Here is a 72,089-nt window from a genome sequence, read left to right as displayed (position 1 = left end):
ATCCTTGGTTCTTTGTCTGTCTATTCTGCCAGTACATTCCAGGCTCTTACTCATTTGGCTCCTTGTTTACTCTTGCCTCTATCCGATAGAGAGCTAAGATCCAGAATATATAAAGAACTCAAGAAATTAGACACAAACAAACCAAATAATCCAATTGAAAAGTGGGGTATAGAGCTAAGCAGAGAATTCTCAATGGAGGAATATCAAATGGCAGAGAAACACTTAAAGAAATGTTCAACTAGAGAAATGCAAATCAAAACAACTCTGAGATTCCATCTTACACAGATTACAATGGCTAAGGAAAAAAAAACTTCAAGTGACAACACATGAAGGAGAGAATGTGGAGAAAGGGGAACCTTCCTCCATTGGGAGTGCAAACTTGTACAACCACTTTGGAAATCAATCTGGTGCTTTCTCAGACAATTAGGAATAGTGCTACCTCAAGATCCAGCTATACCACTCCTGCGCATATACCAAAAAGATGCCCTACCATTCAATAAGGACATTTGCTCAACTATGTTCATAGCAGCTTTATTTGTAATAGCCAGAATATGGAAACAACCTAGATGTTCCTCAACATAGGAATGGATACAGAAGAGTTGTGATACATTTGCACAATGGAATACTACTCAGCAATTAAAAACAAGGAAATCATGAAATTTTCAGGCAAATGGTGGGAACTAGAAAAGATCATCCTGAGTTAGGTAACTGAGAAATAAAAAGACAGGAATGACACTCATAAATGGATATCAGCCATGTAATATAGAACAGCCATCTACAGACCTAAAGAAGCTAAACACTAAGGAGGACCCTAGGGAGAATGCTTAAATCCCATTCAGAATGACAAACAGGATAAGCACCTATGCTATGATCACTGCAGATATGACCAGGAAAGAGTGAGGAACAGAGAGGTCATATGCTAGAGAAATGGAAAAGGAAGGGCATAAAAAGACCCAAGAAGAACATTCTCAATCCTTCAATATATCTCATATTCTTTTCTGATGAAGAATCCTTAGGCTTTGGGGACTGGGGAGATAGACAATCAGCAGTTAAGAACACATGCAGTCTTCCAGAGGACCTAGTTCCAGTCCCAGAATTCATGTCTGGCAGTTCATACCTGACTAGAACTCTAGCTCTAGGGTATCCCATGTCCTCTTTTGCCCCTCATTAAACTATTAAAAAGACGTGTCCCCACCTGTATATATATTCATATACATTCACGTAAGGAAAAATAAAAATGACTCTGAAAATAATGCTCATTTTCTTCTTGTGTTTCAAATACATATTAATAATTTGTGACAGAGGAAAATCGATGTATTTTCTACATTGTTAGTTCAGGATGTAGAGAAGGAAGCCTAAGCATGTTTGTTCAGTAGGAGACATTCGGCTGGGTTTAAGTTTCTCACACAGAGACACTATACCTACGTCTTGTAAACTGTTTTACACAAATCTCTGTTAAAGTCAACAGGCTCATGGAGAGCTGGTTTTACAACATATCCTTCCCAATATTAAAAAAAAAAGAAACAAAAAACAGTCCTAGTCCATGGTTGAAAAGATCAGAGTTTACCAGGAAATGGGTGCATGTCTCCCTCAGTTCTATGTGCCGAGGTACCTCATCAGAATCTGCACGGGGAGATCGCTAGGGGTCTCAACAGCAAGGCTGATCAATTCCCCTGGTATGGCTGGGGTAGGTTTTCCCGTTATCGTAGGAGTTTTATTAACAAAGATCATAGTTATGCTCAAGATTGTGATGTAGGTGACAAAAATGTGGCCACCGAGGAGCTGTGCAGCTGTGGGATAAGCGTTCTAGATTTATGTCCCAAGAAAGGACTTGCTGACCCAGCATATTCCCTGTCCCTTCGAGGGTCACCCATGCTGCAGACACATGCCTTATTTAAAGCCACACTCCATCCCAGGGGAAAACCCTTATTTAGTGACTTTGGGAGAGATTCTAATGACTGGTTATCTCCGCCTATCCAAAGTCCCCAAAGAGTTGGATATCAAGTTTCTAGGATGGTAGTTTGAAAACCTGTACTGCCATCTCACTCCTCCATCTTCTTACTCCTCTTTATCCTGAGAAACACCCCCACCCACGCTAAAGCTAAACTCCATTTGAGGATCTACTTTCTCGAAATCTCACCAATAGTTCAAGGGAATTTTGACCAGCATCAGTTTGTAGCATTAACATAAATCATGTGGTTGAGAGCAATTACTCTAGTAATAAGTCCTGCTCTCCTTTCCGATTTAATTGTTATCTCTCTCACTGGAGAGTCTCCCACTGAAGGAATTGCAGTGGCCCCTGGGTGCTATAGACCCTGTAACTACCAGCAGCCAAGGATGGCAAAAGTCTAACAGTTCTTCTACACGCAAAGTGATGGCTGTTTACTGGATAACTGTGAACTGACAAAAAGGGAATTCATAATTACCCTAAAATCTGTTGGACACAGAGTATAAATAGATTGTAGTACCCCAAAGTAATACGTCATCATGATGCCCTGTTTGGCTGGTCACAGAGAAGCCAGTTCAGATGCACAATGTTGGCCCAATTCCAGCAGTCATCTGTCTATAAAACTATCCAGGAGTCATTTCTCTGGTTTGCACTTATATAACCTAGGATCAAGTTCCAGCTTCACGTTAAGTCCTTGCCTTCTGAAGTACTATCTCTCCGGGTGGAGAAAGCCAAGGGAAGTCCTCTTAAACAGCAGGGGATATAGAAAGGGTTAGACATCAATGTCAAGACTGTGGCAATCCTGATTCTAGCACAATATTCCTAGATGTCAAATACCCCCCGGTTATGTTTTCTGCAAAACCAAATAAATGGCTGAGCACATTTGTGAGGCTAAGGCGCCGTGCTTCTAGCAATGACTCATGTAGTCTTCCATGCATTGACCCATGCTTAGAAACTTAGCAACGCTGCTTTTTGTCAGGGTAAAATATTCCAGTCAGCCTATGGGCTTCTTCCTTTTAATAGCTATGCTCAAGGTAATCAATGACTTTTAACAGCCAAGTTCTGTTATCAATGTAGAAGAGTAGGTTTATTGATTTGACACATACATTTCTTCACTGGGCACCAATTATTGCAATCTAAATTGTGCCACATTAGGCTGGAAACACTGAGTAATCTTGCTAGTCACTTAATGCATTCTGCTGATTGGCTTCAAGAAGCTTTATAATCACTCTGTTGATTTGTGAGTTAACAATAGTCTAGAGTCTACTGAGAGGTGAAGGCTTCTTAGAAAAGGTTAATAGAATAAGACATACAAGCTATCTTATTTTTTGTAAGAGTAGATGAATAGAAATCCTACAAGGGCATGTAAATCTTGCATGCATTTGTTATTCTATTGAAAACGAATGTGTTTTTTAAACAGAAAAAAAAAAAAAAAACACTGAAACAGATCTCAGAAACCCCCATCTAAAATGCAGACTATTTGATTTCATAAACATTTCTAAATTTGGAAATCATTAAAACTATTAAAAAGATATGCCTCCACTTCTGATTAAAAATGGGGGAAAAAATCAAGACTCAGAATGTCATTAATATTATTAACCCGGGAACTAACCTAACTGCTTAATTGAAAAACAACAATATGTTTTAGAATTCACTGAAGGCTTCAGGCAGCCGAAGCACCCTCAGGCTGGGCAGAGGTTGTACGAGGTCCATCGTAATGACATGTTCTTGTGTCCTGAATTTAACCTCTGGAGACATTCAACGCTCAGTTACTGTTGTTTGTATGACAAAACTCAGTGTGATTGCTGCCATAAAGGCATGCACTCCTTTTTCATCCGCACCTTTTTCCTTGCTGTCTTGATTCTTACTGACAATCACTAATTCGGCAAACAATTACTGCATTTCTATAGCATGCTAGAATACAAGCGAGATTCAGTAAATACAATGGATAACACAGTGGTGGAAATGAAAGTATTTCCTCCTTACTTAATTAGGTTCTACCATTCAAAGCTCTTTTCAAATAAAAGTAACTTCACTACAGCCAGAGAGACATGGCCATGGATGTTAAATCCACCTTAATTCTCAATTAAAATATAACTATTTGGGGCCAAATCCTCATCTTGACTTACCCTGAAAGTCTACTGGGTCTTTTTTTATTTTGTCCAAAAAAAAAAAAAAAAAAAAAAAAAACACAGACACAGTTTGTATGTGTGTATGTAGTACGTGTGTGCACATGTACATTTGAATGTATGTGTGGTGTAACTGTGTGCAGAGGCCAGAGAATGGCCAGGTGTCTTCATTAGTCATAGTCCACTTGATTTTTTTCCATTTTTCTTCTTTGAGAGTTTCATGCATGCACATCATTAATTTTAATGAATTTCCCCCATCCCCTTCTGCCATCCTCCTCCATCTACTGCTCAGTTCCTTCCCCTTTTCAACAAGCCTTCCTCCGACTTTAAAAATGTCTTCTTTTTCTGTGTGACCTACCGAGTTCAATTATAGTTGCTTGCATGAGCACAGGTGAGAAGTTATTTGCTGGAGCACAGGCCACCTTACTTTTTCAGAGTCTCTCACTGAACCCGGAGCTCATCAGTTTGGCTCGACTGGCTGCCATAGAGCTCCAAGGATTTATTTGTCTCCACTCTCTAACCCTCCCATTCCCATTTACAGATGCATGCCTCTGTGATCAGCTTTTAATGTAGGTGCTGGAGATTTGAACTCTGGTCCTCGAGCTCACCGATAAACATTACAAACTGACTCATCTCCCTGGCCTTCTCCCAAAATATGGAGCATTAAAAATTACATTTCAGTGTAGAAACTATGCATCACTATAAAGCTTAAGACAGAGGAAAATGGACTTTGTCCATGCAGTATTTTTTAATTTTTATTTTTTTTAATATTAGTTACAGTTTGTTAACTTTGTATCCCTGCTGTGTCCCACTCCCTCTTTCCCTCCCAATTCCACTCTCCCTCCCTCATCTCCTCCCTGCCCCTTTCCAAGTCCACTGATAGGGGAGAACCTCCTCCCCTTTCATCTGATACTGGTTTATCAGGTATCTTCAGGACTGGCTGCAAAGTCCTTCTCTGTGGCCTAGCAGGGCTGCTCCTCCTTCGGGGGGGGGGAGGTTCAAAGAGCCCACCATTGAGTTCATGTCAGAAACAGTCCCTGTTCCCCTTATTAGGGTACCTACTTGGATACTGAGCTACCAAGGGCTACATCTGAGCAGAGGTTCTAGGTTGCATCCATACATTGTCCTTGTTTGGAGAAACAGTCTCATAAAAGACCCCTGTGCCCAGATATATTTGGTACTTATGGAGCTCCTGTACTCTCCAGGTCATATTAACTTCCCCTTGATGCAGCATTTAATTAGGAGAAAAGTATGCACAGGTCTTCATAGCTACGGTTCTTGGGTCTTCACTAAAATGGTCAGGAGGCATTCTCTTAGAATCAAAAGTAACATGCAAGGAGATCTGCATAGGCTAATAAGCCTGGGAATTCATAAGAATACTATAAATATCTACATAACTGACTCATCGTAAACTATGGAATTACTGTAATTGATGAGGTATAACATTATATATATATACATATGTATATATGGGTTCTAATCTAGCTGATAGTTCCTTGTCATCACAAATCTGACAAAAGCATTTTCACTTAAGTATTTTATGCACTCGTGTGCCCTATTCTGGCCAGGATTCTACTTCCAGTGTGTATCGATCAATGAACTATAGCGCATATTCCATCCCATAACATGTCTACCGGGACAGTTCCCTTCTTTGCCAAAATGCATATTTATTTCTATTTTCAGAAACTTCATAGTCTTTGTCAGATGTTCAGTGTAAGGGGGGTAAGGCTTGTATGTGTTCATGGGTTGCTAAGGGGGTCTTCATAGTGCTAGCTGTCCACTCCTCCCGTAATATAGAGAGCAGCTCATGAGCTGAAATGTTCCCTCTGTTCTGTGTACCCAATTCTGATTCCCTGTTCTCCATTACATAATCATTACTGCGTGTGTTATGGCTCTAGACTTGACCTGGAATTACTTTTCAAAAAAGTGGTGTGTGTGTGTGTGTGTGTGTGTGTGTGTGTGTGTGTGTGTGTGGTTAGCTTTATGGAATATAAATAAATTAGCTTTTACCTTCTCTTCTGGAAGTATTTGCTGTACAGAACAGAGCTTGATCATAGAGTAGCATAAAATTTGTGCTGGTTAGGGCAGGCTAAGCCGCTGTAGGAGTGATGCTAAGGCACACTCAAGGATACACAAGTATATCAAACTCACTGAGTTACTTCTAACGTAAGTATCCAAAGCTGGCGCTCCCAGCTGGCAGCGATGTTTCCCTCTGGCTGAACCACATGGTCCAGAAGGATGAGCAGAGCCAACACCTTTTGGAGGAACACAGGGTCTCAGTAAGTAACACCGGAGGCAGTCACAAGGACTAATGGCCTGTGAGTTTCCTTAGCTTCCTGACTCGGGGAACAGGAGGGATCCTGGTAAGATACAGTCATTTCTGCCAATGTTGGGGATGGGGGGAAGGACGATGAGGACCAGAACCCCATTTTATTAGATTAACAAATACAAAGAAAACATGTCCTGAGAACTTCAGCTTTACCTGCTGCCTATAGATGAAACATGGTTTATCCCACTGTTGCAAAGATTCTGCCTGTTCTTCCTTTGTTTTGAACAATATGGCAGTCTTTCCAGAAGGACCCACATATTCTTGGAGACACACAGCACACTCTTCCATCGTCCCTTCCTCAGGACACCCACAGACATGTCCCACCAAGAACTGCAACTGTGGCTCAGCACTGTCCCCTCACCCCCCGCCTGCTTTCTCTGCTTCATCCCGGAGTTGCTTCTTGCCTACAGGCTGGGCTTTATCAACCTCAGGGAAACTTTCCCTCATCAAACGCTGCAGCCCTTTCAGAGCATCAGACCAGATGTTTGTACCTAGAGTCTCATCAGAGTCACCCTGTTGGGTACATTCTTTGTGGGGAAAAGAGTCATTCCCTGAGGGGAAGTGTAGTTAGGAACAATCACCTTTTTGGACAAACACATTTAAAACTCTGAAGAAGAAATAGTTCCTGTGGCTGGAGAGATGACTCATCTGTGACCAACACATTCTGCTCTTGAAGATTTGCCTTAGTTTTATTTTGTTCAGCAGCACGTTAGATTAGAGAAAGGGCATATCTGTTCACAATTATTTTTGGTTTATGTATCAATTTTGTAAGACTTTCCGTTTTTTAAGATATTGTAATTTAATATATTATAAGATAAACAAGCAATTGGATAGTTCTCAGTAGATGAGCCATTTATCAGTCTCTGAACATCCGTGACGTGTATTACCTAAAAGTATATGCTCAAAACAGTCATCAGAGGCGAGTCAGAGTGTGTAACTTAGTAATAACAATCTCACGCTAATTGAACTTATACAAGTATAAGTGTGTATAACATATGTCTCATACGCCAAACTTTCTATGTACTGTTGTTTCCATTCCTCACAAATCCTGGTTATTTTGGTCAATTCTGTAGATGAGAGCATCCAAGTTGGCTTTCCTAGTGCCATTTCTCCATAGGGAAAGATAATCAGGGATTTGAGCATAAGCAATTATTTCTAAAATGCCATATGCTGCATTCTCCACTTGAGTAAATTTTCTTTCTCAAGTAACAAGTCTTCTGTAGTTTTTGTTTGTTTGTTTGCTTGTTTGTTTTTGATGGGATGGGCTGTAGAGCTTCATTAATTTTGTCCAAGTACTTGGAAACCTAGCCACATCCCAGGTAACTCGAACCTTTTAATATTTATTAGCAAAAAGGTGTTTTTTTTTTCTTTCTTAATTATCTGTGGGTGCTAGGGGCATAGGCTTCATGATTCAGTCTGGCCTGGAAATCCATAAGCATTCCACTAAAATTTTAATTTAAGAAAACTAAAAGCAAGTTTGAAAATGTATGTCATGACATAAATCTGAGCTTATAAAAATTATGTATTTTTTTATGAAGAAACTTTCTGTTACATATGAAATTAAAAGGATAAGAGTAGTCATGGGCTGGGAAGTACGTGGCTAATGCTGATTGAGGCAACATGGGAGTGAGTATGATTGAGCTTTAGATTGTTTCAGTTTTACATTGAGTATGATTAAGTGTTACATTGAGGAGAGTTGAGTTTTAGATTGCATGTGGGTTGAGCTTTATTGTTTGATTATTATTATTATTATTATTATAAGTGTGGTCCAGTGTTTGTGGAATTTTAGTTGAAGTATTAGGTTGACCATGGTTGAGTTTCAGACTCAGTATGGTTGAGTGTTAGTAGGAATTCAGGTGGCTCATCAGTGGGGTGATTATGTTGTCTGACTATGCTCTTGTATCTGCTTGTATCTTGTATATCTTCATAGCACTTCTTTCTAAAAATTGTTGTGTGCTATCATCTGAATGTTTGTGTTTGTCTAAAATTCACATGCTGCCATTCCAACCTGAGGCTGTGGCAGTGTATGATGGTAGGAGATGAGGACCTTGGAGCATGGTTAGACTAAAAAAAAAAACCCTTGAGAGCTGACCAACCCCCCTGTCTATGTGATGTTACAGCAAGAAGACAGCTGTCCACAAGAGTGAGGGGCTCCAGCTCCCCAGACATCAATTTGCCAACATCTTATCCACAGACTTCCCCAGTCCGCAAAACTATGAGGATCAAATTTTAGAGGGTGTTTATCAGCCAGGGAGTTTATAGTGTTCTGTTAATAGCAACTTGAATGGTCTAAGTTCTGTCTTCATTCCTTCTATGAACCACCCCTCCGTGAATCAAAACATATCATCATTCTTCAGGGTCTGGTACCCAAGTGTGGCCCGTGAACTTGGCTTTGCATTGGAAATCAAAGCCTCGTGCAGGCACTCAGGAGTCTGCAGAGTTTTCAGCTGCTTGTGCCTCTGAGTGAGTTTGGAGAAACGGATCAGTTCAAAAATCACTAGCCTCTCAGCAAGAACCGCAGGGCGATCAATTCCAAGCGCCACATATCTCAGCAAGCAGACGCGATCTACACATTTGTTTCTTTACATCCTTCTCCACATGTTCCCGTCTACTCACTCAAACAGCTATTAACAATAACTCCAAGAAGCAGTGGGAACTAATGACAAGTCTCATCCCCTCCGTTTAATAATGCAGTCCTAATTCTCATGTTTTCATTATCCCCTGGCACTAAACCATTTCCATTTGCACACCAAAGCAATCCCCCATATCTTTAGTGTTAATGTCAGCTTGATCTGCACTGATCACCTTCATTAACAATATACATTTACAGGGTAATGTGATCCAAAAGCAGATGCTTCCCAAGTAAACTACTCATTGCATTGACAAAAAGACAAAATCATGAAGGTCAAAGGCCCTTGAAGTTTTCAGTTCACCACAGGGGAAAATAAAGAATGACTCATTAATCTTGTTATGCACACAACAAACATACTGGTTATGATTCAGACATGTGATAACTGATAGGACACAGACATAGTAAAAAAAAAAAAAAAATGACATAGGCTCTAAAGTTGGTGACTGCCCAGTAAAGACTAAGGTCACAGCTCCATATTTGGAAAAGGTGACCCACTGCTTATATACTGATCCGGGTTTCAGAACTCTGCTCTATGTCATGCAAGGGTCAGTGTTGGTCCACAGGATACAGACCAAAGGGTGAGTATAACACTAAGCCTACAGTACAACCAGAGTGATCTCAGGAGGGATTCTGAGGGGCTTGCTAAAACTGCCATAACAACACCGCCCCTGGCTTCTGGGGCTTTGTGTGCAACCCTTTGTGCTCCTGGCCTTACAGAAACATTGTCCTGATTTCTCCTTTCCTCACATGATGCTCTTCCTGTGAGCCTGCTTCTGTGTCTGAATTACCCTCCAAAGAAGGCACTAGTTATCATGATGACCTTGTCTTTATCTATATCTTCAGGGATGTTCTGAGGTCTTTCATATAAGACATATACACACATGAACACACACATACAAGCATGTACATGCAAACACACACACACACACACACACACACACTATGAGAGCAGAAAGACCAGTGTCTGGGATGAGGGATACAGAAGGGCAGTGGGAGAGGGCAGGGTATAAATATAACCATATACAATAATACACACACATGAAAATGTCGTAAAGAAATTCACTTTTTGTGCACTAAAAATTAATTAAAATATTTTTTAAAGTCATGTGCTAAGGTATTAGGGCTTGGGACTTAGAAATATGAATTCTCAAGAGCCAAAATTCAACTGAGAGTAGAGGTGGGCAAAGAGACAAAAAGAGAGTTGATAATAGGAGGAAATGCAAAACCAAGATGACCCAGGAGGCAGGCAAAGTCTGGGCAAAGTCCCCAGGCACTGGCATGCTGAGCACTGTGCAGAGAGCTGCTAAGGTGGGCAGTCTAGTCTAAGAGTGAGACTGGCACACTTGTGGTGCTTTCTTTCCAGGGATGCCTGACAGGAATTATGCATGGTTACACCCTATATCTGTTTATCCAACCTTCCCTTTTCATCCTAAACCCCAGGACTTTCTTTTTTAATTAATTTATTTTTTATTAATTACAATTTATTCATTTTGTATCCCAGCTGTAGTCCCCTCTTTTATTCCTTCCTAATCTCACCCTTCCTCCCTCATCTCCTCCCATGCCCCTTCCCCAGTCCACTGATAGGGGTGTTCCTCCTCCTTTTCCATCTGACCTATCAGGTCTCATCAGAACTGGCTGCATTGTCTTCCTCTGTGGCCTGGTAAGGAAGGCTGCTCTCCCCTCAGGAGGAGGTGATCAAAGAGCCAACCCTGAGTTCATGTCAGAGACAGTCCCTGTTCCCCTTACTAGGGAACCCACTTGGACACTGAGCTGCCATGGGCTACATCTGAGCAGAGTTCTACGTTATCTCCATGCATGGTCCTTGGTTGGAGTATCAGTCTCAGAAAAGACCCCTGTGCCCAGGACTTTCTTGTATTCAGCCACTTATAGGCTTCCAAACCCTAGGTGTTGTCTCTTGAACCTAGGATACCTTCTAGGTTAAAATGTAAAATGAGGCCAGGTGATGGCACATCCCTTTAATACTCAGGAACAAAGGCAGGCAGATCTCTGTGAGTTCAAGACCACTCTGATATACAGAGTGAGTTCCAGGACAGCCAAGACTGCTCAGTAGAACAAGTGATAGACAGATGGATGGACAGGCAGACAGGTGGAGAGAGAGAGAGAGAGAGAGAGAGAGAGAGAGAGAGAGAGAGAGAGAGAGAGAAAGCATGTTCCCTTCAGTGTCAAGAGACAGGCACTGTATGGCCTCCGGTGCAGAAGATCTCTTTGTGTTCCTCTCCTTTTTAGTATTATCTAGGTTTCAGGAGATGAAAAATACTCTTTTTGAGAAGGTCCTACTGTTTAATCTCATTTGGGTATCACAGTCCTGGGTTTGTCCTAATGTTTTCTTGTACTGACACATCACACCTCACAGCCTACCCTCCAGGTTGCATCATTAGTGGCTATTCTTTGCATCAGCTTTGTCGATACCCTCCAAGAGAAATCAGTGATGCTCAGAGTGCAGTCTCAAGATTGGCAGCACAGCAACACCTAAAACTCATGAAATGTATAATTTCTGCCCCAAATTCACATCACCCCTAGATCTAAAGAATCAGTACTCCCAGAGATGGGGTTGATAACTCTGTCTTAACCTAAGCAGTGACTCTGACTTCCATTTATTACTCAGTCTGGTGCATTAGATTCCTAGCCCATACTCTTCTCTCCTTTCCATAGAAGACCCATAGTGGCCTCTTCAGAACGTAAGTCAGACCATTTCATCGCCTTGCTGAAAACTTATTAAGGCTTTCTACTGCATTTGTAAAATAAACAAAGTTCTCTGCTTAATTTGGAAGACTTCCTTCTATTCCACCTTTCCCCTTGCTCAACACACTTCAGGGATGCTGGCATTTTATTGACAGGAGATGTTAAGGCAGCTTTGTTTGCTTTGTATCCATAGTACCTGACATATAAAATAGACATTCACTATTCATGCACAAATAATTTCATTAGTAAAGCCACTTCTATTTGTTTTATCCAAGGTTTAAGATTTTGCTGAATTTCAATTTGTTCCTTCTTAAGTTCATCTATTTAAAAATGTAAAGAGTCTCAGACTTTCTTTTTCTTTCTTTTTTCCTTTTCTTCTTCCTCTCTCTCTCTCTCTCTCTCTCTCTCTCTCTCTCTTTCTCTCTCTCAATGGCCACAAAGTTCCATGTTTGGGGTCACTTTAGTTAACTATAAGTAAGCTCCACAAAATAGTCTCGACACATATAGTTGTACTACAAAAATTCTCATCCCGAGAAGATAAAAATCATACATGTAAATGCCATCATTGAAAAGCCTGTGGACAGCTTCTGAGATGACTCAACGAATGAGAGTGTCTGCTGCTAATGAAGAGGAACTGAGTTTGTTTCCTGGCACCCGCATGGTGGCTCACAACTGCCCGTTCTCTTGCTCTAGGAGATCTGATGCCCTCTTCTCGTCACCATTTGTAGCCACATATGTGCATGCATACACACAGATACACAGTCCTATATAATCATAAACACAGTTTTGAACCATGAAGATAATTACTGAACTGAGCCTGAAATTAAAAAAAAAAGTTCAAGGAGAAAGTTATGTGAGGATATTACTAGTAGAGGAACAGCATGTGCAAACACAACTGAGCCATGAAGAAATTCAGAGTATTTTGATCCTGGGAAAGAGAAGGTGTGCATGAGGCTATGAGGCCAGCATAGAGCATGCATATGGTGAGGAGCTCTGTAAACCTGGGGTTCTAGATTTTATCATGCAGAAAGTTAGAAAGAAAACTTTTGTGCCGTACTTGAGTTTAGAAATGCCTGTGGTGGTAATGGCAGAAGGGTGGGTTAAAGAGAGAAGGAAGGAAGCATGAAGCCTCTGCAGAAGGTTTTTACATCTGAACGTTTTCCATCTCCCAGCTTCAGGCCAAGGTCAGTCCTTCATCGCACTGTACAAGGTGCTATTCAGCTGTGGCTTTCTATTTCTCTCAGCTGCTTGTCTATTCCTCCTTCATCAGGTTAGCAACTAATGTTTCATCAGTTTGGAAACTTAGGTGTTAAGCAATATTCCTTTAAGGCCATGGTATACTGTGTTTACCCAACGATCATCCTCTGGAGTTACTTCTTCATGCCTCCATGTAGAGAATGCTGATAAGGCGCCTGTTCTTTCCCAGTGATTCTCATGCACCAGCTACCTCTTCATGACTGCTACTTGATAGTCCTAAAACTACAACCTTGTGCACCTAGGAGGGACCTTGATGATATATAATTTTTTGTTAATGGTAAATATATAACTTATATTGCAAATATAGAAATCTTCTTTTAGGAACTATAGAGGTGGGCCAGCACTGAAGAGCACTTTGTGCTCTTGCAGAGTACCCAAGTTTTGGCTCCCGTAGACACATCAGGTGGTTTACATCTGCCCGTAACTCTAGCTCCAGTTTATTACAACCATTTTCTGACTTCCACGGTTGTTGCACTCAGGTGCACAAACCCACACAAACACACACACACACATCAGCACACAATTAAAAGTAAAATAAAAAATTAAATCTCCAATCCTGTTTTAAATGAATTGATGAATGCCCACAGTTAATAGGTGTGGGACTCTTCTGGTAAGGGCGAAGGTGTTTCTGGATAGCCTCTGAGCTGGGCCATAAAATGATGGACTCCTTTTCTCAGAGGGATGCCCTCTCTCTCTGAACCCTAAAACCTCCCAGAAGAATCACATAGCTCTAAGGGAAGACCACAGGCCTGACTCTTTTCTGAATATAAACCTGCTCAGCAAGCACCTGGGCATTCCTGAAGATACCTACCCTATGCTAGCAAGATGTCTTTGTGTCTTGGCTTTCAACCCATGGTCTTTAACTGTACCTGGAGATTCTTCCCTCCACCCTTAGGATAATTAAGTGCTCTGTTCTCCTTCTTGTGATAGACTGTGCTACTGCATGTAAATGCCTTATTGTACCACTACATACAAATCTAGTATCCCTAGCACCCCTAGCCCCAGTGAAGCAAACACATTCTCCCTCAGAACCCCTCCCACAGCAAGAGGTTTGTAAGTCCTTGATTCACAAAATAAATCTCTCTTACTTCACTTCTCCACCATGGCCATCTGAGGTTCCTCATTTATTCTGAGGAAGGAAGGACTCTCCTCCTCCCTGGAAATTCACCACTGAACTCTTTAGGGCTTGGATGTCTGGCTGAAGCCTGCCCAACTGACACCACCATGAGTTTGACTGTTGATGAAGACCCTACTGGGCTTTCGTCTCACTAGACCTGCCTTCTGGCCTACTGGGCCTGAGCCTCAGCAGGCCTGTGTTTTGGCTGCAAGCTGACCAGTCATGGGCTTTCGCTTGTACCCCTGCCATTAATACAGTGTCTTTACCAAAGGGCTGTCGTAACAGCAATCTCATTTTAACTATAACACCCAGTGGAAAACTCATTTCTATCTCCCCCAGTGAGACTAGCCTCCACTAGCACCCGGGCCTCTCTCTAAAGAGCTCTAAGCCATTCCCAAGAAAAATGGAATCTTTGATCTCGGGGGTTCCTTATCTGGAAGCCAACAGCCATGTCCCAGACTACTGCTGGAAGATGAACGACAAATAGGTTAGTCTTAGATGTGAGACGAGATGCTACTACCCTGAAGAGACTAACTTGTTCCCATGGTGGGACACAAGCCTGCTCCTTTTCTGTCATGCTAGAAGCATTGAGAGCATGCCAGGTTAAGGAGTTCTTGTATCTCCCAATGAAACCTTAAGGAGTTCTCAGGTTTGCATACTGAACCACAGTCCAGGGAACAAAGATTTGCAACTGTCCATCTACTGTTCTTCTCAGCACACTGACTTAAGGAAGACAATCAGCATTTTGATTAAATAGAATTTTCAATCAGAAGTTTCTGAATAAAAAAGAATTTGATAAATTCTAATGAGGCCATAATGTACGCAAAAGAAAAATCAGAAGGGAGGGATACAGATGAGAAAAACAACATCAAGACGGGATGGCAAAGTATCAAGTAAGGTGAAGTTGTAAAATGCCATGAAAAACAAAACATCACCAGAGCCTCCACTGCAACGAGAAAAGAATGAACAAAGAAGCCATGGTGCCATGATGGGTTGTGCTTAATCACACCCAGCACAGGGGCATGTGTCAGCATCCGCAGCACTCAGCAAGGGCATTCTCCCTCATAGCACCATTGTCAACATTCCAAATTCCATTATCCCTCTAGAAGCTCTCTCCCTTGTTGTGGATATAAACATGTTTTTGTTTTGCTCCCAGGTGTGGGATGTGGGACTGATTCAGATGGTCCACAGCAGCAGACTATTTGCCTCATGCGGGCTCTAAGAGGAGCTCTTTGCCAGCTGCAGATGGTTTGAATCTGAGGACTCTGGAGAGAGAATAAATGCCAGAGCCCCGAGAGAAAGAACAATGCTGCTCCTGCTTCCTGCTTGCTGCCCCTAGTTGCTGTTGTGAAACAAGAAGTTGGAGATCTACTGAAATGAGGATTGGACTGGCTCCAAGGAACTCACCAACCCTAACCAACAGGAAAGCAGCTAAGAAAGAACTGTGCCCCCTCTCCCGCTAACCCTTTCTCTTTCCTTCCTCGTGTTGGGGTGTTGGAAGGGATTGGGGTGGAGTAGGGAGAAAAACATATGAGAAACATAAATAAAAGAGTTTTTTTTAAACCAATGCCAACACTTTCTCACTGCACAAAGGTCCGTACTTTAAATTCACTAGTAATGACTGCTCTTTAATGAATACCTTACGAGGCGCGCACAGAGATTGTATTTGTATTTCATCATGTGTACCCACCATCATTAGCAATGTGTCCATTTTTTTAAATAAAGAAATCAAAGGACCCGGTTTCAGATATACCCTTATTAGGTTAAAAAAAAAAAAAAAGCTAGAGTTTGAACCTTGGACTGCCTGGCTTGATGGCCTAGATGGAGCTCCTGAAGCCTTTAGAAATCAGTGCTTCTACACAAGGTCTGCTCTACCTTTTGTTTACTTGTAAATTTTGTGCAAGCTTCTTCTCAGAAATGGTATCAAATAAAGATGGCGGTAGCCTCCTCTTTTATTCAAGAGACAGACCTGTTGAAAACTGGGGACTGTTCTCCTTAAAGGTGCTATGTGCTATCTGGCATTGAATTACTGTTATGTGAGGCTAGAGGGGCGACTCAACGGTTAAGAGTACTTACTGCTCTTCTGTGGGAAGCAGGCTTAGTTCTCAGCAGTTCACAGCCTCCAACCATTGCAGCGTCAGGATAGCTCAGACTCTCTTCTCACCTTTGCTGGCACTGACACACATAGGATCTTGGAGAAGAACCTAGAACTGCCATGTTACTGAACCAGCATAATTCTTAATTACATTTTAAATATTTATCATTATGCCCACAGATAAGCTTGGGTCCCAGCCCTCATCAAAGAAATATCTCTTTGCTATAGTCAGAGACCATTATAGAAAACCACAACCAATGAAAATGCAGAGAATAAATGATTGCGTAGTGTTTAACCCCAATTGCTCCATCTACAACACAACTCCTAGCCTTAAGGCCTGGGGAGCATAGCGAAAGAAAGGGCAGAAAGACTGTAAGATCCAGAGGGACTGGAGCTGGCTTGTGAGAGTGTCTCTTAGAAATGTCAGAAAAGCTACACCCATAAAGTCTCAACAAATGAGGATGCCTCAACAAGCCCTGAACACAAACAGGCGTGCTATTGCAGAAGAGGGAAATCTCAAATACCCCAACTGTACAAGGAACGCTGAGAACAGGAGAAATAGTCTTCCCCAGAGAAGGATCTCTCAAGAAAGTGGTTATATAGTACCAAGTGATCGGGTCTGAAATTGTATACATACAAGTAGCATTACACTGACTCAGCAGGTTTTATTAATGTTTAGGAATATCTATATCTATCTATCTTTCAACACTTCAGTAGAGGCCATGAATCTGAAAGACTGTGGAGAAGGAGGGTTACAAAGGAAGGGTTGGAGGAAAGAGGGGGATAATGATTTAATTATATCTTAATTTCAAAAAATAAAATCATTAAAGATATTGTAATGTTTTTATTCATATCAAATTATTGCCTCTAATTTTTGTGTACATTCATGTTGCAAAATTTTCAGCATGAGTTTATTGTAGATATCAACAGTGTATTAAAAATGTAAATGTTCCCTTTAAAAGCATACAAGCCATCGTATTTGTATTTCCTCATAGTTCACAATTATACCAGTCTTCTTGGAGCAGATTGACCCCTGTGTGTGCTCTGAGATCACTTCGTAGTAGCAGGAATTCTTGTTTTGTGAGAAGAATGGATGTCACTAGGATGGATGGGAGTGATGTCATGGGTTGTTGATTCCTGAAAGTATCTGAGATGATTTGCTCTAAGCCATGAATTATGTTTCAGGCTTCCATTTTAATATTTTAATCGTAACTCTTTAGTCCTAAGGAGGTGTAACTTGCTCTAAAACTCTGTAACCTTAATTTGCCACAATGCCCTTGAAGACGGCAGTCACACACAACAGTTTTTTTTGTTCTCTGTTAGGAAGTGAATCAACTAAAACACGTGTGAATTGGCTAAGGGAATGGAATTGAAGTTCCCAGAGAGCAGCTTCATAGAATTAGTAAGTCTCACTACCCAAACCAGCACCAACAGCTCTGACGTCGAGTCCAGGAGTCAGCGAACTGTGGCTCGCAGGCCAAATGTCCTACCACCTGTTTCTCGGTGCCATGAAAGCCAAGGATGCTATTTATACTTTAAATGGTTGAAAGAGTATAGGATAAGAAGAGTACTGTCTGACAACTACGTGAAACTCGAGTTTGATGGCCTTAAAGTAAAATCTTCTTGGCACACACAGCCACACACATTTGTTTCTGCATTGCCCCTGGCCGCTGCCAGGTCACAACAGAAGAACAGTGGTGAGTGACGGAGTGGCCTGTGAACTCTACAATGCTGCTTCTTCTGTGGTGCCTTATAAAGAAGTCTGCATGATGAGCAGATGCACGACCCTTCGTTCTTCGAAGGTGGCAGATCACAGAACAGTGCCTACGTTTGACCTGTGCTGTTCTCCTCTTCAAATCTGGGTGATCGGTCAGGTTCTCTGGAAGGCATACCACATCCAGATGCAGAGTTTGAGTAACACGAATTCCCTTAGGAGGCTGATCATGCAGCAAAAATCCAAAATAAGGCCCAACAGTCCCAGAGCTGACAGAGATACCAGAGGGGATGAGATGCTTAAGGTCAAATCCGTTTGCATTGCTCATGGGGTGAGATTTTTGACACAGTAATTCTGCAAAGGAAATACAAGTTAGGAGTCACCTTGATAGTCATCACTGTGTATCACAGAACTGATTTTTTTTTTAGAAAGCATCAATCTAAGTGTTATACACTCTTTGAATGATAAAGTTGTAAGAATTGTGAGACCTTTCACACATACACACACATCTTTACAAAGGAAAAATGGTATAGTTGTGCCTAAAGGGATAGCTATTTGTCTTCAGAGGGCTGTGAAAGATGTCAGAGGGGAAAGTTAACTGCATTCTTCGGAATCCCTCAGAATGATCTCATCATCATCAATTTCTTCATTGGTTTTCAGTAGTGACATAAATCTGAATGGATTCATTTCATGGGAGTATGGCCGCCCTATACTCTTTTCTCCTGTGCTGCCCCTCATTTCATATCACTGTCACCATATTCCCATAAGCAGCAACCAAGATAAGCCCTTCTGAAAAAAGGAAAAATGATGACCAGTCAGGTTGCCTTCCAACGTGCTTGGTCCATTAACTGCCTCCCTGTGACTTAGGCCTTGGCTATCAACTTGATAGGGCTTAGAGTCACTGAAGAGATAGGCCTCTGGAAGTCTCCAGGCAGGAGCTAGGCAGGAAAGCCTATCCCTCAGAGTGTGCCCCTTCCAGCGGTAGAGCAAGATGTGGAGAGGTGTGAGACAAAGGCATTCCGCTCCTGCTTCCCTTCCTTCTCCCGGAGCCAGGCTGTCTATCCCGGCTGCTGCTGTTCTCTGACTTCAGTGTCAGGGTAGGAACACTGAGTCATCCTGCTCCATGGACTGAGCTGCTTCTCCAACTCTCTAGCCTGCGGATGGCTACCCGATGTCCACTGTGTAAGCCACTCTAACAAATCTCCTTACAATATGCATCCCATCGGATCTATCCCCTCAAAGAGCCCTGCTAAAAAACACTCCCTCAGCCGTTTATCATTCTTTGTTTCCATTTACTCTGAGACCATGGGCCTAACAGTCCAGAGCACTGGTAGATTATTGTTCAAGTCTTTTCTTTTCTTTTCTTTTTTTTTCATTTTTCTGTTCTTTTACAGAAAACTAAAAAAGAGAGGCGAAGTTGGACTAGTGAACATGTCCACATATGAACAGGGAGGGTGTTACAAAGCCTTGGGCTCGGGTAACAACTGAAACTCCAAAAATCAGCATGTTTTCTTCTGCGCCACACCCCAAGCCTTCAGGACTCTGCCTGCTGCGGAGCTGCTGTATTCTTTACCTACCCTCTCCCCAGATATTTAATTGCTCTGTTTTCCAGGGATATGTCTTTTTAAAATTTTTATATTAATTACAGTTTATTCACTTGTATCCCAGCTGTAGCCCCCTCCCTCATTCCCTCCCAATCCCGCCCTCCCTCCCTCATCTCTTCCCATGCCCCTCTTCAAGTCCACTGATAGGGGAGGTCCTCCTCTTCCCCTTCCATCTGACCCTAGTCTATCAAGTCTCATCGGGACCGGCTGCATTGTATTCCTCTGTGACCTGGTATGGCTGCTCCCCCCTCAGGGGGAGGTGATCAAAGAACCAGGCATTGAGTTCATGTCAGAGACAGTCCCTGTTCCCGTTACTAGGGCACCCACTTGGAGACTGAGCTGCCATGGGCTACATCTGTCCTGGGGTTCTAGTTTATCTCCATGCATGGAGGACCCTGGGTAAGATGATCAATCCTCATTTAAAAAGGCAAATGGGACAGACATCGTAAGAGAGAGAAAACAGGGAACAGGACAGGAGCCTACCACAGAGGGCCTCTGAAAGGCTCTACCCAGCAGGACATCAAAGCAGATGCTGAGACTCACAGCCAAACTTTGGGAAGAGTGTAGGGAATCTTATGAAAGAAAGGGGAGACAGAAAGACCGGGAGGGGACAGGAGCTCCACAAGAAGAGCAACAGGACCAAAAAATCTGGGTACAGGGGTCTTTTGTGAGACTGATACTCCAATCAAGGCTATATCTTTGAGAAATAGTATTATCATGCCCACCAATAAATACTAAGCAAAATGACCATACCACTGTTAATAAGCATTATAAAGGATTAGAAAAGAAACATGTTGTCCAAACTGTGATGAATGTGTGATCTTGCTGAAATCAGGGTAATCATCAGAAAAATTGTTTTAAAAAAATTATAAATTAATTAAATACATCTCATACTTTTCTCTAGGAATTTCATCTGGTAAGTATACTAAAAGGCTTATGAAGTATTCTATGTAGCTTCTGGGTCTCCCCCAGAAACCTAAGGCTCTGCTGTGCCTCTGCAAAGGGTCTCTAAGACAACAGGGCATAAAATAATCAGACTCGGATACCTTTGTTCTAACCAGGGAATGTGGACTACTTCCTGCTTTAGTCATAAAATGCCCCAGGTGATCTTCCATTTTCCTGGGCTTCTGAAGATCTCTGAGTCACTGAAGCCTCACATTGGCAAGAGCCTGGATCATTGATTTTGAGGCATAAAAGGAAGTTTGCCCCAGTAGAAAAACCAGATCGTGATATTCCTTATAACAAATCTTTTTCCACTAAGTCAACAAGACTTTGAAATGCTCAAGACAAGATGTCCTTGCAAAACCAGATATGCTGATCTAGAATTATGACTCAGAAAACTCAGAACCTAACAGGAAAATTCATATTCTTTGGCACCCCCATGCTTTTTTCTTTGCAAGTTATGAAGGGTAATATCAGGATTAGTTTTGTTTTGACTGAAATATGTATAACACACTGATTTTCCTATAAATGCCTGGGAATACCTGACTTCATCTGAGTTTGTGTATCTTAGCAAAGAATGGTTTGCTATCTGATCCTAATGCTGAATATTCTTTGATTACCTTCTCACTTTAAATAACTAAAGGGAAATATTGAGGTGAATAAGGGTGATGTAGCCTTTGTTTTCTGACTTATACAAAAAAAACATCTCAATTAATACAATTTTTTTAAACCTAAAAGGTCTATAAAATGTGTATGTAGACATCCTTGAATAACCAATACTCAGGCTTCTAAAATTTCCCCTTGCTCACGCTTCCTGAAGAGCCATGCATGCTCACAACTGGAATGGGTTAATTTGTAAGTGAGAGAGCATGGGAATCCTAAGATCTGGAGAAGTTAGGTCTCTTGGAAGAAGTCTACCACAATTATCTGGTGCCACTTGGGAGAACACACATATTTGCCAAGCTCCAAACACACATATTTGCCAAGCTCCGCTTCATCTCTGACTTTTACCCTTCCCTTTCTCTATTTCTCTCCACTTCTTTCATTTCCTTTAGGTCTTGATTCTTGGAATCGGTGTTTATTTGTAAGCCTTTCTTTAGAAAAAAAAAAAAAAAAAGTAAAGCCTAATAAAGGAGAAAGAAAACCAAGATCAAATGAGAAGCAGCCATCACCTGCCCTCTTAACAAATGATGTTTGCAGTTCAGGATCATTAACTATACACAGGAATTGAGATGTTTTCCTAAATAAGTCATGCCGGATGTGCGAGTCTGTGGCTGTTTAATTTATCATGAGGTGATATTGCCGGGCACACCTGTGTGAGTACCTACTTCTGGATATGGCTGTGCATAAATGCAGCTAGCTGGATCTCAGTCTCTGTAGACCTGGCCACAGTCCAAAAAGGAATTTTCCATTGATCTTGTAGTTTAATTATATCTGCGGTGATATCTACTACCTTGTGAATCATCATGTGGACTCGTTAAGCACCTGTTCTCTCTCCACTTGCAAGGAAAATGTTTCAATTAGAATAAAAAATGATTAAAGATCTCTCCTCTTCATTTCTTGCTCTGGGTAACTAGGAGAAAATTGACATGAATATGTAGCTAGGCAGGTGGAGAACAGGTCAAATCACAGATCGGAACTTATTATCTCAGTTCCATTTCTCCCTAGCATGCTCTCGCCTTTCGGACCCCCACACACAAATGAAGCATTCATTATATGGTTGCCATTCATTCATACATATATAATTTTCTTTCTCAAATTAAGGCCCTGTGAAGCATCACGAGTCAAGTTGCTGGGTTACTCCTTTCATCCTGAAAAGCCTGCTGTGGTGGTTTACGTGTGGCTGAAGACACAACTGCCGAGGAACAGTTTCTTGAAAAATGAAGACAGAGGCATATCCGATGAGCATGAGTGTGCCAGGCTCTGCACTAGGCATCTTGGACTAGCCCAGCTGATCTTCACACCGTTTCAGCTATGAGATGCGTTATTAATCTCACATCCTTGCTGAGAAAACTGAGGCCAAGCACTATTCACACTTGGGCTGGCTCAGTTCCCAGGTTTACCTAACGCACCTAAGCTGAAGCGCTGACGGGGCTGTCTCTCTGAAGCTTTGTCGCTTTTTTGCAGTGCACTGAAATAGTATGGGCAGCAAACAAATGCGGTCATGAGGGTGCGAAGTAATTAAAGGCTCGAAAAGCACTTGCCCGTCTGCGCTTGTCAAAGGACTTTTCCAGTGTCAGACCCGAGTGAGTCTCCAATTCAGAAAGAGGGTGGAATTCAGGGACAGAATTACATACGTTGAGCTGCCCCAGGGACCAAGCAGTATTGGTGGGCACACAACCAACCCCAGACGTAAGAAATGAAGGCTGATTTTTAGGTATCTACAAGGTGTCATGGTTGTCTGCCATGTAGTAAATGAATAGAGAGGTTAACAAAGGAATTACCCATTACACCATGCCATAATAGCTACAAGACAGAGGAGAGCCAGGAAACAGACAAAAGGCCCTGGGCGTTTCACTGCCTACAAGGAGCTGCTTAGTTCCTCCCACGGCAGATAATAGCAACCAATGATGATCTGGAAGAGCAATGAGAAATTAAACGAGAAACCCAACAGTGACGCATATGGTTCAAAGACACGTTGGTGGCATGTTTGTAGCTCCATTCCTGGATCCTAAGCTTTAGATCAAACCTGACGGCAAAGACCAGTGTTTGGATCAGGGATGGCAGATGGATTTAGAGAAAATCTGTTTCAGACTGAACTATGGACTGAGTGAGGTCATTGGAATTCTTTTCTAATTTAGTCTCAGGAAGAGAGAGAGAGAGAGAGAGAGAGAGAGAGAGAGAGAGACAGAGGCACCACGGTAGCCACTCTCTAGACAGGCCTGGTACAAAAGAAAGTCTGAGAGTCTGTGAGACACGACTAAGAGGAAAATCCAACATAAGGCTAAAGAAATTCATTTCTTATGTGTTCCAGAGGGGTGATGACTGGGTTTCCAATAGGAAACCCAGGGGTGGAGGAGAGCTAGGGTATAGAGAGGACGGGATAGGCAATTTAGAGGCATGACTTTATGGAGGCTCATGGGCATTATTTCCTGGGCATTCCCTCAGTGACTATAGGTGACCAGGTTTAAGGAGAACAGTATGATTCTACGGCCGATCATTGGGTTTTACTGTAGTCAGTTGCTTCTGGGTGTGTTGTGTGTGAGGTCAGTAAAATGAAGCATGAGAGGGCAATACTGCAGTATTTTGGGGAAAGCTTGTTCGTTGTACGTGTGCGTGTGAGTGTGTGTGTGTGTGTGTATGTATGTATGTATGTGTGTGTGTGTTTAAATGTTCCATGCTCCTGGGAACTCAAAAAGTATCTTTTTTAAAAATGAAATCCAAACTGTCGGAAGTTGTGCTCTTCCTAGTGCCACAGTCACTTAAAGGTCCACTTTGTTTAGCAGCTAGGGAATTATGGTCAGGGAGGGAAATCCCTCCTTCTTCCTTGTGGAAGAGCATTTTGTTTGTAGCCACGGCTTTAGCACACTTATTAAGCACCTGCTATTTGCTGGCTTAATATCTACTTTCGATAGAACGTTTACTAAACTGGATATCTTAAGTCTGATCAGCTTCAGAGTATTGATGAAATTGGTTTCCCAATCCCGGGTGTAGACAGAACTGTGACATTGTGATTTCTCCCATCTTCTGTGCTGGTGAATCTCAAGGAAAGCTTTTCCATTCCGAAATCACTCTCACTAGCGAGCAGGTTGCCTTTCAGACCCCGTTTCAGCTGCGGAAGGTAAACATGTGGGAGGCATAGGAACGGTGACCAGAAATCAACTCTCTCCTCCAGAGTACTCACCCCTCACTTGCCTTATCTGATTTGAATTTGCCAAGGTTTTAATTGGGTCAAGGTTAAGAATCTGATGGGATTTCAAAGAACTCATGTCAGTGTCAGAAGCTTTCTTAAAACAAAATTAACCTACATCTCCGCTTCCCCGACTCGGCTGCGGTGGGCCCAGTCACCTACTGTGTCTGGAAGATGGTGGCATGACTCTATAAACTAAACAGTGGTGCTGCTGTTATTATTTTCCACATCTTTGAATCATGATTCTTTTCATCAGCCGACTGTCCCTACACTTGAGTCAACAAGATCTCTTTATCCTGGAAGTAACAGATTTCTGGGCACTGTGTCTGTTCAGTGTTTCTGCACCCTTGGTTCTGTGCTAGAGGGTTGCCCCAGCATTGAATGTCTATATCACTTACCCTGATGGGCTTGTGGAGTTCCCAAATTAAGAAATGAGCTTACTGGTAGATCCCCTATCCTTTCATTAAATTCTGGGAGCTAAGATGTGTGTGTGTGTGTGTGTGTGTGTGTGTGTGTGTGTGTGTGTGTACTATCTTGGAAAGGGGTATCAGCTAGAGAGTCTAATCTCCAGCTATTTCCATCCTTTTGATCCTCCAGTGCCATTCATTGTAAGGTGTAGCACGAATTCAACAACAGACTTTGGGATGGGTAGGGAAGAGACACTACATGTACAGTTGAAGGTAAGGGTATATACTGATTGCAATGCTATCAAAATTTGAAAACAAAGAACACAACTCAGAATGGAGAAAAGGTGTATTTGTTAGTGGGTACACATGCCTAGTCCACAGCATCTCCCACTTGTTTGCCCAAAGGAAATGGTTTGCTTCTTTTCCCTGTCCGGATTCAGAAACTCTATCGCTGATACTTTGCATTGTCTTTTAAATGGATTGGTCACTCAGCCTCTTACACCGACACAAAGTGTCATTTTCAAAGGAAACACTCTCTGCTTTCATTTCAATCTTATCTGTGATTCAATCTGCTCATGCTTAGACACATATGTTTGATTCTTTTCTTTTTCTTTTTTCTTTTTTTTTTTTTTTCAGTCAGGGGGCTGGATGTTTGTGAATTGGGATGATAAAAGCAGGACATCAATATCCAGAATGACATTGTATCACAGAGCTCTTGTCACAAAAAGCTCCCTGTCACTCTCACTGATACCATCACTCTGTGTCATAAGCATGACTTGCTGACATGAAACAGAGCCAGTGTCCTCAAAATAGCTTGTGGAACTGGGTTCTAGGACACAGCTCTAAGGATGAGAGGTCACATGGCACGTTTGTCCACCTGCTTTTTATCTTTGCTCAAATATCATCTTTTCAAGGAACTGCTAACCATACCACTCTCTGTAGGTGGTCTGAATAGGTATGGCCCCTAAAGACTCATGTGTTTAGATGCTTGGCCCATAGGGAGTGGTACTATTGGGAAGTGTGTCCTTGTGAGAAAAAGTGTGTCCCTGTGGGGACGGGCTTTGAGGCCTCCTATGCTCTCTCTAGTCCCAGTGTGGTACACAGTCTTCTGCTGCCTGTGGATCGTGATATACAATTCTCAGCTCCTTTCCCAGCACCACGTCTGCCTGCATGGTGCCATGTTGCCATGCTTCTAGCCATGATGGTAATGGATTAAACCTCTAAAACTGTAAGCCAGCTCCAATCAATTGTTTTCCTTTATAAGAGTTGCCATGGTCATGGCATCTCTTCACAGCAATATAACCTTAACTAAGATGTTGTCTGAAACTGTGTTTCCTGTAGTCTGTCTGTCTTCAATGCCTTCTAGCCCATCGTGCTTGCTTCTACTTTTGTCTGTATTAGTTAGCTCTATTTATTTTCTGTCTGCTGTGGAATCTAAGATGTATGTGAGGGAGGGGAGTCACCTTTTTTCATTACAAGATATCTATGACTTTCTAAAGTACTTAGCATGAAGTAAGCATTCAACATTTTCTGAATGAATGAGGGAATGAATGAAGTGTTCTTTATGGCTGCTGTTTCTCTGAGTCACTAACTGTCAATCCAATGTTGTTTGGTTGAGCCTACTTCATAGTCTTCAGCTTCATAGAAGGCTGGAAAGACATTATTGTTTTCTATGCTGACACTCATTTTGACTCATAGACTACCTGGAAAAAACAATGTATTACCATTCTGTCTCAAATCTTAATCATTCCCACCCTTAATATTGCTTTCATAGAGCTGTCGCTGAAAGCACAAACTTAATTATGACACACTTCATTACATTATTTCCAAATCCCAAACCACCAAGCCTACATTAGCCCCCAGCTGCAGGCTATACAGCAAGTTACTTTCCATAGCACCAGAGACTCTGTTTGGGCATTGCTTGTCTCTCTCTTTCTGTCTGAAATATTCCTCCTATGTCTGACAATTGAGTAGCCACTCGTTCTGTAACACCTTTCAAATGTGCTCACAGCCATATCCTACCCTTATCCAAGGTAACTCACAATATCTGACCACACTGTCCCTTCCTCAGCTCAGAGACACTCTCGGAATTGGCCCTTATTTTATAAAGCAGTGATACACAGCCTTGGGTAATTAGTTCAGTTTCTTTCTTTTCTTCCCATTCCTTCATCTTTCTCTAGAATTCACTAATAGCCTTCTGCATGCCGCGTGCCGGTGCCTCAATCACACATAAGGCACTCATTATTTCTGCCCTCACAGAGCTTAGAGGGGGACAACTATGGGAGAGGTGCATTCATAAGTTTCATGAAAGTAAAATACAAAGTCCCCCGAGAACAGCCAACACGCAATAGGAACAGCTTAAAAACTGAGTTAAGGTTTGGTGTGCGAGTGGGTGTGAGACCAGGGATGGAAGAGATGAGAAAAGGTATTTGGCAGGTGGTCCATATGCCAGGGCTGAAACTCTTGAGTTGGGAAGAAGTTCTCCACACTTAAGAAGCCAAATCAAAGGTACAGTGGACGAAAGAGTGACGGAATGGAAGTGCGGTAGGAGATGAAACAGAAAGGGTGCTCTGAAGACCATTGAAAGAACTTTTCATATTATCCCCAAAATGAAAGGAGGCCATAAAAGGATTTTAAGAAAGGCCCAGAGCCTGTGTGGCATAATAAATGCACCATTCTGGGCACATTCCTAATGATGGTTGGAAATGATAAGGAGAGACAATGAAGCTCTTTGGAACCCATGTTACAAGTGACTGACTAAGACAGAGCAGGCTGTGGGCCTGAGGGTGCAGAAACGTGGGGGATTAGGAAGATACTATTCTCTTCGATGGCTGGGTATGGGTGTGCCCTGAGAGAATCAAGCATCTGTAATGAAAACTATTGTCTATTTCCCTTTCGTCTTTTACTAACAGTGTGATCTGTTGACTAATATCACTTCTCCTTTGTCCTTAGAAACATAGATGACCTAATGAAGATCTGCATCTAGATATGGTCCTCAAAGGATTCCTGGGCACATTTACGCTTGAAAAGCTTCATCCCAGTGGACTCAATCTCCTAGAATCACACTGTGAAAAATGGCAGATGAATACACACATGCATAGATATGTGTATATGTAACTCACTCATCTTAAGACTAGTACCAATATGCCAACAGGGAAGACTACAGTTTTCTAAATTGCCATTAGGAGGCAATTTGAAAAAGAGTCTTTTTTTTCCTGTTTTATAGAAGCACTATCCATAAGATCTACAGGAAAAATATTTCTTACATCTTCCAGATAATCATTGCTTAAGTAAAATAGAGGAACAAGAATAATATCTGAAGTTTGTCAGTAGAAATGATTAGTTCTGGTTCCTAAATCAGTCTGCTGATCTGTGACTCATGTATGTCCTCAGTTAACCATTACCGGAGGTGGACACTGTGCAATGGAACTCTTTGGTTGGTTTGGTCTCCCTCCATAGAGGACTGTTCAGGAGAAGCCAAGATAAGTAGACAGACAGTTGGCCGCAGGTGGGTTTTTAATAGCGGTACTGTCTGCTGCCTGGCTTTTCCCACCCATTCATTACTTAGCTAGAAAATAGGTTAGCTAGCAGGTTGTTTGAATGCTATCTGGGAAGCAGGCATGTGTGTGTGATGCATGTTGTATGTGTATGTGTGTGTGTGTAGTGTGGATGTGTGGATGTGGTACGTATGTGTGTGGTTTGGTGTGTGTGTGTGTGTGGTATCTTTGTGTGTCTGTGTGTTGAGGGGTATATTTCAGAGGCTTGCACTTCAGGAGCTCCTGTGTTCTGGGGAGCTGTTGAAAATGCCCTCCCACTGGTTTCTAGGTCCTCACTGGCCACGCTGGAACTCTGCCCACCCCAACTTGCTGAGATATGTCTGTCATTTTTGACTGGGTGTGATTCTATCAGCCCAGTGACTTGTTAGGTCCCAAAGAAATTAAAAAAAGGAAAAGTCCAGATGGTGACATTTGTGGTGAAAAAGAAAAGTGTCTTTTTCAGTCAAGCTGCCTTCCAATTATTTAAATTTATACAGATTTTATTTATTTATTTGCCATTTTCTCTTCTAAAAGGAGAAAGTTCTGGGCCTGCAAACAGGTTTCCTGTAGCCCTGCATTACTGGTCCTAGGCTGCTTGTGGCTGGGATGTGCTTTAAAGTCGAGCTGAGAGCATCAGGGCTCTCAGGAGGCAGGCTCTGGGCTCTGGGCTCTGGGGAGTGACCGTGCCCTGGCATTCCTGATCTAGTAGTTCTTCCCTGCTCTCCTCCAAAAGATTTAGTGTTTTTAATACTACAAAATCCAATGGCATTCGTTGAGGGGTGAGTATATATTTCCTTCCTCATTATTGAGCCTGGTGCATGCAAGGGCCTATAAATGCTGTGATTAATGCCAGCTATCAGTGAAAGTGTATGTGTGTTTCAGGCACTATTCTAAATGCTCTATATGCACTGTTTCATGTAATGCCCATAACAACTAGGTAACATATGTGTGCATTATGATTTTCATTTGTTTCAGATAGTAAAACGAGAAAATGAGTTTCAGGAGGTTATGTAAACAGCTCAAGGTCACTTGTGGGTAAGTGGAAGGTCTACAATAGTAATCAGCTCATCCGATTCCATTGAAATCAACCAAAATTCCCAATATAGTAAACCCCACAGTATACTCCCAAGAATGGCTGAAGAAAGCCTGGGGTGCTCCATGAGGAGCCAAGTAAGACATCAGGGTGGGTGACGGACGGTGACAAGCAGGACTAGCCTGGAGGGAGAGTGGATACTGAGCAAACCAAAAGGGGCAGTAAAGGCAGCTGGGTGGAGATAAATGAACTTTTGGGGTTTGATTACAGCAGGATTTGGGAAGCACTTGTGCTTTGAGTACAGGGCACATGCAAACCCCAAGTTTAGAGGGGCCAGGAGGCAATGCCTATTTCTAAGTGTGTCTGTCTGCCTGCTGGGCCATTGAATTTATGCTTACCTTAGACTTGGGGCCATTCTAAAGTAGGAAGGTGATATAATTGTGCAGACATTTTACTAAAATTCCTCTTCAGCTGAGTAACACGCAACCTTTCTGCTTCTGTTTACATCCATATGTCTTCCTGCTTCCAACTGCCTGTTCCTCCTGCGTGGTGGCAGACGGACAGGAACCAGACCGTCAGGTGCAGCTGATGGCCAGCACGCTAGCCTTTGCAGTCAGTCTTAGACTTTAGCTTTGGCCCCAGATAAACCAAGAAATGAAATGTGCCTTGGGAAAAGTGAATAGCTTGGGCAAGCACAGGCAAATTACAGATATTCTGCATCAGCTAACAGGTGGGTAACAAAACCCTCCCCAGCCTCTCTCTTCCTCAGGACAACATCATCCATCTCCTACACTCCTTCTACCTTCTTTGAACCCAGTATATTTGTCCTCGTCCAAAATGTCAAGGTTAAATTTTGATATATTATTCTCCTTCTAAACTAGTCTTTTGCCTATTCAATTTCTTTTTACTTTGGTTCTTTTTAAACAGACAACTATTAATTTTGTGTATATACATCTACCTGTATATGCACGTGAGTGCAGTGCCCATAGAGGCCAGAAGAGGGCATCAGATATTCTGGAACTGGAGTTACAGCTGGTTGTGAGCCACCCAGTGAGGGTCCCGGTAACTAAAACTGGTTAAGCAGTACACTTTCTTAACCAATTTTTCCAGTCCCCCCCCTTTAAAAAAAATCATTGTGCAGCCCTCTCCCTCCTAGTTCAGCCTAGATTCAAACCCATTCTGCAAGCTCTATCTTTCCATGCCTCCCAGTGAAGCAAACTCCTATCTGGCTGGGGAAAGCACAGCAGGTGACCTGAAGGGAAAGCTTCCCACTAACCCAGCTGTGAGTCCTGAGTAAGTCCTAATAAAGACTTTTCAAACTGAGTATAAGACAGATACTTTAGTGATGGGGATTCACCACTGTGATTAATGGAAATTGTTTGCCACAGCTTTCCCAACACTCTCCCCCGCAACACACACATACACACACACATACACACACACACACACACACACACACACACATACACATACACACACACACATGGAGCCACTGCCAAAGGACATTATTCTTCACTTTTATTCAAATAAATACTTGATAGGAGAAATCCAAATTTTTAGTATATGCTAAAATGACAATCCACTACCCTGACAAAATACAAGGTCTTTTGACCTGAAGTAAGTTACTGCCTCAGCTTTGAATATCATTCTTATTTCTATTTTCTTGATTATTAAATTGTAAAAAAGAAAAAAAAATTTAAACATTTCTTTATCAAATGAAGCCTTTTGATAGGATATGACTCCTATGTGCTCATTTTAAGAGAAAATAGAAACCTAATGTGGTCAAGATTATGCTGTCTTGGGGACCACTGAAGCAAACTAGCTCCCAAGTGGGTAAGATGGTAGGAAGACATGAAATTATTAGCACTCATTCTTCTCTGGGAGTATATGCTGGGCAATGATCTCTCTAACAAGCAAGGCCTTCAAGGGTCAAAGTATGTGCTCTGTCTTCAAATACTGACATCTTCAGAACTAGGAGATAAACAGGGTATTAAAGTAAAAAAAAAAAAATCTGAGGTGACAGACACCGTGACTGCCTCACTGGAACTTCAAAGTACGTGTAAAGCATGCTTTAAAATTCTTATTCATTAAAGGCATGAAAGAATTGCATTTCAGAGGGATACATTATAATAATGAGTGATGGGTGGAATTTCCCATGCCATGTTAGGTCAACAGGTCATACAGATGGCTAGATAACTACCCATGAGACCTTGGACTTGTGTCTGGTACCAATCTGAATAATTCAGAGGGAGAAGATCCGTACCTCTTTGACAATAGAGTGGAGAATTGCTATAGCTTCCAGCTCAGCCCATATACCAGACCCTGCGCCCAAAAGGATGAAAGCAGATTGACCCCTGGAGCACACAGGAGTCTTGTGGAAGAAACAAAACCTGTCCATGAAAATGAGTCATCTGAAAAGACCATGGGAGCCCCACAAGAGACGGACAGCCTGCAGCAGCGCCTAAGACAGCAATGTGGGGCAAGGACTAAATGGAGCTAGGAAGTCCAAATTGCATTCCTATTAGGGTTTGAGATCCTATTAAAAGAGAGACTTTTAAACTCTTCTCAGGACAAAGAGCATAATGAGTCTTGGCTCACGACTAGGAACATTCTGCTCTTATTACCTTCCTTCCCCTGTCCCTCCATCTCCGCCTCTGAAGCTTTAATCTGCTGCTATTAGAATCATCGCACAGGACAAGAATGAAGTGGTATCAATATCCAGGTGGTTGAAAGGGATCGAGGGAAGGCCCACACCCTTCCTCTCTGTCTTTTGACTACTCAAAAATCCCAGCACCGGAAGAGAAAAATTAGAATCTGCATGAAACTTTCCAAGCTCTAACTGAGGTACAGAATCAGGCATTTCTGTGAGCTTGAGCCTCCTGGTTTTAGTACCATGGCCAAACTAAGCAGGCACAAAAAAGAGGCCACTAAATGTGGACCATTGACTTTGTATAAATGAAAATCAAAAGGCCTTTGTGAGGGAAAATAAGCAAATAATTAGACTGTTATTATGAAGAGGTCTATAAGTTTCAGGAAGTTTTTTTCTTTATGTTTTTTTTTTTTGTTTTAGATGGAAAAGATGTGGTTAGTTTCTAAGTTTACTTCAAACAGAGGAAAGAAACTTCAGGGTTGAGGATAGAAAATTGGTGAGACAGGTTTTAAAAGAGGCTCAAAGTAGATTCTTTTGAGCGGGGAGGTACTGCAACTTTTATTTTGCACGTAGAACCATTGATGGTGGTGGTGGTGGTTCGGGATGTTCTTGCCTGTGGCCACCCTAAAGGTTACACTTGAGTTATGAGGGCTGCAGACACCAGTGGGGAAATGAGAATTCAGAAACAGTGATTCAGAGCAATCACATGATGATAAAGCTGGAGTTCCCAGCAGGGCTGTAGGTGGTCAGGAGTGACTTCGGGAGTCTGCAGCAGCAGTGTCATAGGAAGGGCAAGCATGGGGCAGCCTTGAACCACCCCAAGGACAACAGGGACAGGGAGGAGGATCTAAGCAGCTGGTGGCTCCAGGGATCTCCTGCCCATGCTTTACTTAGTCAGGGGGTTCCTGAAGGACATGCTAGCAAAGTGGGCCTTGCTGTCTGTCCAGCTCTTCCTCGATTCTTAGGATCTGTCTGTACTTGGCCTGGTGCTCAGATCTGCAAGGGGCACCTGTCTTGATCTGCCCAGTGCAGAGTCCCACCACCAGGCCAGCGGTGAAAGTGTCCTTAGTCTCCCCAGAGCGACAGGACATCATACAGGACACCATGACATCCAGCCATTTGACTGGGCCAGCTTACATGCCTGCAGAGACTCAGTCACAGAGCCCATCTGGTTCAATTTGAGCAGGAGGCAGTTGCAGGACCTTCTCGCCCTCGGCCTTGGCAATCCATTTAGGATCAGCCACTGTGACATCATCTCCAACCACCTGGATGCCTGCACTAGCTGTGAACTTCAGCCAAGCTTCCCAGTTGTCCTGGTCAAAGGGGTCTTTGATGGATACCAGTGGATAACCCTGGTGGAAGGACTTGTACAGGTCAGCTGGCTGGTCGTGTGTGATGTACCTGCTGCAGTCATCAGGAGAGTTGCATCCCAGGTCATACTTGCCAGACCTATAGAACTCAGCGTAGCCACGTCCATGCGGATGACAACCTGCTCCGTGGAGCCAGCAATTGTGGTTTTCAGGAGCTCCAGCACTTCTTTGTTCTGCAGGATCTTAAGTGCAAATCAGCCCTCATAAGCCACATTGGTGGCATCCTTCCCATATTTCTGCTTGATGAGAGTCTTCAGGTTGTGGTAAACCAATGAGCATGGCTTCCTATGGCTTCCTGGAAACAGGACCATCTCCACAGGGAAGATCATGAATTCCTGCATGGCCAGCTTGTGGGCAGCAGGAGAACTACCATTGATCACCTCGAAAGCTGAGACCAGCAGGATAACTTCACAGTTGCCAGCCACGTCAGTGATGTGATGGAAAAGGGGCAACCCCCTTTTCCAAAGTAGCAGCTTTGCAGACAGCCAGGGACACACTCCCAGGATGGCATTTGCACCAAATTTAGATTTTCAGTTTCATCCATCTCCATCAATGGCTTATCGGTCTTCTCTTGCTCCACAACAATCAGTTTCTTGCAGGTGCAATAGTTTTACTGATGTGCTCAACAGCATTTGAGACACCCTTGTCTTATCACTGTCATGGAATTGTAGGGCCTCATAGATGCCAGTAGAGGCACAGCGGGCCGCTACAGTGCAGAAGATACCTTTTGCTGGGTAGAGATTAACCTCAACAATGGGATTATCATGACAGTCAAAGATCCCTCTGGCCTGTATCTTGAAAGTAGATGCAGTGACTGTCTGGCCATCGGATTGTTGGGCAGGAAAGGGGTTTTTGCAGACCCTGCAGAGGGCATGAAGGAAAGGCGTGTATGCACCCCTGTACCTGAGCTGCTCTCTCAAAGTAGATTTTAAAAGGGAAGAAGAAGTTAATTTTGGCAATGGAGCATGATATTGTCTTCTGAGATTGGAGCTGAATAGCTGAGGATAGATGATAAAATAAGGTCAATTTGGAATTTGATGAAAAAAAAATGAGGGAGTCGTAATGCCAAGAAGATGTTTTATTCTGGTTCTACTAAAAGAACAATTAAGCACTGGGTCTGACACAACAGTTCTTAGAATCATTGTCAGATGCCTGCAAGATCCTCTAGTTTATCTTCCTAGCCCCATGATTCCAACCCTTCTAACCCCATCTTTTTCTCTCTTCTTCCTATTACCACAGCTTTGGAGTATAAGTACTAAGAATATAAGAACATGTATTAATCAAAGTATGTCCAGAGAAACATTCCAGAAAAAAATGAGATTTGTAGTAGAATGCCCACACACTGAGTTCTTTGATATAGATCATCAAAATCGAGGTAAATAGGTATCATGGAAGAGAGATGAGGCTGTTAAAACCTGCAAAAAAGAAAAGTGCTCTTACATACACCACGGTCAAGAATCATCCCAAGTTTAACTGAGATAGTGTTATTATGAACTTGACAGTATCTAGAGTTATCTAGGGAACAAGGTGCTGAGCATTCCTGTGTGGGATTATCTAGATGAGGTTAACTGTAGTGGGAAAACTTATATTCACTGTAGGCAACATCATTCCTCTAGCTGGGGTGGTGGAGTGACTAGAAAAGTGAAATTGGGCTGAGGGCCAGCACCTGCTGCTCTCTGCTTCTTGAGGTTAGCTGGAATGTGACTAGTTGTCTTAACTTCTTGCCACAGTGACCTTCCCTCCACGACAAACTACCCTCAAAACTGTGAGCCAAAATAAATCCTCTTTTCCTGAAGTTACTTATGCCAGGAATTTTTTTGTTGTTGTTTTTTGGCAGCAGCAAGATAAGTAACTAATACATATAGATGAAATACTGCCTCTTTAGCCCTCATAAGCCACATTGGAATGGCATACTTATACGTGGAAGCTGGAAGATGGAGACTAACTAACTAAATCAACCTAAACAATTGTTGAGTCTACTGTCACGCATATGGCCGCTGATGCTAAGTCAACCATTTTCGCTAAATAGCATGGCATTTCAGTATCAGCTGAACAATACATGTCACTCTATTGCTTTATGGTTGCTTCTAACACACGTAGGAGTGAAATGGCCGGATGCATTGGAAGCAGGCCAGTCATTACTAGTACTCCCAACCCCGCTTCTTCCATGTTTGGTATATAATCTTTTGAACTCATTAGAAGGCTCATTGAGATTAGTCCAAGAACAAGGAACTGGCAGTTTCTGTTGAATAGTGAGAAGGTGCTTTCTGTTCCTAAGATGACTTCTCAGCGCCACATCTTCTTGCAGAGGAGAAGCACTCTGCCTTCACATGACAGTCTGTGGAAGGACAAGTGAGCTGAGCACCGGATGAAGGATTTTAATCTCACTCACAAGGGAAGAAAGTTTTGCGATCAAGATGTCCCTGGATCTTAGTCTGGGTTCCCCCTGGTTCCCTGGTCCTTGAGTTCTCTGTCAAATGAACAACAGAGGGTGGTGCTGAAGATATGCAGTGGTTCTGACAAGCTGGAGTAGAGTATATGCTCATGCAACGGGAGCAGATTATGGCCAGTAACTACTGTCCTGGTCTTTGGTGCGGGTGGGCTTTCTATGATTATCAATGGGAACTCTATGTGATGGTGAAGAACCAGTCTACCTCCATTTCAGGCTTAAAAGCCATCTTATAGTTCAGACAAAGTAGGGTCATTCCTGATTATGATTAAACCTTTGCTTCTCACGGGTTAGGCTATGCCCTACTTGTAATCTCATCCACAAATGCTGCCTGTTCCAGGAATGGCAATCATGTCTTTGTTTCAAGACATTGTTTAAGCCCATCTTGCAACCTTAGCTTTATTTCAAAAGAATTGTTATGCTGCCTTGTTATGACTACTTTGATATGCCCATCTTGCAACCAAGTCTTTGTTTCAGGAGATTGATAGGACTAATTTGCCATAATGTTCTTTTCCTATAACCCCACCTATTTTGCTCACTGAAGTGCCCATTCGGAAGCCCCCTACTCTGAGCTATGAAAGCCCTGTCTCCTTCACATCCAATGGTGATCTCTCAAACATCACCTTAGAGGGAGGCAGCCTGTGTACACAAATAAAAAAAGCTTGTTTTAATTAATTGCTTTTTAAAATTAATTTGGCCATCATGATTTGTGTTGGTGGTCTTTCTCCTCCCATCTTTGGGATTAACAATGGCTCATACTGACTGTGAACTTGACAGACTCTAGAATCACCTATGAATCTTAGCCATGTCTGTGAAGAATTCTCTTCATTCAGTTAATTGAAGTGAGAAGATTCAGCTAAAATTTTAGGCAGTTACTGTTCTTTAAGACCAGGTCCTGGACTAAATAAAAAGGGATAGCAAGAACTATAATTAATAAAAATAAAATATTATAATTACAAAAAAGGGATAGCAAGATGACCACTGGCATTCATAACCATCTGCTTACTGGCTGCAGATATCTGTGGCCAGAAGCCCCATGCTACTGATATCATATCTTCTGCACCATGATGGATCAGACTGTGTGTCAACATAAACTCTTCCTTCCTGAATTTGCTGGGTTAGGCATTTTGTTGCAGTAATGGGAAAAGTTTCTTTACACTATGTATGGAACAAGCAGATTCTCCTGAGAGTCTTTGGGATTAGCTGGTTGATGGGCCTGTTTGGATTCATGCTTACAAGGAGGGACAATGGGATGTCTTTTTTTCTTTATTGGAAAGTCTTCTGCAGGATCGTAATCTTAGAGAGTTTAGAGTTCCTGTCGCCAGGTCTACTACTTCTCCACTAATGATCCCTTAGGCGGTTCAGGATGTGTTCAGGGTCAGAGACTTGACTCACATTCTCTTTTTCTCAGCAGTAATTAATGGTGCCTATTTTAGTCTTTTATTTCTTAGGCTGTTGCCTATGAGAGAGGAGTCTAGCTTCATGGTTCCCCAAGAATGCTATTATGCTATTATCTATCTAGCCACCTAACATAATTACCTTTCCGAGGATCCACTTATTAATATCTCCTTAATGGTTTTAAGTATTTACTTACTTACTTACTTAGTGAGGTTTAGGTTTGACAGTTTGGGACACTCTGTCACTAAATTAAATGTCAGGTTGGTCCTGACTTTCAGTCTCAGAACTTACATTTTGGAGAGGACACTTATAAACCTTCATATTCACCCTTAACACAAAAAGGGCTCTATGGGCATCACAATTCACCTGCTAAGCTTGAAGCTCATTTATACTAATTCTACTTTTTTAATATTCTTGATACACGAAAAACACCATTAGTTACTGGTGAGGAGGCGATCAATTGGATGTGATGTCTTTTCCTCACAAGCCAATGATGTCTCATTGAAAAGACAGACCTAAATCCAGCATGCATAAGGCAGACAGTAGGGGCTATACTAGGGTCCCTTTTCATGGATTCATGTGCATTCATTTAACTAATTTCTCAGATTTTTTTTTTCTCAAGGCATAAACTATGTTCATATTTTTAGAATTCCACTTTTAAAAATATGTACTTTGAACATATTATCAGCCTCTTTGTACAACAACATCCCTTTTTAAACAACTTTATCTTTTAGATCAATTTTAGGTCCCAGCTCATTTTAGGCACAGAAACTTCTCACATAGCATCACTGCACAAATGCACAACTCCCCTCCTATGAAATCCCCCACCAAAATGGTAGATTTGTTCCAATTGTAAATCTAGAATATATCATAACCACCTAAAAGCCACATCTCTGCCAGTACTTTTTATATCTTCTAGGACCAGAAATTTTGAAAAGACAAAGTTTCATATACATACAGACATACATACACCCATGTGTGTATATATATATATATATTTCCATTTGAGTAGATGAAAGTAACTAGTTATTATGGGCAGTTGACAGACCATGATTTCCATGATACTTTACTATGTCTAATTTAAAAATCTGCTTCATGCTCAGCCAGGTATCCCTTGCTAGACAAGTCTCTGGAATATAGACCCTCTATGCAAATTGTATTTCTTTGAGCTCCCAGGAAAAATCATTATAATTTTTTGACTGTTGTTGTGCTGTGCTCCACACTCAGTGAACTGTGGCAAGCCCAGACATGTTGATTTAAATGGATTTTGTTGCAATGTAACACTAGCTCTCTAACACCTGTTTGCATTTCCATAGAGACTCAATGGAAAGGAAGTGCTATTTTCATGCAGAACATGCAGAATAGGGTCCTGTTTTTTTTTGCTTCTGATTGAGGAGAGAGACGCAAATTCTCTTTAACTTCTCTGTAATTTGTTCATTCAGGTAATCTTTCATTCATCCATCAGGCTTCTAGCACCTGCTCAGTACCAGACCCTGTAGGTAGTCACCGGTATGCAAATTGACTAGTCCAGCAGGAGGGGACAAAACATATTAGCCAAGGATTTGCTTCTCCTGAAATTGATACTGGTGATGTTCATGACAGAAAGCCAGGTGTGCTTTTGCCAAGTGACTTACTTTGTTCTGGTCATATAATAAATGTCACATTAAGGGTGTGGATTCTGGAGCCATTTTGCCTATATTCAAAGGACAGATCTGTCAATTATGAACCATGTCAAAGTGATTGCATTTCTTATCTATAAGATGGGGACAACATCTAGTCAACGGATTTTGAAAAAGTTAATGCCTAGCAGATAATAAGCTTTCAATACACATGTGTTGGCTTTTATTCTGGTCTTTCTGCATTGAAACAGAATATTTGTGTATCTAAAACATTCCTCTCTCTTTCTCCCTCTCTTTCTGTGTGTGTGTTTACCGTTATGCCATACATCTTTGTATGGATGTATTTTGCTTATTCCTTGGAGCTGATAAGAATGAGGCATTTTATCCACTCCTTTGACACCTGCATCTCACTTCCAGTATTTCTAAATAAAGTCTAGGCAGAATCTTGATTTGAGATGGAAAGGCAACTGAACAGAGACAAAGAAATCCCCAAAAGGCTATCAGGACAGCCAGGTCAGAATCATAGCATGCCATGTATTATTATTCAAAGAAGCCTGAAAAATCCTTCTGTAAGGGTTCTTCAGTTCTCAAGTCATTCTAATGTCAGTAACCTGGTTAACTTGCTCGGGACACAGGTAAGACAACTGCCTTGATTCTCTGCATCCCACTTTCTGAGATGGTTTCATCCATGTTACCAGTTTAACTAGATTAAGAACCCTATAAAGATTAAGAACACATACCCTTGGGTGTTTCTGTCTGTGAAAGTGCTTCTAGAGTTGGGAAAGACTCATCTCAAAATTTTTTTGAGATTCCTGTACCCCCAGATTATTCAATATTATGTAAATTCACATTGCTCTCTGGTCAAACTGATAACAAGGATGAACCATCTCAGAGAGTGGGATGTTGTGATTCTGACCTGGCTGTCCTGAGAGTCACTCTGCAACCTACACGAAAGCTTTCATCTGTGTTTCTGACATACTACACTCATTCAAGCACCCTATGAGCTGGGGCCCAGAGAGACTGAAAGTGGCAAAAGAAGAATGTAGCCAAGTTTCTCAGGAAGAAAAACACAGCTGCCGTCCTTCCGCCCACCTCCAGAAAGACCAGCATCTGCCTTATGTCCCACTGTCCTGACAAACCCACACACTTCCTCCCTTTAAGTTGTTTATGGCAAGCATTTGGTCACAGCTAAGTAAGAAGTTGACTAATGCTGTTACATTGCCACTGGAAACTCCTTGAGTGAAAGGTATGTCCTTCTGGTCAAAATAATGGAATTTATTTCTTGGAGAGACACAGCATTGTCTCCTTTAAGAGTTAATTGTGTTGGCCAGTCAATCACCTGGGGAAGGGACAAGCCTCCAGGAAGGCTGAGTCACCTGAAGCCATGTTAAAGAGGTGGGGGAGATAACTGTTTTTTTGTTTGTTTGTTTGTTTGTTTTGTTTTGTTTTGTTTTTTATGAGATAATGCACTTTTCCTTTTTAGAAACCCTGTTCCTTGTGCAGTCAATACAGAGCCGCCATTAAGTGTTATATCCAAGTCTCACAAACCCCAAAGACCACCAAGGAACCAATTCTGATGCAAACACAATAGGGTCTTTATTACCAGCTGGAGCTAGAGACCACACTGTCACCTATGCAGTGGTTCTTGAGTGTAGAGACCAGAGGTTTTTATTCAGGGTTACAGCAAGGTTCGGGAAATTCCATCTTAGCAGTTACACAGTTGGGTGACATTCAGCAAGGGCAAGCTTGTTACAAAGGGATTGGCTAACTAACATAACTAACATTGAGTGAGCTATCTTCAGACCTCCGGAATGTTAGGCATTTCTGTGCCTTGAATGTTCTACTAGAAGGTTGGTGGGCTGCCCAGCAGAGATACCCCACTCTGAGATAAGATACCTCCTCATTCTGTGGTTACCTCCAGGCTGTTCCTTGGGCAGGGAATTTTATGGTCTTGTTCCTGGAATTGATGACCTATGGCCTAGTTCCTGGGACTGATGACTTCTTTTTTTTAGGGGGGCAGGGGTGGTCAGGCCTGGTCCTCTCAAAGTACCATTAGGTTCTGTCTGCTTCTGGGTCAGAAAGGCACAACTTAACCCCTTTCTTCTCTTGCACCTCATTCTTTCAGAAGCTGGCCAGAGCCCAAGCATGCTTTTTCCTCTACTTTAGGCTTTTGGCTGTTTCTTGGGAGGCGTGGGTGCTCTGTGGCTGCTTATCTGCAGTGTGATTGCTTACAAATGATGTCTTTTGCCCTTTCTTTTTCTCTGCTTCTCTCCTCCTGGCAGGTGCAAAGATTTACAGCTCGCCTACCCTGAGGACTTTCTTTTAAACTTTAGTAAAATTGTCCTTGAGCTTTCTTCTTGGTCTTCTCTTAAATTATTTTATTAACAAGACTAAACTCCAAAGCGGGTCCTAATTTCTCTGCTAGTGTGGTGTGGTAACTCTAGTGAAACTATCCAAAAGTTTCTGGTAACAATACACTAGCCAAACACTTAGCTAATAAACTCGGACTGGCCTAAAGGGAATAAGGGAAAACAGATAACTCACAGGTTAAATAGACCCATCAGAAATCTTTCTGCAGGTTAGCAGGAACGCGTGACCAGTTACAGACATCAAAGACACAGGGAGAGACCTGATTACTGCAAGAACTAGTTACTATGCAGGTTGACCTGGTTATGAGTAAAACAGACTCTGTGGAAGTCCCGTATAAGAGTTTGTGTCTGTGATAGCTGGCAAGATGGTACTGGCAGAGGCCCCCCCAACCCACCTGCCTACCTGGCACCAATGACGCTCTTCTTCCACCACTCTCTCATTTTTTACTGGCCTCATTGGATGCCCCAGAAATGGTCCTTCTGCACTTACCGGGGAGACTTACCTTAGCTGAAGTTTAAGTTCAGTCTCTAACAGAAGTCTCTGATTCTACGGTTAGGATCCTGGGGGAGGCTTTCCAGCTGCAGGGCAGATCAAGGTGTTGTCTCTCCAGATGTGCAGAGCAGAGCGTTGTTCTTGGTCTCCGCTTGTTCTCCAATGGGCATCATGAGGTTCTAGGACTGTGCCTAGTTATCTGAGTGAGTGATGCCACGAGGTTCTGGTGATCAGGGGCAAGCCTTAGGAGTGATGGGGATCCTGACTAAGCTATTTTTACATGTCTAAAAGGCATTTTTATATGCTCATTGCAATAATAAAATGGCATAGCAGATGCCTTTCTGAAGGAGAAATTAGGTTATAAACATGGCAGTGAACTAGGAGTTGAATGAAAAGAAGGTAGTAACAAATTAATCTTAATTTTCCTCATGGTCAAATGGAGAAAGATAACTGAGTGGTCCCCAGAACCCCTTATATCTTTAGCTTAGTGTCAATGTCCCTCCTCAAATTCACCAAAACTGTAATTCAATCCACATGTCCTTAAATTTTTGTTTTTATCTGTCCCCCATTTATACTGTCTCTAGTTACTAGGCCCCATTCAATCTCTGTACAAAGGAATTTGCTGACTCTTCAGTTTCTCCATTCTAATTGATACAGATGACTCCCCAATCACCATGAAACATAATTTAATAAAAATGAACATCATTCAACAATAACTATAAAAATGATGGTTAGAAGTTTTGTTACTCACTGTTTCCAGAGAGCAACCATGGGGCCTCAAGAAGCACCTCCCTCCCCTAGACCCTAGTTGTCTAATCTATAAAGCAGGGCTTCAGACTAGACTTATACTGTCTTAATTGGATGCTGAAACTGAGACTGAAATTAATTAAAATAAAATATAATTAAACATTAAAAGTTCACGTCCTTTGACACGCCAGACACATTGGAATTGTTTGGTGTCCGAATGTAGCTTGTGGCTCTAACCCAAGACAGCTTAAATATTCGAACATTCCCACCCTCGGTAGGTGACAAGCGCCACTGAGCCATTATGTTAGTCCTGAACGGATGAAGAATCTTAGTTTAGAGATGGAAACTGAAGCTCAGGGATGCCAAGATGACCTGCCCACGGTCATGAAGCACTCACAGTATGGTTCTTTCCAATCCTGAGATTTCCCCGTATATTATATTCCACAGTCGACCTTCTAGACAGAAGTACCTCCAACACCTGGGTGCTAAAGAGGCCACAGCTTCTCACTACCGCTCAGGGTCTCTGTGGAACCTCCGATACCAAGTGTGACAGACGGAGCAACAGTTACATCATTGAGCTCACAGTGCGGTTCAGAACAAACTTAAAAATGATCCATATTAAACAGTTTACAACTAAACCCAGAAGCAGCAGTGTATACTTTGGGAATATATCAAATATCATAAGATGGGGGTGATCTGAAAATTGGTCTTTAGACATATTTAAAGGTGTATTTAAAAGGGGGACTGGAGTGACGGCTCAGCACTGAAGCATATGTGCTGCTCTTCTCAGAAATCCAAATTCAGTTCCTAATACCTGTGTTGAGTGGCTTCTAGCCCTCTGCAGCTCCAGTTCTAGAGGATCTGATACCCTTTGCTTCCCTCTGTGGCCACAAATAAAGCACACAGCATACACCGACCGGGTGTATATGCATAAATAAAAATCGATTTTAATAAAAATTGATTTTAAATATTCCTTAGCAAAATTTTATGTGTATATAAGGCATAGGTTCACACTCACCCCTCAAAGTCCTCTCTTCTGCCCCTCTCATTGACCTTCTTCTTCCTATGGTCTCCCTCCTAACTCTCATGTTCCTCCTTTCTAAAACAAAACAAAAACATCAGACCAGGCTCCATGAAGGCAACCACAAGCCAAAACTTCTGGTATTGAGGACTGCAAAGGCATGTCAAATAAAGACTGTGATCCTTTGTATTCCTTTCATCCTTCAGCTCCCACAGTCCCCACTCTACTATGTTGCTTGAGCTTTGGAGGGGTGACATACGTGTCCATTGCAGATCTAGGCACTCAGTTGTCCCTTATTCTCAGTCCTCAGGACTCATAACCACTGCCCTCTGTCAAAAGAGGCCTATGTGACCCTAGCTTGCCTATAGATGATATAAGTATTTAGAAGGCAATTTGTCTGCATTTACATTTGCAAAACCATTAATAAATTCTCCCAAAGGTCCTGTGGTCTCCCTAGTTATAGTCTCTTGACAAGTTCAATACTGCCAGGCAAGTATTCACTCCTGTTGGTTCTGTCCCAAATCCAATCAGGAAGTAGATTGTTCCCCTTAATAACATTCGTGCCACTACTGTAACAGTGGGCATATCTTGGCAGGAAGTTCACTATTTTAGCACACAGGGTCTACAGATGGGCGTGGTTTTTAATGACCTCTCTCCCAGTAGCCTGTGTAGCAACTTCTGACACTATGAACTCTAGTCTGCAGGGAGGAAGGTTCCAGCTTAGCCTCAGCTTGGTTCCCTGTATCCTATATACACAGTGAGTGCTGATTTTATCAATAGATCCTTACTGTCGCATCCTGGTGGGCATCCAAGAGCAATGTCAATCACTTGCATTGTTTTTGTAGTCTCTGGGGGCTAACCAACAGTTCACAGGGAAGTATCTTGTACCTGGCACTGAAATTTTGGTTTGAAAACTGATGACTTCTGAGAGAAGTGTTAACCATTCATGATGAGTACTTCTCTTCTTGATCCTTAAAAAAACAAGACAAAACAAACAAACAAACGAAACCATAGCGTTTTTCCATGTGACCCTGGCAGTCCTGAAACTTGCTGAGTAGACTAGGCTAACTTTGAACATAGAGATCCACTTGCCTCTGCCTCCTAAGTGCTAGGCTTAAAGGTATATACCACATGTCTAGAGCCCTTTAAAAAACATATGAAACATGTGGGTTTCTCTTTGGCTCCATCATACATCTTTAGTTTTGTTGGCCATCCCTGTTCCAGTTACCCTGCCTCCATCTCCCTTTAAACCTCTCCACTGCTACTGTTTCCTCCTTCCACCTTCATATTACATGAGTGTTGTTATCTTCCTTTTGCCTCTTCCCCAAAGCTCTATTGGTTTCATTCTTGCTTCCTGTCCTCTATGGATACTCACTCTAACTTAAACAAAGCTATATAAAAATACTTAGTCTAAGATCCACATATGATGGAGAATGTACAGCATTTGTCTTTGGGGGACTGGGTTAGATTACTTCATTTAGTCTAATATTTCCCAGCTCCATCCATTCTGTAAATTTAATAATTTAATCTTTATTTACTTCCGATTAGAATTCCGCTCTGTAAATAGAAAGTTTTCATTATTCATTCATCGGTTAATGGACTAGGCTGATCTCACCTCCTAGCTGTTGTGAACAGGGCACAGATGAGGATGTGTGTGCCATTATCTTTATCACAGAGTACAGAGTCAATGACTTCTTTTCATTAACTGTTATTTGCCTCTCTGTTCTAGCTTCATTATGTCACTGGGATAAAAATACTCTAACCAAAAGCAACTAAGAACTTACTTGGCTTAAATTTACATATTGCTGTGAGAAGTCAGGGCAGGAATTCAAGGCAACAACCTGAAGCAGGAACCACAGGGGAATGCTGTTTTCTCGCTTTCTCGTGGGCTCATGCTTATCTAGCTTTCTTACATAACCCAGGACTATGTGTCTACGGAATGGTGTTGTCCCCAGGAGACACCTATGTGTCTGAGGTCTGAGGCCTCCTGCATCTCAACAATCAAGAAAACAATCAAAGCAACCAACAGGCAAGACATAGGCTTGCTTGCAGATCAATCTGACCTAGGCAATTCTTCAATCCTGGCTGAATCAAGTTGACAAAGCTAACTAGGATGCGTTCTAAGCCGAGTGGATGCTTCATTTCGATAAATAGAGGATAACATAAAAATCATTTTTTATTATCTTATGCTAACATATATTACTTAGATACATGTAGATCATATAGTCCCTATTCTAAAACTCTTCCCTCTGAGTGACTCATTTGTCAGTTGTTGTTCTTGACCAATTTTTTCTGTGTATTCTCACCACAGCGTTAGTGCAGCTGAAATACTTTCTATCAGAATTCTCAAATATCTGGTTTGATAGACAGATGTTTTTCAATTTCGGTTTCTTGGTATTTACCCGAAATGTTTAATGTTGATATATGAAGTTGGAACCACACATGAGGCAGATGGTCTCTGAACATTATTTATTAAATGAATACATGGATATATTCTCAAAAATACGATGCACCTAGGCAGTGAGGAGGTATATTGGGAAATCATTAAGAGAATTACTGTAGAGCAGGAAAAGAATGTAAAGTTCAAAATCCTGTTGTAAACCGAAAGGAGACGTTGCAACCGGATTGGCAAAGCAAGTCTTGTAAATAATAAAAGGGGTAATCAAAAGCAGTTGTCAATCTAGACTTGATACAAGAATTTACTCATTTCTTTGTCTGTCCCATGTTTGTGTGTACTGTGGGCCTTCCTATGGTCTACTCCTCTGGTTCTACAAATGATGAGATGAAGTGATATGCTCAGGCCCCCTTTCCTCCATCTGGATGTTTCTTGCACTACTTTCCTTGGGACAAATAAAGAAGCAAATGGCTGGCCCCTGAATTTAAGGACTTAGATTTCAGTTGAAATAGTCAGCTATGAAGAACACAGCAATCCCGCTGGAAGCTCCAAATAGGGGCTGCCGGTAATATGGTATGTGCTGCCTCTAAGCTCCACTCTGACAACCTTGTGGTTGACAACCAAGACTGAAGCAATTCCTATGACATTCTCTGGCCATATCATTGTCAAGAAGAGGCCCCCTCTTCATTGACAGTAGACAGTATACCGAGTTTCACCAACATTTATAAGATCAACTGAATATTTTTGTTTTGTAACCTCAGAGCAAAGAAAGTTGAGAAGAGGCTCAAGTGGATTTTCTCCCACAAGAATTGCAGCAGCCCCAGTTCATGAATAAACATGATACCATTTCATTCAGAGCTGAATCTGACCCATCTTTGTACGGATACTTTTTGTATCAGAATACAAAAGACTATGCTGATGCTCTTTTCTCCAAGACCTGTCCCTCAAAGAGTTCCTGTTCTCTCACAAGGGTGGGTAGAGCATCTAACCTTGTGGAGCAGAAGCCTCTGTTCCAACAAAAAAGACACAGGTAGCCTAGAGCAGGGAAAGCAGGCCCTGGCCTAACTGTACTCCTGAGAGCTGCTTTGCTATAGTGAACTTGAGAAAATAATTTTTCTTAATCACTGGCATTCTCAAATACCTTTGGTTCCAAATTATTGTTCTGCCTCAGAAACTCCATTTGCTTGATGTCAAGAGTCTGTGATTTAAGTCTGTAAACTCACTGGGATTCAGAGCGAGGGCACTTGCTCTTCAATCCTGCCAGCCTCTATATCCTGGCACATGTGCATTCATAATGACAAACCGACAGTGTTTCTGTGCATCTCTGTGATCCTTCAGTGCGATGGGAAAGCCAATCTGAGCTCTGCGCTCTAAATCACATTTGGAATAGGAACATTTACTTGGCCAATCTTGTTTCTTTCACCATTCCCTCTTGGAGGAAAGTAAGCCACTCAACTAAATTACAAATCCCTGTCTTGTGTAAATACACTGCTTGTGCCATGGACTAGCTAATGTTGACAGGGTTCAGCAAAGGGGCAAATATATGTTAAAATAAAAGGAACAGAACCCATCAGGAACTACTTAAAAATAGTCTTAAAGACCAACTCCCTTATAGGTTTTAATAAGTATAAAATGTCCCCTGATCATCTTAGAGCATTCCACCCATCAATAGCATGCCAATTTTAGGAAGCAAGAGAATTGATACTTGAGAATAGTGAGAGCTGATGGGTTTGACTCCTAGATAGAGGCTATATAACCCAACACCCAGAAGCCCAGCAACCTTTTAAGAATACCCATCACTCAATCAGAAATGATTTTGTGTTTGCTTTATATGATTCCAAAGCATCGGGAGACAACAAAACTCCAATATTGAAGAGCTCAGGACATGGATATGGGTGAAGGTCTAAATTACTTTGCTTGCTGGTTATGTACTTAGGGACTTGCTCTAAAATATAAAACCAACATCTAGCACCACCCCGAGGTCCAGAAATCACCAAGCCTCACAGTGAGCAAAACAACAGAGAGATCATTGAGCTTATTCCCTTTTCAAACAACAAAGAAAGTGTCTTAAATAGAAGATGACATCTAGCTAAACAGCCATACAGTGTTAGTTGATTTATGCCAATTAACAGGATCCTTTAATTTCTTTACTTTTGCAATGCAATATCTTACAGTAATTAGTCTCACTGCTAAGAACATCTTTTATGTAGCCAGTCATTGCGGAATATTTTAAAGGCCATTCTATATGACTGTTACCAATTCAAGCAACTGTTATTTTCTTTGACCCATGACCTATTCGTAACAGCAAATAAGAACTGTAGTTTTCTCTAGAAGAATTTCTTGAAGCATGTTCCATTTAACTACTTTACCAATGGGTGCTAAGGTACTGATGGTGTGCTCAACTGTTTTTCTTTCTCCCTGCGTGCAGATAGAGATGTGTGTGCCATCTCGTTATCTAAAAAAAAAAAAAAAAAGCACACCTTGAAACAAAGACACATGCAATAATTTAAACTTAAAGTCAAGAAAGTTGAAAACAGGAGAAAGTAAAATAAAATGGGGAAGAAACAGATATCCTGTCATCAATAAATACGAGGTTAAAATCAACCCCATGATTAACTGTAAGCTTCCTGGCAATTTAGGTGAAAAGAAACTGTTTGCAACAATCGGGGCAGTGGGGAGAACAATATTCATTTATTAAGAGAATGCTAAGGGTTATCTCAGTATTTAGTGGCAAAATCATTTAAACAAGAGCTTACAGAGTATTTTACAACAACCTTTGAAGCAAAGGTAGAACTAAGTTTCTTCAGAGTAGAAATTTTTTTACAAGCACCTAATGTCTCATTTGATGTGGTACATCTGTTACATAGTGCTAGAAGCCAGAGAAACAAGGATAAAGAGAAAGCGAACATCCCCACACAGCTAGAGAACTTCACCCAGGATGAGTAGAAAGAGATTCAAGAATGCGAAGCTGGGAAATATGGCAGATGGGCTGCGCCAAATTAACTTTAACTGTGTTAGAAAAGACAAAAGAACCCATGTTGGTCAGAGAGATTGGTGTAAAATTCAGAGAAGAAAACGTAGACAATTTAAATGAGCTGACCTGTTGGACCCAGAAAAATAGAAAGGCAATGTGACAAACAAGGCCTAGGAGCCAATAGTTGACAAAGCATAATCAGAAAAAAAAAATTAGAAGAACTGAAAATACAAGGAAGTCAGGGTAGAAACAGAAATTCTATGAACCAGTTTCATGTTCAGCATCTCTTCCAAACTCTCAGAGTCAAGGAACTGTTCCTACCTCTTCTAGGCACAGATGTCCCAGGTTGAAAGAAAACAATCCATACTTTGTCAAAGGCTGGTAAAGAGCCTTGTGTACCCTTTCCGGTTATAAGGGTTAAAATCAAGAACTGCTATGGGAAACTTGGGCCTATCAGTTGTCTTTCCAGTCATGGCTGCAATTGCTTGGCTCCTTAGAACATTGACAAACCAGGGTAAGTTTGGAGAGAAATGGCTGAACCAGGGGATTGTCACACTGAGTAGTCACTGAACAAAATGGCTAGGTTCACAAAGATCATCCTCATGCATGCTAATATCAGAGACAGCTAGTGCCTGCCCAGAGAACTAGTACCCATTCTTAAATCTAAATGAACAGTTGAGGATCACAAGACATTCACAGGAAACATCTTGATGAAAAACAAACTATAGTTAAAAGAAATACAAGCAGTTTGAAGAAAAATAAGCAGTGTGTGGGACAGGAGCAAACAGCAAATACCATGATCTCAGATTGTGGAAAGAAGAGAGGGCAAGGGTGGCATAAATGACAAATGCATGAAGGTCTAAAGAGTTCTGTGTGTGTGTGTGTGTGTGTGTGTATGTATGTTTAAGGTAGAGTTCACAGAGCTCATAAAATTCCTTTATTATATCCTTTATTTAGGATAAAGACTTGAGGGAATTTCCTCAGGAATCTGGGGGAACAACACACAGAGAGGGCAAGCTAAAGAGGAAAAAAATCTAAGGAATCAAGAGGGCTAGTGTCCTATGAAAATGATGAGATCCAGAATGGGAAAATACAGGAGACTAGAGAAAGAAACCTATTGTGGAATTTTCATAGATTTGAAGAGCATGAAATTCAGAAATCAAGACAACAGAATAAGCTCCACAGTGGCCACGTAAGAAGAAAGATGACTCAGGTTTTAACACTTTGAGCCAGCAGAACTGAGAACAAGAAAAAGGTCTTCGAAGCTTCTAGAAATAGTATCTTAAACTGTAGACAAGGACTGAGCCATCTGAATGGAGCAGACTCTTCGGTCAGACACTGAAGAAAGTTTAGAGTCATATTGCCAAGATTCCAGTTGCCATTATAGAATCCCACAAATGGCCAAAAAAGCCATCAGGAACGTAAATGATATGCCCGTCCTGGGGAAGAGTGTCAACATTATTCTCAGTGAGATACTGGACAAGTTGCTGCCCTGAATGATGCTGCAAAACTAAGGAAAAAAACCACAGGCTCTGAACAGCAGAGAAACAAACATCTCCACTGAGGCGAAGCTGAGGATCTCCGTAAGAGAGCCCGAGGGCAGCTGTAGAGAAGACTTAAAGAAACCCCAGCCTTCCCAGGAGCAGAAAGACAGAGGTGTTGGCAGAATGCCTTCAAAACAAACACATGTGGAGTTGGGTAGATGGTTCAGCAGGTAGGAGCACTTTCTGAGCAAACATGAGGATCCAAGTTCAAATCCCCAGCATGCTTGTAAAAGGTTGGGTATGGCAGGGCATGCACCCATAACATCGGGACTGAGGGGGTGGGAGAGGAGGAGTAGGAGAACGTAGAAAGAAGGATCACTGGGGCTTTCTGGTTGCTGGGCGAGATCCAGTTTCAAGGAGAGATCCCGCCTCTAGGACTCTTGTTTGCCCCTGTATTTTAGCGATTGTGAACAATGCTATCAGCAAGGTTGTGAGAGTTTTCCTTGGAAGTTCTCTTTTCAATCATTTGCATATAGAGTCAGAAAAGGAATTGGATGCAATAGGACTGAATATTTTTTAAAAAATTACATAGCTCAGTTGTTGACTTTATTAAGTATTTTGAAGGACAGCCATGTAGCTTTCCCTAAGAGCTATGACAATCTACATTCCATGAGTTTCTCCACTTCTACCAATGTTTATTGCATAGTTTTTTGACAATTAGCTGAGGGGATACACCATGTGGCTTAATTTGCATAGCTTTGAGATTTAGTGACATCACCGTCTTGTCATTTTGATGCCAGTTGGCCACTGTGAAATCATTTGCAGTACATGCTCAAGTCCTCAGCCTTTCTTTAAGTCGAATTATTTGGTTTTTATTGTTGGTCACCTGCAGAAGCTTTGTTAATGCTTTGGACATGATGTCTTAGCACACCTGTGTGGATGGAAATATTTTTCCCCCATTTTGGGGGCTGTCTTTTTAGTCTCTTGATTGTGTCCTTCAATCACAGGAGCTTTGAGTTTGAAGCAGTCTAATGTATGTACCTTTGCTATTGTTGCCTGCATTTTAGAGCATCTTATCCAAGGACACAATGGCAGATCTAATGTCATGAAGTCTCCCTTCATTCCTTTCTAAGGATTTCATAGTTTCAGTGCTTATATGTATATATAAAACCTTAAAGTGGGTCAAATATATATATATATCTTAGGGTGGATCAAAGAGATAAAGAGAATTATATACATGTATATATAATTTAAACTTATATACACTCATATATACAATATACTTTTTGTGTGATGTGTTTGGGTGTTTTGTAGGTGTTTTTGCCTGCATGTCTGTCTGTGCACCAAGTACGTCTCTGGTGCCCACAGAAGCCAGAAGAGAGCATCAGATTCCCTGGAACTGGAATTACAGTCAAGAGCTGTTTTGTAGGTGCTAGCAGTCAAATCTGGTTCCTCTCTAAGAACAGCAAATGCTCTTAAGCACCAAGCCATCTCTCCATCACCCTGTAGTTACTTTTATATATCTACTTTGATTAAAATGCTTATTCTGCTTACATTTAAATGCTTACTATTACTATTTTGCTAATTGATTTGTTGACTTCTGTGTGCCTGCCTTGTATGTATTTTCTGTCCCTCATTTTCTCTTTTTCTTCTTTTTTTTATGTGCATATGATCATTTCTCATGATGGGCTTTGATTCCCTCCTCACAGATTCTGTATGTCTTTATTCTGTGGTTACCATGGGGATTACATGCAATGTCCTCCAGTTACAACAATCCTCTGTAAACTGCTAACACACCAATCATGTATAAAATGATATTTCTTTGTCATTCTACTCTCTCTGTCACATTATTCATTTGTATGCATTTGAGCCACATGTTACCATTAACAAATATTTACATTTTTATGATTTTTCCTTATAAGGTACAGCAAAGATGAAAATCTTAATATGTTCTAGACATAATATCCAGTGACATGACCGTGAAGCAACTGACCTCAAGAAGGAGATACTAGAAATGACCCCAACCTGAAAACAATGGCCACTTGACAGACTGCTGTTGATTTGGTGAGAATCATAACTTTGTAGTTTTGTTGATAAGTATTTCCTCAAACTCTCATTCCAGATCTGGTGACAGAAAATTACAGCTTGTCAGAGAACGAGAACAAAGCTAGCATTGTCACAGATATGGGGTATTTTAGGAAGGTAAGGATGGAAGAGTTGAGTATGAACTCAGTCCAAATATCCACCTGACTGATAAACTGCACACACACACACACACACACACACACACACACACACACGTATGTATATATACATACATGCAGTTTGAATGTAAAACCTGTTAAAGCCCTTGGGAAGGTGGGATAAGAACACTTGCAACAAAGCCTAACAACCTAGGCTATATCCCCAAGACCTACATGATAAATCAAGAAAACCAGCGTCCACAAGTAATCATCTGCATACCCCTCTCTCCCTCCCACCCACCCCCACACATGTACAATTTCCCTCCAGAGGGAAATCTTTGGGCTGAAGATTTTTAGAGGGAGCCCCAAAAGCAAAGATACAACAGAGAGAGGAAGCACCAAATTCTTATTATAAGTACTCTCACATTCTCAGTTCAGTGCTAAATGTTGCTGGCACAAGAAAGATAACCAGGAAACCATGCTTAAAAAAAAAAAAGCATGTTAAGGACCAGAAATGTGGCTCATTAGTTAAGTGTTCATCTAGCATACACAAAGCTCTGTGTTCTATCCCTAGCATTTTATAAACCAGCATTCTGGTAGTGGAAGCAGGAAGATCGGAAGTTCAAGGTCATTTTTGGGCTAAATAGCCAGTTCTCGGGTAGCCTGGGCTACATAAAATTTTATCTAGGCAAAAAGAAAGAAAGAAAGAAAGAAAGAAAGAAAGAAAGAAAGAAAGAAAGAAAGAAAGAAAGAAAGAAAGAAAGAAAGAAAGGGAAAAGAAGCCTGAAAACTCTCGCACGTGGTAATTCAGATGCTGTAATTTTAGTCCAGAGATGATGACAGTACACTAGAAGTTAAACCAGCCAATTAATCTGCCTTATCTCATTGGCTTCTGCAGAAATTTAGAAAGGGCTGGCAATAATGATGCCATGTTACGAGCCTTAAGGACAGCTGCAGTCTTTAAGGTCCCTGAAAATGGCTACAGTATTGTCATGCTGGGTAGCAGTAAGACTGGATTAGTTACAAGAACTTAATACAAGACTTAATTTGAGTATACTAGAAGTTTCAGAGATTACTGTAGAAACCAGAATCATCATAGTGTAGTATTTGTAACTTTCCGCTTTCAACCAAAGTTCACTAGAGAGGCAAAGAAACATCAATGAGTGTCCCTCCACCACTGAAAAAGCCACCAATAGAAACATCAAGTAAACCCTTCAGACCAGCGGTTCTCAACCTGGAAAATTACCCAAGCTGAAAAACAAAGAGGCTAAAACATTTAAAGCATGTATGTTTATTTTTAAAAGAAAGAAAGTGGAAAAGCCAGAGACACTTGCAGGAAGGTAAAATGTTCTCCATTGCACAGCACTCCTGTGTGGAGCAGAATAAAAAGGCATAAAAACACTGGAAGAAAAAAAAATGTCTGAAAACATTGTCTGCACTCAAGTGTTTATGGCAGGCTTATTCACAAAACCCACCAAAGTCAGACACAATCAAGGCCTCTTTCAACATGCAAATAATATGAACACAGTTGAGTATATCTATAGCACGGAATATGATTTAGGAGCTCAAAAGAGAGCTACAGAGTCAATAGGTAGTCTGAAATGGACTTTGTAAGAATGAAGTCTGGGGAGACTCCCCTGTGGATTATTCCAGAATAACATCCGGGGAAAGACGCAGGACAATGAAAAGAAGAGCCATTCCCAGGACCTTGGGTATAGACCGAAGAGTGAATATGCACCAGGGGTTATTTTTAGGGGAATTATTTTGTGTGGGATTGTATCAGTATGATCTGTTAAAAACTTGTAGAGCTGCACATGAAAGTGGATGTAAATGCCCATTTTGGATTTCAGTTAACAGGTATATTTGTTCATTAATTGTAACAATGAACTGTACTAATGTAAGATGTTAATCACACAAAATGATTGAAGAGAGAAAGTGAGATGGAACTCTATATTGTCTGCTCTACTTTTCTGTTCAATAAAGATAAGTGGATCAATTAACATAATAAATTAACTATTATAATAAATTAACTACTAAACTTCTTCAGAAGCACCTCAGGTTTGATGAAGGATGATACAGACTGTTCAGTAATGCAGAATTGTCTCAGTCATCGAGTGTTCTCATTGTGTGTGTTGGACTGAGGAGAGACAACTTAAAAAAAAACCTGTGAGTTGGATACTTAAAAATGGAGAGTGGAAACCACTAGGAAATTAATTCATTTTAAAATTCAAGAATCTAAGAGGAAATATTTGACAAGTTAATGAATGTGTCCTTTCTCTTTCCCACAAGCTAGCGCAACTCAAATCTGCAATATGTGCTTGCTATCTGTGCTTCTGTGTGTCACGAACCAGAGAATGGCAAGGCCTTCTGACTCCATGACTGGGAGTGGGGTGTGAAGGGCCTCTCTAAGACCTGGGTGGTGTGGGCCACAAGGGCCAGTGTGTAGAACAGTGTATGTAACGGGAGTCCTGACCAGGGGTCAAGACAGGGAAGGTTGGCAGGGTACCAAACCCTTGCTTCCAACTAATTAGGCTTTGGATTTGAAACTGAATATATGTGTGTACTATTTTGATTAGAAGAGATGAAAACCTATAGAACTCAACAGCATTATGCTTTGGCTCTACCCAATCTACTGCAAATTTAACAGTCCTCATGTCAAGGCCGGTCCTTTTCAATAGGTCATTACCAACTTTTCTTCTTGGATGTGGTCCTCCCTATTGATCATTCAAAGAATGTGTCAGTCCAAATAAAAGAGCCTCTAGCAAGGCCCACAGATATCTGTGATCTGGTAGGTGTCTGTGTTCTCTAGATTTTTTTTTATTTCAAATCACACTCTTCTTGCTATTGATCACACTGAGTCTTAACACAGATCCATGAAAGCTGGAATCACTTGTGGCACACAATAGGCCCTTGAACATTAGCTGGTAAGGGAATCTGTAAATATTTAATTAAACTAATGCTGATCCCAGGTGAATTAATGAAGTCCAGAAAAAAAAAAACGGAAGAAAAAGGTGATGGAGCCAAATAATAGCATTACATGTTCATGATGAAGAAAAAAAGAAGGATGCTACTGAGGAAGACCCTGTAAGACATCGTCCCTAGGCCTCACCTTCCCTCACCCCTGTTCCTCAGCCTTGAAGAACACTCATGCAGTAGAGGGTCAAAGAACTCAACACAATTATAAAATAAATATAGATAATTATTTAAAATTAGAGCTATACCAAATGCAAGTAATGAAACTAATTATTCTCTAGATTGATGAAAAATAACAGTTTTTTTCAACTGTTGAAATTTGCTGTTCAGGATTGAACACATTCATAAATAAATGTAGTTATGTTAGACATCATCCTAATGTATATTTCTCACTTTATGTTTTTTTTCTAACCACTTGTTACAGCTTAGCTTGAATTTATTTTATATGAAGGAAATGATGTCAAATAAAAAGCAAACTAAAGTAAATTTTGTACTTGATTTCAAAATGTGTTGGGAAACTACAGAGAGAATATAGGGCGTCGATAATTAAGTTGTACCAAAAACTTAACAAAACTATAATGCTGCTGTGGTTCAAGAGCAAAGGAGAACGAAGTCTTGAAGATGACCATGCTGGCACTTTGCCAAAGATGATTCTCTTACAGTGATAGGTGGAGTTGTCCAGGAACTCAACACTGATTATGGTCAAAACTCAGGAAGTGGGTACTTCATGAGCTGACCAAAATATTACGGTTTTGAATTATCATCCTCTCTCATTCTATGCTACAACAAACTCTTGCCCAATTGGATTGTGACATGAGATGACAAGCTGACTGTATTTAACAACCAGCTGTGACCAGCTCAGTGGTTGGACCAAGAAACTCTAAAGCACTTCCCAAAGGTAAATTTGTATCAAGAAAGTGTCATATCCACTGTTGGATGGTCTTCTCTGGTAAGCATTCTGAATCTGGGCAGAACCACTACACTTGAGAAGTATGTTCTCAAATGATGAGATGTGCTGAAAACTGCAATGCTTATATTGATTAAAAAGAAAGGATCCAGTTCTTCTCCAATACCCAACTATACTTTCAAAAACTAACATTTTGGAACTGAAACAAATTGAGCTATGAAGATTTGCCTCATCCACCATATTCCCCTGACCTCTCACTAACTGACTGTCACGTCGTTAAGCATCTCAATAAATCTTTGCAGGGAAAACACCTCCACAGCCAACAGCATGCAGGGAATGTTTTCTAAGAGCTTGTTGAATCATATGACATGGAGTTAAAAATATTTTAATCTCTCTCTCTCTCTCTCTCTCTCTCTCTCTCTCTCTCTCTCTGTGTGTGTGTGTGTGTGTGTGTCCATGTGAATACAGTGTGTGTGGAGTCCAGAAGTCCACTGCAAATGGAGTTTCAGGCAGTTGTGGGCCACCCAACATGGGTGCTAAGAACTCCCAACTTACACCCCATAGAGAAGGAACGTGTCAAATTGCTGTGAAAGCTTGCATCATTTATGGTTTTAAAAAGTTACATATGTTGGTCCTATATCTTTAGAATACACATTGGCTCCATGACGTCTATCAATCTGGTCGCAATTTCATGTGACTGCAAATCAGGCAACCTTAGTATATTTGCACCCATCGGTGTAACATCTCACTGGGCAAAGGTAGGCTATATGATAAGGTACCTGGCTAGAACTAAGCATTAAAAGCGACTACTAATACAATGTAACACACACACACACACACACATACACACACACACACACACACCAGAATTAATTGTAAGGACGTTAAATCATCTAAATCATGAATTTCTTTATGTTTAGTGTGTTGGGGCAAAGTCATGCAAGACACATTGATAACTCAAACTTTTAAATTTATTGTGATCAGTGTGCTGCTGAAGAATGCATAATTTGGGGATTTAACACTTGATTAGCTATTAAATGGCTGTCAGGAGAAAATTCTGCAGTAATCAGTTTAGCTTTTAGCCCCTAATTATCACTTCACAGTGGATTTGGGGTGAGATAATTGAGAACCGCAACACTTAAAGGACTCCAGTTGGGCACTTTTTAATACGATGAAATGAATTATTTCTCTACCAGGGTTGCATTTAACAGGTATTGGTAACAAAGAAAGAAATGTGATAGTGTATGGAATTTCATAAAGTGATTTAAAGTAGTTGATTTATTCATTATGCAATTAAGTGGAGCTCAGCTGTGTATAACTTACCTGGAGTCTAGGTCAAAGAATGTCTTTCAAAACTCCATAAAATTTGTTGAAAGGATTTAAGTTTAACCAAAGTTGGGAGAGTTGGGGTTGCTGTCTGAACTATGCAATAGATCTTACCCTAGAGACTATGAACCTTGGGGTGGTTCATCCCTTCTTTCTTGGATTCCTATTGTGCCCAGCAAAACACCTACCATTCCTATCTTATTTGCATAACAGCTCAGAAAAGCTAAGCTCAGGTAGATAGTTTTCCCTCATTGTTAACAGGGATTGTTTAACTTAGCAAGGCTCATGATCTCTGCCTAGCCCTCACACAGCCCTTTTGCCTACAGTGTCTGTGACTGCTCCCTCTAAACACTGCATGGAATCATTGCTCTGGCTATCACTACTCTCCTATCCTTTAGAAACATCCAATTCATCTTCTCTCTCTAAAGTTCCCATCAAATCAACAAGTGACAATCGAACGACTTCTTATGACAACACATTAACTATAAAAATGATGTGAAACAATCTCTGCCTTTATGCAATTCTCTAGGGCCACTTAGGAAGAGATGGAAAGACAGATTTGACGAATTCTGTCCACTTAACACTGGCTCTGCATTCATTCCACCTGAAATAAATATCTTGACACTTGTTCAGTTTTTGCTCATCCAAGGAGCAGTGAATGCACTATCTATATATTATATTCTTTCATCTATCTCCCTGCTTTAAAAACAACAACAACAGGGAAATAGAATATGACTGCTTAGCCAGTGAGCATTCCCAGGTACCCTTCATTCCCAAGAAGAGAATCCTGAGAAGAAATCGGTAACAAAACACCTAGCCCTAGAAAATAAACCATAATTAGTGTAAACCAACATCAGCCCCTCAAACGCTACTCAGTCCTCTAGATTCCTGCACACCCGGGAATGGAGATGTGATGTAGTTGTTGTATTTCAGATACACACCAAAAAGCAACCTTAGAGGCTTCTGGAAGTAAGGGAAGTCTATCTTGCCCTTTTCTACTGGGATATTGGTCTAAGTGAAAGCTGAGCCCTCACTGGAGACTGACAAATCAAAATTACCTGAAGATCTTGGAAGAAATTGGGTTTTGGGATAGTTGGAGTAGCTGGTGTCCTATCTGTATTCCATGATGGATAGTTTAAAATGTCAAGAATTTGGCACCTGTTTAAGGGTGTAGGGTAGCTGTGGAGCCCATGAGAACCACAGGCACTGAAACTCTGGAAAGGGGGCATCTCTGAGACGAGCTAGGTTCTGCAGCCATTTTTCCTCTGGTGCCATTTAGAGATTCTGGCCTTGGACAAGAGGTTTGGATTCTGGGATTTGCACCAACTTTTCGTGAATGGAAAAACTGGCAGAATTTGGGACTGGGCTTTGGGGATAGGGTAGGGTTTTCAGCATGTTACTAGTCTTATGTTAAAAATATTTTTTTCAGGTTCTAGAATTAGCTAGCGAGAGAGGTTAAAAAGCTAAGCAGAAAGATTAAAAACAAAAACAAACCCAAAACAAACAAACAAAAATTTGGACTTTGAGCTTTTCTTGGGTGAGCTGATGAGGCATCACACTCTCTCGGCGTTGGAAGAGACAACATGCTACATTTCCCAGTAAGCCGTGCGCACAGCACGGGGCTGTACTCATGATAAACGGTGGAGTGCTCATGGCGCTTTGGTTGTCCAATGCTGACGAATTTGAAAAATTCCATGAGATGTTTGGTGTATCATTATTAAGCAGGCATTGTGCCTTAGGACTCTGTGAAACTGTAAAGAAATGCTAGTGTTCTGGAAACAGTTTAAGTTAGCTTAAGCTGTGTCCTTCAGCGGGTAGGAGGCACCTAACTGCATTTTCTACTTAAGATAGTTTCAATTCCTTTGGTTTATCAGGAAGCCATCTCACCCTAAATTGCAAAGCACGTGATTGACCATCCATTATAACAAAAAAATAAAGCAAGTATCTTTTTAAGACAAACATAAGCTATTGTAAGTTACCATTAGCAAATCTACTTCCAAATGAAATATGTTACAGTGTTGAAAAAAAGGAAAACATTTTAGAAGAAAATAAAACTAAAATAAGTGAACTAGAACAAGAAGTCCAGAGTATGAGCAAATAAAAATAAATCCTGGCTGAATTGTAGTGTGTGTGATAGCTTGTATAATATGAAACATATGTACAGTTAAAGATACATAAAGATAATAACACAGGAGACAGGGGGTTAGCAGTAATGTTAAAAAACAGAAAGGCAGAAACAGTTATTTGTTTCAAACAATAACATCCCAGTGATAAATGTTGTATTCTCTACTGTAACAAATGAGGCAATTGTCAGATAGGGGCAATATAAACATTAAAATATTTGATTATTTTAAAGAAGCCAAGAAAGATGAACACGAACATAAAATAAGTGAATCAAGCAGCATAAGATAGTATTTAAAAATCTTAGCTATAACTGTAATTAAATTATACTTACATTAACTACATGAGACATATAAAGTATTCATATTTCCAGCTAAATAAAATGAAACCCAGTTCCATGCTGATTACTGAAGATAAGCTTGAAATATGAAAACTCATAAAATTAGATATATATATTCATAATGATACACACACATATATCGGGGAATGTAACAACATTAAATATCCCATACTAGCATTAGAGCAGTTATTCTATAGAGCAAGAATATATTTAAAACTAGATATAGATATAATGGATAAATAACATAAAACTTGGGGATAAGGACTGAATACCTGTCTTTGTGAAGTTTAATCTCACTACCCGAACTTTGATAATTGCAGAAGGCTTCTAGCTGGTTAACTGGATGGGCTGTAAACAGTTATCTATGAAATCTGCCTCCAATTGACTGGATTAACCAGATGATGGAAAACTAAGTTATTTTATGCCTGTTGCTTCCATTCCCAGCTGTCTGGTCATACAGGTATTGGAGGTATCAAAACCTGTACTGCTTCTAGAAGCTGGTATGCTCATAAACTGTTCTATTGCTTTACTCAAATAAGTTCTGCTGAATTTTGTTTGTCTAAGGCAGAAGTTCTCAACCTGTGGGTCACGACCCCTTTGAGGAAGTTGTATATCAGATATTTACACTTTGAATCATAATTACAAAATTACAGTTATGAGGTGGCAGCCAAATAATTTTATGGTGGGAGGGGTCACCACAACACGAGGAACTGTATTAGAGAAATTAGGAAGGTTGGGCTCCACTAGTTAAAGAAATATTCCTGTTAACAAAGGCCAAACAAGACAGGAGAGGGACATTTCACACTGTAGAAGTTAGTCCACCAGGTAGCTATCAGGATCTATTACAATCAAAACCCAGCTACAACTATGGACTGAGTGACAGTGTTGGTTACAACATGGAACTTGCCTTCCAGAATTTTATTCAACTTTTGCTGTTAAGAACCAATTCAGCCTCTCCTTCAATGGCTGTTAAAAGGACTTTCTGGTACCTGCATCTCATAGATTCCCTGACTCAGTCACCAGGCAGAGAACCAGAAACCATGGTTCCCTTTTCCATCAGTCATTATACATACTTCTGTTTTCTAACAAGTTCTGCCTTACCTCCTCTAAATATGGACCACATGACCTACATGACAGTATCTAAAATCAGTGACCTGTTTCCTTACGGCCCAACATGGTGCCATACCAAAGTACCCTTGGTATTATCGTACTCCCACCACCACTTTGAACAATTTGCTGTCTGGTTAAGTACCGCACTCCTTCACAAGTCCTGATGTTCCAGAACTAGAGAGTCTTCTTTCCCACCCTCCCTTCTTAACTGGTGTCCTGTCTGCCCACCATCTACGCAAGTGTCAATTCATTTCACAACTCATGGTCTGTTTTCCCCAAGCCCTAGAATTAACAATTCTTCCTCAAGTTATTCATATCTCCAACAGCGCTTAGGTTGTGGCCCTTTTCACATATGTCTGTGCCTCTCTTCCTGCTGTTGAGTTAGACTTATGTCTATAGGCAGAACCATAGCTAATTTGTCTCTCTGTCCCCAGGATCTAAACCAAGGGATGGTTTATATTAAGTAGAGAAATGCTTGCAGATGAATAATAATTTCTCCAAAGTGATTGATCAGATTCTGCTGAAGTTGAAAAAGATCTCACATACCCCCATAATACATTGCCCTTAGCAATGATGAAATGGAAACCCAAGCGGGCAAAAGGACCTGGACAAATTTCCACTCTAGCACAGGGAAAGGATGGGGCTGAGCTCTCTTGAACACCATAGCAAAATACTGTGACATCTCTCTCTAAACTGCTTTAATATTGTCACTACAACATAACTCAGCTTTATTTTCCACAATATTGTTCATCCCTGCAGCTGGCCAAAAATGCCTTAGTAGTGAGAGGAAAATTCCACAGTTAACTAAGAGGAGAGAGGAATTAACTACTGCAGGTGCAGCTGGGAGAATGTTAAACCAAGTTCAGTTTGGAAGAGGGTTTTCAGTTCATCACCCACAGAGGGACAGGTACACAGGTACACACACACATGCACTGCTCTGCGCAGGATGGCCACACGCATTGTTTGCTGACAGGCTCATTTTACATCTCACTTAAGAGAGAATCAAGAACGGTGCACAGTGCAGACAAGGGCCATGTCTGGGACTAAAAAAGCCCTTTTTATTACAGCCCCTGGGGGTCCATTGCAATAATGATGCAAAACCCCATTTCCAGGTCACTCTTTCTTCTTCCTGACAACATATGTTGAGAAATGGGTTTCTTGTTCAGCTGCTTCCCATACATTTGTCGTCGAGAAGAATTTGGACTCCAGCCTGCCACAGTGTCCCCACTGGAGACACTTGGGCATCTCGCCGTCCTCGGCTTCTGACCATGTGGCTGCAGGCAGCCAAATCCCCAGAGGAGGGATTATTAAACAAATTGCTGATTTTCAGTTGAAGGATACCAGCCATGGAAGTTTAAAGTGTTCCTCTGCAACCGAGGCTGCCAGTGAAACACCAATTTCTCCTTTTTTTAGAACAATTATTTCTTTTATTTTTCCCCAGATGAACCCTCAGACATTCTTCTCCTCCCTTTGGAGGCTTCTCTTCCAAAGAGTCGGTGCCATAGATCATGCAGGGTCGCTCCCCAGTCACAGCTGCTGAACACAGGTGCATGCTGGGACTTCAGTGTCTGGCTTAGTCTCTGATTTGTTGCAGGAAAAAGGCTCACTGTAGTTGGCCAGGTCCCCTGTGTGGATACTTTGTCGACGGAGACGATGTAAATTAATTTTGTGTTTTTACAGATTTATGCTCCGTGGACATAGCCAGGTTTTTCTAAACGACGGATCAAGAAGCACCTTCATAGTCTAAATGTGAGAAATGCTGTGATAGTGGTGTGTCCAGCATTGTGGCTTCATTGAGAGGACACAAAGCCGCCCAACATGGAAATGAAGAGCCTGTTATTTAGCCTGGGGGTCGGAGAGGAACTCATTCCCATACTTCATGTTGTTGATGTAAAAACGGAAAGGGTGGCCGCCTGGACAGACTACGTACTGCACGTGTGCACAAAATGAAATAATTTGACAAGGAGGGGTTCTCCTTTTCTTACTTTCCCCCTCATCTCCTCCTGAAATATCAGACCCTTATCTCTGAGAGTTTGGCCAATCAGGAAAATATAAAGGTTTTCTGGTGTTGTAAAAGCTTTGAAGAAGACACCTGTGAGCAGCACAATTGTGAGAGGCACAGTCCTAAGGTAAAAAATTTGGACCATTAACCTAATAAGGTGTGGAAGAGACAGTAAGAGCTATGCTTTTGTGCCTCTAAATGCCACTTTAAACCTTTTTCTCCACGTTCAAGCATCTTCAACATTAGTGACAACAATACAACGTAGTAATTGCCTAGAAAGATGCTTTATTGTTTTCAAGGACTTTCCGTATTTGTTTCTCCCTTGAGCCCGTCAGCTCTCTCGGAAACTAACCAAGGGCAATCCATAGCCCCATTTAGTGGGAAGCGAGCAAGATGCCACTGACTCATTCTGGCTAGGAAGAATAAGCCGGCAGTGACCCTGGGTGGTGAGCTGAGAGACGTGGTAGGAGTAGGGATGGGGATGTTTCCTGCAGGGAACATTGGATGCTGGATGCAGTTGCCCTGATCCTGTTGCTGCAGCATTCGTTCTCCAGGCGATAGAGTGTCAGCAGCAGAAGCCCCGCAGCCAGCATGCCCTTCTGGGATTGCTGCAGGTATGAAGCTGCCTCACTTAAATTTATGCCTAAGGCACGGACCTACAGTGGGACACTGCACGTCCCTGTGGTAAGGGGCCAGCCATTTTAACTAAACTGTATACAACTTTGGAAAGTCACTTGATCTTCAGAGTGCATTGTGGTTTGTGGGTGACATAATTGAATTTACCCCTCTTTAAGAGGTGTGAGCCCGAGTCTAACCTTTATTAACTAATACGGTTATAATAAGTATAACCTCATTAAATACCATCTCTGACTTGAGATACACTTTGACTTTGTGCTTCCAAGGGTGCCCCAGGATGAAGCTGGCACGTGGGGTTTGAGGCAGTATCATCCACCCATTGCCAGGTTACGTATCTATAATCAGCTGATTGCACAGGTGACTAATTCACCACACTCAGGCAAGAGGACATCCAAACACCATTGATTGCACATAGAGCCAGTGTCTCAGTGTATTCAGAGTGATATAATGAAATAACACTGACTTAGCCTTTTGTAGGTAATATAATTTTGTTGCCCATGGCTCTGGAGCCTGGGAAATCCCAAATCAAGTTGGCAGCAGATTTAAAATCTGGTGAGGGTCTACTGTTCATACATGGCATTTTTGTGCTTTGTGTCACATGATGAAGGAGGCAAGACATTCTCTCAGGCCTTGTTTATACTATTTTAATTCTTATTTTATATGTGTGTGCATTTTCATATGTATGGAGATACATGTGTGCATATGTGAGCAAATGTGTGTAGCAGATAGAGGACAACCTTGGGTCTTGTTACTCAGGTACCATCCATATATGTACACAAGGTCTCTTGCTGGCTTGATACCCACCTAGTAGGCTAGGTGGGCTGGCCATGTAACCTCAAGAACTCTCCTGTCTCTTCTTCCCCCTGGGATTATTTGTCCTCATTTTGTTTTTTTTTTTTTTGGGTTTTTTTGTTTTGTTTTGTTTTGTTTTGTTTTAAATGGGATTGGGGGATTGAATTTAGATTCTTCTGCTTGGATGCAAAACCAGTTGCTAAACTGAGCTTTTCTCCCAGCCCCCAGGTCCCTTTTGTAAGAGAAAGAATTTCAAATGTCCCACCTCTTAGTACCATTACACAAGTATTTTAGAAAGACTTAAGCATTTAGGTCATAGAGCTAGCTGAAGACCTAGAGTAAGAAGGCGGGCCCTTCACTAGAAGATGTTTTAGTTAGGGCTTCTATGGCTGTGATAAAACACTATGATCAAAAGCAACCTGGGGAGGGAAGGGTTTAGTCTAGGTTTCACGTCCCAGTCACGGTCCATTACGAAAGACAGTCAAGGCAGAAACGCAAGACAGGAGCTGATGTGAACGTCACGGAGGAAGGTTATCTACTGGCATGCTCTTCATCGCTTGCTCAGCCTACTTTCTTATGGTCCCCAGGAAGAGTCCAGGGGTGGCAGCGTAGAGCTGGCATCTTTTACATCAATCACCAGTCAAGGAATGTTTGAAAAGTTTGCGCACAGACCAATTTCATGCGCACATTTTCTCAGTTGGGTTCTTTACTTCAAAAGAACTCTGGCCTGTGTCAGGTTGACAAGAACTAGCCAGCACAGACGGGTTGGTTAATAAGCTGAGCTCTGACCAAGCTTCATCTCATAGTGGACCCACTGTGCTCTCAAACCCTTGTGTTTACTATTTTTCTCATTCTTTAAATGTAGAACTGGAAGAGTAGAATTTTTGGCTCCAGGGAAAGGATCACCTTGATGGAAAGGCAAACAGAACTCTCTGACATTGCTTTTTCTCTCCACCCCCTACCCTAAAAGACAGATAAAAATCATTTTGTATACCAAACAAATTAGAAATTAGCACTAGTCATGAGGATTTCATGATTTGGATATAGTTGTATCTATCATGTTCTCACTTAATTTACCAATCTGCTCTCCAAAGAAACCAGACACATCTCAACATGGATGGTAAGTTCCCCATACCTTCATGGAGGTAGAGTCCTCCCTTACTTTAGTTACTCTTCTACGATCTGTATGTTCTAGCACTTCCAAAGATCATGAAAGCACACCCAATTAGGACAGAATTACATACAAATGGCCAGGAGGTTCCGGAGGGAGCTGCTATAGTCTCAGGTGAGAGTCCACTGGCTCTTCCCAGACCCACTTTCTTTAAGGGAATGTCAGCAGTCAATGATCTCAGTCTGGGAGTTTCTTGTAAGTGGTCACAGGCATTCCGATGAAGAAAGTATGTATTATGCTCGGAAGATAATGTTCTACAACAGCTGCATTGACTTAATACTTTAATAACATTGCAATTATTATAGTTATATGAAAAATGCCTTACTGAGTTATACACATGTGTCCAGCATACAGATATATCTGACAAAGAACAAGAGGCCTGTCACATTAATAAAACATAGAAAGGTTCAGCGCATAAGGTTATTCTGAGACATTCTATCCAAACTAAAATTCATTATTTCATTATGCTTCTCCCATCATGAAGAACGATGCCCACTACCTGTTAGGCCTTCTGTGTTTTTTAGGCAGTACAGCCACAGGTATAGAATCCATACATAGAAGGCTTCCAGTTTATAGACACCAAAGTAGAAAGAAAAAAAAAACTATGCATAGCAGGTTCACATTAAAAGCATCCTGTAGACTTTATAACTTCATAAATACCAACACTGGAGAAACATGCCTCATGGTAAGTCCAGTAGGAGAATAACAACACAGACGCCCATGCCTCTAGAGTAAATCCACACCATTTGAATTCCGGAATTATATACTTATTGGAAAATAATTGAGACATGCTGTTGATCCTGATAAGTACAACATATTTAAATTTAGGTACAACAATATGATAAGTACAACATATTTAAAATTAGGCATTTTGACCGTGAAAAAAAAAAAAGCAATTTTGATTTAGAACAGCCTATCAAAAACTGGCTTCTTTCTGGTCCATACAGTTATAAGGCAAAGCATGCCCAGTAACAGTACATTATGAGAAGGAAGTGGGATGTCTAAAATAAATCACAAATGGAGCAAGGGGAAATGCAAGCCAGCTGCATGGAGACGTGACTCCAGCATCATCCATCATTATGTGGTGGCATTGTCCCAGCTCACAGCCACAGTCATGTGGGACAAGTAGGCAAGGTTCTTTAAAACAAGCTGAACAAGCAGAAAAGGGTCCACCTAACACTTATGGATGGGTGCATTGTTCTATCTTTACCTAGCTGAAAGCAGAACTATTCATTGTGTTTCACCCAAGGTTGTCTTGAAAATCACTATGAGAGTAACTATTCCTAGTAGGTCCTTTCTTCTCTGAACTTATAGGAGTTCTAAGACCAGATATCCTGAGCCCTCACCTTTGAGGGTCTGTGTGTTACCTTTCTAGGAGAACTGACTGCTAAGAGAAAAGTGGATAAGAAAGGAAGAAGAATATGAGAATGTCTTTAAGTCTAAATGTGTCCAGATACACAGGTAGCGGGAAGACTAGGCACAAGACAGCTTTAGGGTGTCATGTGTACAGGAGTTGGAGAACTGTTGTGAGGTTTTTTCAAACAAACCTTAATACCTACCCAGAAGTTTCTACAATCACAGAAACAAGCAAGCAGAAAAGATGATGTGGATCGTTCATGTCATGTCAGCCAGTCTCCGTCACAGTTTAACCCTGGTTTTAGTGTCGTGAGCAGGGGAGTAACTTTGCCAAGAAGACAGGGAAGGAAATCTTTTCTAATTTAAATCATGGATGCTCATGTACAAGGTATATGACCCTTAAAAGTTGCCATTGAGTATCCAATTTTTCCAAATACTCAAACCAAATTTAGTTACTGATACGGTGCTATTAGAATACTGTTTGGTAGCACGCTGATTGCAATGATCAGCTAACCTTGGGAATGACCCATAATCATTAATAAAACAGAATTGTATCTCAGGTATAGATGTGCTTTCCTTGCCCATGAAGATGCAAGACATATCCATGGAATATGGATCTACCAGCATAGAGCAATATAGCTAAGCTGACCAGGACCTAAACAGCAAAGGCTGGAGTATATAGATCATGCAATCATACACTGGTCAAAAACTACAGCTTACCATCCAGGGACAGCAAAAGTGCGAATGGCTTTCAGAGGGCACGGTAAAAGCACTAATTTATAAGAGATACTTTACACGGGTGATACTTTACACGGGCATTGAAGATAGGTTGGATCACAGATCTGTGTACAGAGCTCTGTTCCTAAATGTCATAACACAGGAAACTATGAATAAAAATACAGAATAGGAATATTCCAATTACCGTCACTCCCTGTTGGTTCGTGGAGCAAATGTATGCTTTCTCACCTCATGTTGGGTTCTATAAGTTTAGCAGTCCTGGTCACAGAAGTTGGAATATTTTAACCAAAAGATACAGCTAAACCGCATGAAACTCAGAGATTCTTTAAGCTCATTTCGTGATTCTTATATCTAGAAACTGGCAGAAAAGTACGGAGGTTATATTTTCAGGAGTAATTTGCCATCCTTCAGAGGTTACTTTTATACAATGGTGGCAAGTAAGATTATATTTTACACCCAGGAGATCTATCTGGGTGCTTTGTGGCAGTCCCTTGACTAATACTGGAAGTAAATGCACAGTAAAGTGGCCTGAGGCTATGTATCACAATACATGCTGCCTGAGGATATGGGTCACCAACCAGTATGAGCAGAGGTGCTGCTAGAGGCTGAAGGATCCTCAATGTGTCATGGGATACAGTGAGAGACAGGAACTGGAGGTTCTGAGACCAACTCCAGCAGCAGGGGCTATCATGTTTTCCCGCTTTTCTTCAGCCTCTAAGTTTTCACCACGAAAAATAAAAGTGACTCCAAGGAGTTCTGAAAGTGTTTCTTCTTGAATGTACGTTCAGGAAGAAAAAGGCTGGGCTATGTTAGATAATGTGATTTATGAGCAAGTTTTCTTTTCCACGAAAGACTTTTCACCCTAGATACTGTGGATGTTATTAGAGGAAAGCCTTCACCTTCTCCTCAGCTACAGAGAGCCACCTGCCCTCAGTTTGTACGCCCTCCTCAACTAACTGATGTCTAGCAAACATTCAGTGAGAACTTTACATTATTTGCTGCTTGAACAGAAGTTGAGCCAGTGTTGCCATACCAGGGTAGCTGTGAGCTCTCTTGTGGAGCTGGCTGACATTTTCATCGGGTTGTATAACTACTGAATTTCTCCTGACATGATTTTCTCTCTCTTCTTCAGATGTATATCCCAATGGCACACTACAGTAAACACCCTGCATGCTAAAGTCCAGCTAAGGTTCTGCCTTCTAGAGAACCAAATCTACTCTTCAAAACAATTTCATGTATATTGTCTTATTTTCTCTTTGTAGTAATCCTGTGAGCTAGCAAAGCAGATTTTATTTTGTATAATACAAAAGGGGTCTGGGGAAGTTAAATGTGGTTTCCAATATGTTACAGCAAAACTCACCGCTGACAGGCCCACCTACGACACACCCACCACGTCTGCTTTTCTTATTCTACCATGTGTCTTTCCTATGCAAAGGGAGCCAGGCTAGACTGCAGTTTCATCCTTCTGCTGTGCAACATGCTCAGATCTTAAGGCTCATTCTCTCAGAGTGCCCTGGGAGATATAGTCACAGCACCATCAAGGCAATTTACAACCATGAAGAGAAGGATGTTTTAATGGTGTTTTTATGATATATTGATTCTATAAAGGCTTATTAAAAAGTAGACCAGGCTAATAAAATGCAAAGGGTGTCACTTACAATGAAAAACCTGGTGATTTAGAAGTAGTGCCCAACTTCAGAATCATCTTAGAGATAATACATAAATCAAAACTAGCAAGAGGTTTGGTGTTAGGAATGTCACAGATAACTCACTGCGCTCAGGGCTGGGTGTACCCTGTTATTGAGGGTGATAGCCCTGTGAATATCCAGGATCCTTGACTGGATGGCTTGATTTCCTGAAAATATATGATGTGAAGAATTTTCTTTCCAAGCATACCTCCAAAACGATTATCTCTATACTGCATCCTGAAAGAGAGACGGAAGACTGTATCTATGTAGAGTAAAAAAATACTGAATGTGGTTATAGATGTGCTCTAAAGTAGTTGCTCTGAAGTCTAAAGAAGCTTAGCTTGACCGTGTGTGTCGTGGTCTCTCTGGTCTTTCAAGTCTCTTACATAGAAGTGAAAAGTAATCAGGGTGGTCATCGGTTCCTTCCAGTGCTGAGACTCGCACAGCTCACCTCTGGCTTTCCCAGTGCTTCTGAGCCGATGTGGACTTCTGAATTTACACAGACTGAAAAGAATAGTCCAAGACTTAGACTGTAAGTAGCAGAAGCAGTGGAAGAGGAGGTCACGTGGTGGAGTGAGCGAGACTTTTAGTGGGTGACTAGTATAAGCTCAGTCCCACAGACAGGAGCCTTAGAGCCAATGCTATCGTGACAAAAATCAAACCACATCACGTAATTTCTAATGAGTTCTTTAATGAAGTCATGCATACAAAGGGATTCAGGTTTATAATTAATGCTCTGTGGCTACCACGTCTGTCCTCTATAACTAGCTCATTCAAAAACTTTCAAGATTACCTTGTTTTTTAATTGCTGAGTAATATTCCATTGTGTAGATATACCACAATTTGTGCATCCATTCCTCCACTGAGGGGCATCTGGGCTGTTTCCAGCTTCTGGCTATTACAAATAAGGCTGCTATAAACATGGTTGAGCAAATGTTCTTATTGTGTACTTGAGACTCTTTTGGATATATGCCTAGGAGTGTAAAGCTGGATCTTGAGGAAGTGCTATTCCTAGTTGTCTGAGAAAGCTCCAGATTGTGTTCCAGAGTGGTTGTACCAGTTTACATTCCCACCAGCAGTGGAGGAGGGTTTCCCTTTCTCCACAACCTCTCCAGCATGTGTTGTCTCTTGAGTTTTTGATCTTAGCCATTCTGATGGATGTAAGGTGAAATCTTAGGGTCATTTTGATTTGCATTTCCCTGATAGCTAATGAGGTTGAGCATTTCTTTAAGTGTTTCTCTGCCATTCGATATTCTTCTATTAAGAATTCTCTGTTTAGCCCTGTACTCCATTTTTTAATTGGATTACTTGATTTGCTGCTATTTAACTTCTTTAGTTCTTTATATATACTGGATATTAGGCCTCTGTCAGATATAGGGTTGGTGAAGATCTTTTCCCAATCTTTAGGCTGTCGTTTTGTTCTGACTACAGTGTCCTTTTGCTTTACAGAAGCTTTTCAGTTTCATGAGGTCCCATTTATTGATTGTTGCTCTTAGAGCCTGTGCTGTTGGTGTTCTGTTCAGGAAGTTGTCTCCTGTGCCAATGAGTTCAAGGCTCTTCCCCACTTTTTCTTCTAAGTGGTTTAGTGTGTTTGGTTTTATGTTGAGGTCATTGATCCACTTGGACTTTGGTTTTGTGCAGAGTGATAAGTATGGATCTATTTGCATTTTTCTACATGTAGACATCCAGATAGACAATTTTTAGGTAAATTGTGGGATCTGGAAAAGATCATCCTGGGTGAGCTATCCCAGAAGCAGAAAGATGCACATGGTATATACTCACTTATATAGACATATAATATAGGATAAATCTACTAAAATTTGTACACCTAAAGAAACTAATCAAGAGGGAGGACTCTTGCTAAAATGCTCAATTTCTATCCAGAAAAGCAAAGAGGATGGACATCAGAAGGAGAAAAGAGGAAACAAGTCAGGAGCCTGACACAGAGGACCTCTGAAAGGCTCTGCCCTGCAGACTATCAATGCAGATGCTGAGACTTATGGGCAACCTTTGGTCAGAGTACAGGGAATCTCATGAAAGAAGTGGGAAACAGTAAGATCTGGAAAGGACAGGACCTCCACAAGGAGAGCAACAGAACCAAAAAGTCTTAGCACAGGGATCTTTCCTGAGACTGCTATTCCAACCAAGGACTATGCATGGAGATAACCTCCTAAGACCCCTGCACAGATGTAGCCCATGGCAGTTCAGTATCCAAGTGGGTTCCATTGTAATAGGAACAGGGACTGTCTCTGACATGAATTGATTGGCCTGCTCTTTAATTATCTCCCCTTGAGGGGAAAGCAGCATTACCAGGCCACAGAAGAAGACAATTCAGCCACTCCTGATGAGACCTAATTGACTAGGATCAGAAGAAAGGAAAAGAAGACCTCTCCTATCAGTTGACTTGGGGAGGGGCATGCATGCAGAGGGTGGAGGAAGGGAGGGATTGGGACGGGAGGAGGAAGGGAACCACGGAGGGGT

At 41.4% G+C, this 72,089-nt stretch overlaps 1 non-coding gene and 1 pseudogene across 1 annotated transcript; one reads left to right on the top strand and one right to left on the bottom strand.

The window, feature by feature from the left end:
* Positions 1 to 32,832: 32,832 nt before the first annotated feature.
* LOC110540904 (alpha-enolase-like) lies at positions 32,833 to 36,803 on the bottom strand (annotated as a pseudogene).
* A 16,501-nt stretch (positions 36,804 to 53,304) lies between these two features.
* LOC132651530 (small nucleolar RNA SNORA33) lies at positions 53,305 to 53,435 on the top strand. The gene has a single exon (XR_009589153.1). It is a non-coding gene; the product is annotated as a small nucleolar RNA SNORA33 (small nucleolar RNA).
* The last annotated feature ends 18,654 nt before the right edge of the window (positions 53,436 to 72,089 follow it).

Source organism: Meriones unguiculatus, chromosome 1 (assembly GCF_030254825.1).
Source record: "Meriones unguiculatus strain TT.TT164.6M chromosome 1, Bangor_MerUng_6.1, whole genome shotgun sequence".
Lineage (NCBI taxonomy): Eukaryota > Metazoa > Chordata > Mammalia > Rodentia > Muridae > Meriones > Meriones unguiculatus.
The sequence above is the reverse complement of the archived record's forward strand: the minus strand, read 5'-3'. Positions and strand labels throughout refer to the sequence as shown.